Here is a 72,089-nt window from a genome sequence, read left to right as displayed (position 1 = left end):
CTGCGTTATAATCATTATTTGGGCACTCAAAAAATGGAAAATACATCTTCAAATATACCTTAAACAATGACCAAAATACACTTTACTTTATTCGTAACATCCGAGAAAAAACCACGAAAATTCATTATTTCCCGACCTTAAAGGCAGTGGTCCGCCCTTAAGTTTGGCGAATAGAGTGATTAGTTGTTGCGTTGCAGATCAACAGTATCGTCGCTCGTTGAGGAGGTGTGCAGGAAAATCACGTCGGGGAGGAAGAATTTTTAGATGCAGCTGCAACTGCTGCAAACGTAAGCGTATTCAAGTTTGTCGGATGGTTGACAGTTGGTGGATTTGAAGCTGAAGCGGTAGCAGCCATACGGGTTTTTCGATTGTGTCAGATTTACCCGAAACCCACTCACCCGAAAGACAGATATCCGAAAGACATTCACCCGAATTCCACTCACCCGAATGTAACAAATATCCGAACGCGACAGCTACCCGAATGTAACATCTACCCGAATTGTCGCTTACCCGAATGCGACATTTACCCGAATGCAACAATCACCCGAATGTAACAGGCACCCGAATGTAACATTTACCCGAGTGTAACATTTACCCTGAATGCGACAATTACCCGAATGTGAAGGGGCGTCCACATTATGCCGAATGATGCCGAGCGGCCTGTACCAGGCGGCATATTCGGTTCGATATGTAATGTGGACGCCCTATCGGGTGCACGAAGCCGAAGTCCCAACGAATGCGCGAAGCCGTCACGAACACACGAAGCACTATGTCATCAACGCTAATTTACTTCGTTTTGTTTTGGTTCGATTTTCTCGAACCGGACCCACTTGTTTCGGGTTGGGTTCGGTTTGATTCGAGTCGGTTTTCGGCACGTCGGCAAGCCCGGGCGGTACGTCCACATTTAGTCGGCTTTACCGGGCGGTCAAGGCCGATTGGCGTAATGTGGACGCGTCTTTAGTTTTTCAAAGAAGATAGTTATTATATTCTGCATTATATGCATCATTTTAACTCAAAAAAATAATAGTTTCATAGTTATGAAACATAGTGCACTACAGAACACAATAAACACAAACCTGTCCCATTAAATTGCAGAGTTTCAGCGAAGATTTAGATTCGATATACACTGCTGTACCGACGGAAGGACACACTTTGAATGTAGAAACTCGATTTTTAACCCAAAACAAGTTTTTGTTTGATAAACTGATTGTGATACGCGCATGTTACATGTCCTTTCTTGGTCTTGGCCATTGACGAGAATAGCGGATCCTTCGGCTGAAGGAGGCCTTTATGTTGGTAGCTCAGGAGTTTTAGCTTTTGATCTTATGAGAAACTTGAATTTATTTTACACTGGAAATATTAGGCTGTCAAAAAAGTCCTGCGGTATTTTTTTTGAATTTTCATTTGTTCATAAAATTAGTTACAATCATCTGTTTTAAGTCAAATATGCGCCGTTTTGTTCGATGACTTGTTCCCAACGAGAAGCCAACTTCTTAATACCCCTGTTATAGAAGCTCGCTTCCTTATTGGCAAAAAACTCGGATAGCCAATTTTCACAAGCCTCTTTTGTGGCTAACTTCTGACTACCTAGCTCGTTCGCCATGGACAAAAACAGGTGGTAGTCACTTGGTGCAAGGTCCGGACTATACGGCGGATGCAAAAGAACCTCCCATCCGAGCTCCCGGAGCTTCTGGCGCGTCACCAAAGAAGTGTGTGGCCTGGCGTTGTCCTGATGGAAGACAATGCGGCCTCTGTTTATCAAAGATGGCCTCTTCTTCATATGTGCTATCTTCAAGCGATCCAGTTGTTGGCAGTACAGGTCCGAATTGAGCGTTTGGCCATAGGGAAGCAGCTCATAATAGATTATTCCTTGACAATCCCACCAAACACACAGCAGAACCTTCCTGGCCGTTAATGAGGGCTTGGCCACCGTCTGAGCCGCTTAAGCGGGCTTCGACCACGACCGTTTGCGCTTCACGTTGTCGTAAGTGACCCACTTTTCATCGCCAGTCACCATCCGCTTCAGAAATGGGTCGATTTTGTTGCGATTCAGCAGCGATTCACTTGCGTCGATACGGTCAAAGATGTTTTTTGCGTCAACGTGTGTGGCACCCATACATCGAGCTTCTTTGTGAATCCAAGCTTCTTCAAATGGTTAATAACGGTTTGATGACTTATCCCCAGCTCTTGGCCGATGCTACGGCTGCTACTATGCCGGTCTTTCTCGGCTAATTCAGCGATTTTGTCGCAATTTTCGACGACCGGCCTTCCGGAGCGTGGCGCATCTTCGACAACCTCTACACCAGAACGAAAACGTTGAAACCATCGTTGTGCGGTGGAAATGGAAACTGTATCGGGTCCATAAACTGCACAAATTTTATTGGCAGCTTGAGATGCATTTTTGCCTTTGTCATAGCAGTACTGTAAAATATGTCGGATTTTCTCTTTATTTTACTCCATATTTGCGACACTATAACTCACGAACGACTTAACCAAACAAAACACTGTCAAGGACTATATTATAGCACGCAAAAATACCTTTCCAACAAGCTATAGTATGACTCGATACAATGAATACAACTAGAACTACGCGCTTACAACGACACCTCGCGGAAATACCGCAGGACTTTTTTGACAGCCTGATATAATATGTTAAGCAATATAATATAATATGTAAAGCAATAACGATTTTGCGTAATATGCATTTGAAATATCTGAATTTTCCATTACATAGAAGTCCGTTACATAGAAATGAATTCGCGAAATGGGCCCTTTTAATATGCCTCCAATGGGATCCGATTTGACACTGATCGGTCACTTCTTGTGTGACTATGTGATGTCGCTGATCGACGCTGATTAGCCGCAGACGATTGATGCCTTGGAAAATTACATTCGCCACGTTATCACTGACATACGGCTACTATTGCTGCAAAAAGTGATTGAGAATTGCACTTCTCGAATGTATTGGACTTCAAGCCAGCCCAGTCTCTAAGTTGTATGTCGCTAAAAAAATCCCTATTTGTGCGAAAATTTTATGAACCACTAGCGTGGTGATTTCCATAAACAAAACACCCCATGTATGCTTCCAAAAAACGGAAGCAACTAAAACATTTTGTGTATTTAATTCTTCACCTCGTTTTGTTTGTCGTTCAACCTCTTATCGTCCAGTATTAATTTGCTCTGTGAAACAAGGTGCGTGGTCCAATATATCAAAATTACATAATCGAGGTTGATAATGATTAATGACCTTTTAAAGGTGATCCCCAATAAAGCTCGTGGCACAGCCCGATCGATGTATTCAGTATATCTAACACCCACCAGTGCCAAGAGCGGTCTCAGCGCGATAAGATCAGACTGTAACGCCAGATCAATGGTCCATCGAGGAGCTCTTGGAGCTATGATTCAACAGCAAGTTTTTTTTATACATTCGATAAGATGCTCTTTCGTTTTTCGTTTACCGCCCGAGGGTTCCCAGCTTTTTTTTCGGATCGTTGTTTTGGTCTATCGAGCTAGGAAGTGTATTATGCAATGCCCTTTGGAACAAACCGTTGGCCGCGGCGTAAACCCTCTTCCCCCCGGGCATTCGATTGCTGCTGAGACAAACGAGCTCATTTTGGTGGTAAGGGTACCCAAACAAGTTCGCCGTTCGTTCGCTCGGCATTTGCTGATGTTGTCTGATCGATTCGGCTGATTATGTCACAGTTATGGGCTGTTAGGCTTTTGTTATTTTACTGTAATTAACCTACAATTCGACACTGGGTTAATCGTACCAAATGCGTTATTGCCGCGTGATATGGGGTGTAAACAAAGGAAGTGAGAGAAATATCCAACAAAAAATACGATCCGCCAGTTTTGCATCAAATGCAAGAATTTTCAGGAACAAAAAAAACTTCGAGTTCGAGTGCACAATAACTTTCCAAACCTGGCTTCGCTTCTGTGCACCCAGAGTGCAAATCAACTTCCGGATGACGAGTTTTTGCCGTACAAATCGGTTATCCTACCCATTGCCTCAATTAGCTCGACGTTTAGGCATAATTTGTCTCGAGGAGTTGTGCGAATTTCACAGAGGTGTTAATTGGCTTTATGCTCGGGAGGCGCGCAGCTGTTACGATATCGGATAATTCCATCATGGCCAATTTCTGCGCAGCCAGAAACACATATCAGCACCTTCATTATGGCCCTTTCGCATGCCAAGATGTTGAGCGAGGAGTTTTCGAGGGGGAGCAAAAAATGATTATCACATTTGCTGGTTCCCGGTCAACGACGAAACGAAGTTTAGCTAAATACTTTCATTGTACATTACGTTACGCTTGTTGTAATGGTGCAAAGTAATGTGTTCACGATGAATCTTTACATCAGTATTCATTTCCGTTGCATTTTTTTTGCTCGTCCCTTTCCCTTAGGACAGTAATACGATTACATCAGAAGTCGATCATCGGGCGCGCAAAAATAAACCGTCGATTACCTAGGGCCAAGGGTTTCTGAAGCGGCAATTTTAACGCTTACGAAAGAGTGAGTGAAGGAACGCACAGGACCACTGAATGATGCCGTCGGTCAATTTGTGACCCGATTCGTCGTCGTTATATCATCGTATGGCAATTTAATGAAATTTTGGTTCAAAACAAACTGTAAATATTAGACAGGAGAAGGAATATTAGCTCTTAATTTGGCAACGATGTCACGTTCGTCGTTGATTTCGGATGGAACAGATGAAAGTACAGCGGGGATTCAATGTATGCTCCATTAGTAGCCACAAAAAAATCTTTGAGGTAATTCAAGACTTCCATGCTAATAAAAGTCAGGCGATCCAGTTATTTTCGATTATTTTATAAGATATGAACCGCACTTCATGAAGGGTCGACACCATGGAACGGAACAAATAGTAATCTGAAGAATGTCAATGGCTGGGAATATGATGAGAGTAATAGAACCTTGCAGTTTACTCTCTCTAAGCATTTCTAGACCGATCCATGAACATGTGGCCTCTCGATGCCATGCTGTAAAAATATCTTGTCGTGTTCTTTTTTCCATTCCGGCCATTTTGACGTAGGATTACATCTTTCAGGAATATATTGATCGCAACGCGAGAGTTATTCAATTTCAAACGCTTATTGCTCAGTCATTCCATGATGGATTTATAAGATTTTCACGTCAAACGATTTGGGCACTCTATAACAATTTTTACAATGAATAAAATAATACATTTTATGAAACATGTGCATTTTGTTTCAGTGTATTTTCCTTCACAGAAAACATTTAAACCACCTTTAAGATGTATGAACTAATCGATAACGTTTTACTAACAAAATATCGAGTCAAGTTCTGTTCTCCATACGGTCGTTCCGAGCTCGTACTTGTTCTGCGCGGTCGTCCCGATCCGTACTCTTATTTTACTTTACTTTGTCTTAGACAAATGTCACATACTGACAAATCTTATAAACTACGTAATATTGTTAATTCTACGCTTGAAGACACATTTGGACACATTAAAATAGAAGTGACATCCAACTTCGTTGAATGCACGGAAACAGCTGGTCAAGGGACAGTTCTGCCCGTACGACGTTCTATGTGGCCGTATCACCAATGGTTGTCTTCCGCGGAGCTGTCTGGTGGGAGCGTTGAAAAGTATCTAGTTGATTAACTGCGCACAATCGATGTTACCGGACAACAAACCGAAGACAAACAAACTTTGAATTTTCATCCGCCTTGCCAACAGCGTTTCCAAGTCGATGAGCATACAGCGAGTCTCGTAATCATGAAGATGAGTAGGATCATTTCATGCAGTTGCCTTAAGGCGTAGCGGATAAAACAATGTTGCACTTTTTCAATCTTGATGATGTGCGTTTTATGGTGGGGAGCCACGCATGTTACGTATTCGTACAATTGAGATGTACAAAGCCTTCAGCGCGTACGGATTCCGGAAGGACTGGGAGTTCCGCCGAATAAACCCTAAAACAGCATATCCTTTTGCGATGACGGTGTTGATGTGTTCGGTAAACTTCAGTTCGGTGTCGAAAATAACGCCGAGATCTTTAATGGAGTTAACGCGGTCGATAACAGCAGAGCAGATGACGTAGTCATGAGATACAAACGATTGAAGCCTCGTAAAAGTAATTGTTGGCGTTAACGCCGGCGCGCCTCTACTGTAAGCAGTCTCGTCCACACCATCGCAAACACTGTCTCGCACCTTACTTGATAGTCCGTGATAACACTGACAGATAAATAAAAGAGACAGGAAGAAACAATGACACAAGAAAAATTACGGTACAATAGAATTTAAAAGAAAGGATTGTATTAAACTCCTTTTATACATTTTATCGAAATAATTGTTTCGATCTACCGCAGATCGCAGATCGTTCAATATAAGGAACTAAACGTGAGTTAGTTCGTTAACTAATAAGTAATCTAGATTTTAATTTACATATTATATCATCTAATTGATAATTGCAGGAAAATAATAATAAATCGCTTTACAACCATTATTTATTATTATTTCGGAAAGAATCCCGTCCGGTGGTCTGTTGGCAATTTCCAACATATTATTATTTTCGTTTATACACGAAACAAAGAGGACTAAATCATCAGTCATGTCTGCCAGATCTATGCGGTCAAAAACGGACAAGGCGAATACAATGGTGAAAGGCACGAATGGTGGCGTGAAAACGGTGGCCACAGAAGATTTAGAGGTGTCCCATCCCGGTCACACATGTCAGGTATGCCGAGGAGAAGACACCAGCGAGATGGTGATGTGCGACAATTGCCGGAAATGGCATCACTTCCAATGTGTCGGCGTCACGCAGGAGGTTGAGAATCATCCCTGGAGCTGTACCAAATGCGGAACCGCAACCGGTGTCCAGACTACGATTTCAACCTCTGATACAGCCGATCAGTTAGGCGGTAGTCATAAGCAACAGTCGTCGAAGCCAGAAGTCGGAGATCCACCACTACGAGATCAGAAGCAAAATCGTCACCAAGCCAACAACACCAAATTCATGCAAGTGCATGCACCAACTTGCCTTCCTAGCACATCCGGTACTAGTCATGCAAACGTTGTTCTCGATGTACCATTCGCTGCAACTGTCCAGCGGGAAGAAAAACGCGAAAAGAAAAACGCACCGAGAGCAACCTCATCTGGATCGAGTCGCTCCGCGCAAGCTGTCGCAAAACTGAAACTTCAGAAGCTGGAAGACCTGAGAATTATAGAACTGCGTGAAGCAGAGCTTCAGCGAACAATTGCCACAGAATCGGTGAGGAAGGAAAGAGTCTACCTGGAACAGAAATATCAGCTACTGGAGGAGGCTATGAGCGAAAATAACTCAGTTACCGACGTGTCTGCAACACGAGTGAAAGAATGGGTTGTAGCTAGCAGCAATAAACATAAAGTGCACGAACGGAATCCTGCGGAAGGAAGCCAGATTGATCCGGTCAATCATTTAAGCGAAATCCAACAAGGGTACTCAACAACCTTGGAAGATCCGAAGCCGAACATAAACCTTCTCGGCATAGGCCTTCCCCAAGCGCTCCATGTAACGGAGTTGTTGAATCCGATGCCGATATTCGATCCACCAAGACCTATAAATCCAAGTGTACTTCATCCGGCCCTCCAAACAGAACCGCCGCGGCCTATGATCATCCAGAATGATCCTGAGTTTCTACGGAACCCAGAAAACACGAGGTTAAATTCGCAGCCCCTCCACGTTCCAATTGCTGTCTCAGATCGAAGACCTCTAGTAACGAACCCAATCCCTGGCGCCCGAATAGGGACCCTGCATCAACTACATCCAGATCCATTAGCTGCGCCTCCTTGTGCAGAACCGAAGAGACCAGATTCAGTTTCGGCCTCAAGGCCCTCAGATCCTGTTTCGCAACAACCGCGACCAGAATTGGATCCTTCACATCCTATCTGTCATCCTAATTCGGATCCTCGTGCATCATTCCAACCACAGTGACACAGTCTAATCATCAAGGTTCTGAGCGTTCCAACCAAAACGATCGAGACGAAGAACATTATGATCCATGTCCGCTTACCCGCAAACAATTAGCCGCTCGTCAAGCAATTTCGAGAGACTTACCGATGTTCTCTGGGAATCCTGAGGAATGGCCTCTTTTCCTCTCCACCTTCAACAGTACGACAATGATGTGTGGGTTTACCGACGAGGAGAACATAGTTCGCCTGCAGCGGAGCTTAAAAGGTCGAGCTCGATACGAAGCGGTAAAATGCCGACTAATGCATCCCTCCAATGTGACCGGAGTAATATCGACGCTCAAGATGTTGTTCGGACAACCTGAGGTTATTATTAGTTCGCTGATTAGAAAGCTCAATTCCCTTCCACCACTGAAGGAGGATAAATTAGAAACGCTCGTGGACTTTGCTGTTCACGTAGAAAATTTTCGTGCGACAGTAGACGCGTGTGGACTGGAGGAGTATTTCTATAATGTGACTTTTCTCCATCAACTCGTCAGTAAACTGCCACCTACTATTAAGTTGAACTGGGCACAACATAGACACACCCTTCCCATGATCAACTTACCATCGTTTAGCAGCTGGCTGTATGCGCTAGCGGAAGCCGCCAGCGCCGTAATAATCCCCAACGTCATTTCTGATCCAATATCTGTTCGGAACGAGACGCATGGGAGCAAAAAATTGAATTCCTTCGTCAACGCACACTCTGAAGGATCTGTATCGAATTATCGTAGCACTACATCCTACAAACCAAATGCAATTTATGATGGCTGCCCGGTATGTAAGGGAACCTGCAAGTCTGTTGCCAAATGTAAAAGTTTTATAGAGTTCTCCCGTGATTCACGCTGGGCTATAGTCCGAGATCTCTGTCTCTGTCGGTGATGTTTACGCCGGTACAACGGAGGATGTCAAGCCAAGTTATGTGGAAAAAACGGGTGCGAATTAAAGCACCACGAGCTATTAAATAACGAGCAGAGGAACGCATTGTCATCGACTACTAGCATATCATCCAATTTCAAAAACAAACCCACGGCAACTCAATACAACGAACCAGCTCAACCAGACCCGAGTACATCCGGACACGGTTGTCATACCAAACAAGTAACATCCAACCAGGACGAGGCTGTCACGCCAGGCCAGCTACTATGAGAACATTGACTGGAGAATATGAATATCCGGTTATCAAGTAAGTCGAGTCAGATGTGAGGCGCGGAGAAAAGTAAGTAGACCGGAGGATCGACGTACCTGGGGGGAGTGTTGGCGTTAACGCCGGCGCGCCTCTACTGTAAGCAGTCTCGTCCACACCATCGCAACCACTGTTTCGCACCTTACTTGATAGTCCGTGATAACACTGACAGATAAATAAAAGAGACAGGAAGAAACAATGACACAAGTAAAATTACGGTACAATAGAATTTAAAAGAAAGGATTGTATTAAACTCCTTTTATACATTTCATCGAAATAATTGTTTCGATCTACCGCAGATCGCAGATCGTTCAATGTAAGGGACTAAACGTGAGTTAGTTCGTTAACTAATAAGTAATCTAGATTTTAATTTACATATTATATCATCTAATTGATAATTGCAGAAAAATAATAATAAATCGCTTTACAAACATTATTTATTATTATTTCGGAAAGAATCCCGTCCGGTGGTCTGTTGGCAATTTCCAACAGTTATTGTCTTGCACTTGTTGATGTTCAGATCCATGCCATTATCAGCACACCATGCAATCAATTCATTCGCGTCAGCTTGTAGAGCACAGCAGTTCAGAAAGGAAGTGATTTTTCTAAATACAGTGACATCTCGATTATATCACTGGGCGTTTTTATCACGTCTCGCTTTTATCACTCTCGATTTTATCATTGAAAATGTTTCGGTTTTATCACGTTTTTCGATAAATGACAAATTATATGAAAAGTTGAATCTGCCGTTAAATTATTGAACAAAAAGTGAAATTTAAGCAGAAAAAATATTTTTGAGCATTCATGCCGCCTATCGTGATGGAATGCCGTATTCATGGAAAAATTTCGTACTGATGGATTTGTAGCGTATACCACATATTTCTTTGAAATCTTGAAAGCATATTTTTTTCAAAAGCTCAGAATCAAAAACTATGAATAATTCAGAGCAACTTTCTCTTCGATTGTGTGAAATGAGACGCAGGATATATGCCGTTTCCCAACTTGAGCCGTAGAAGAGACAGTCATAATTTTTTTCAATAGATTTATTCTTGTGTAGTTATAATAAGGCGATATAAGCTAATGAAAAAAAAATACAAATCACAAATTGCTCAACAATTCGGTATACACCGTACGACAATCACAAGAATGCTAAAGTAGAAGGATTAATTTGTAAAACTTTATGTTTTGACTATAAGCACTACAAGAAAATTTAAATGTGCTGCTGAATTATAGAATTGTTTCAATGTTTATATTAATTGATGGTAGATATCCTATACTTACTTTAATGGAAAATACATCGAGCTAGAAGCGGCTTGGGTGGCTGATAATATCTACGCCGTTTAAGTTGAGCGATTCTCTTCTTAATTTTAAAGTTTGTGCAATGGATAATTGCAAAGAACAATTTGAACAATCAAGTTGCAATAATATGCAACGAATCTGCCTTAAAAAAAATGCGTTGCATGAATCAAAGCTGACAAAAAACAGCTAATTTTCATGTTACAATTTTTCTGGTACTTATAAACATCCACTGATGTTAATTAAAATATCGAAGAACCTTCGATGTTTCAAAGCGGAAACTATTTCTTGGATCCTTCTAAAATCAGTTCGTTCTGGAAGTTCTCGAAAAAATTTACAACCTAGAGGCGTTCCGATAATAAATAACTGCATTACGCACCATTGCTTGTGGGGATTGCAATGGATTGATTAAAGATTGACCAAAGCCAACAGAATGATGAATCAGGGACAAGCTCAAAACATAAAAGTAATATATCGAGAAAAATTAAAAATGTCAATCATGCTAAATTCGGAAATACTGGACAAGGCACTGAAATAAATAACATTCAACGATCTAGCAGTTTGCATATTGGCAGCACGTCAACCACAATCACAAAATCTTGGAAGCAATTTTATGTGGTTCAAAACAAATATGTATTTGGTTAATGAAGACAAAATTTTTGTATCCACCATATTTATGATTACTGATCCTGGTAATTAAATAGCGATACCGGACCTCGAAGAAGGAAGCATATTTCACATACAACTTTCCGACAGCCAAATTATCGGTATGGTGAATTATCCATCTGAAAAGGATGAAGATAGCGATGTTGGGAAAGATGAAGATGAAGAAAAAAAGAAGAATAGTTACAGTAATCAACCGGAAATAGTAGCTCTGAAAAACAGAATGCAATTCATATAAAATTTCAATTCAAAATTTGAATAATACGATAGAATGGGAAGAACGAAATAACGTAAATTTAGTTGCAATGTCTTTCACACAATGTCTTCCAAAAAAGAAATTGCCATGAGAAAAGCACTGCAACTATAATTTCATTATATCATATTATACTGTGTTGTTTTACGTGTCCATGTGATTAATATTGTAATAAATGTTTTACTATAAATTTTGCAGAATTTGCAGAAAGATGTTTCGTTTAAAAAATATTTGTTTCGAATATGTCACGTTTTCATTTTATTACAGGAATTTTTTTTTGAGCGTAATATAATCGAGACGTCACGAGACTAAGTCGTCAGTGTACAAAAGCCTACCAGACGGTTGTGTCCCATTCACTCGAAACACGTTTACCCGAAACACATTTACCCGAATGTAACACATACCCGAATAACATTCACCCGAATGTAATAAATACCCGAATGCAACATATACCCGAATGGACATTTACCCGAAAGCGACAAATACCCGAATGGACATGTACCCGAATGCGACATACCCGAATGCAAAATTTACCCGAATGGAATGTTTGCCCGAATGAGAAGGAAAGATTCCGACAAATCAGATTATGAGCTTCGTCGAATCTCCTGTTGATAGCATGTTGTTCATGTTGTTAAACAGGTAATTTTAACATAAAAATATAAGCATAAATTCCAGGACAATGTGAAAAGAATTAATAAAAAAATGGTACTCACGTATTTACCACCGCAGCGTAATGTTTATCATGAATTTATTATTTCGTGATGAAATTTATTGTGAGGTTAACGTAATGGGGGCGAAGTCCCCATTCAACGAGGATAAGGAACCGAGGCACCAAGTCGCCGAGGTGACGCAATCCGAGTCAGCCGCCGAACCGCCGTCGGAAGCAAACCTGTGGTCCACCGATTGCCCGGTTTGTTTGAAACATAGTAGACGATCCTTTAGTTAGGTCGTCGGACGGTATACGTTAACCTGGTGCATTACGGTCGGCGGCCAACTAGGATTGCATCTCCTTGTCTTCTTAAGACCGCCTCGGTTCCTCATCCTCGTTAGATGGGGACTTCTCCCCCATTATAGTGACCTCAGAATAAATTTTATTACGAAACAATAAATTCATAATATAAATTGCACTTCAGTGCCATAATACGTATGTATGTCAGCTTTCTTTTAAGTGAACGGGCTGCGTCATCCATATAAATAGATAAATTTCATATTACGCTATAAAACTGCATTCTTTCACTTTTTATTATTTTGAATAGGATTTTATCCAACGCCGCTATTTCCCAAATTGCACTACCCACGAAAATATGAACTTTTTGGATGGAATTGAACGTACAAGACAACTATGATGTTCATATAACACTCATCAGAAATAAATATACAAATACTTCCTAATAATAAAATTTGCGTATTATTCGAATATTCGAATATTCCTTCTTTTGAGCAAGTCTAGCATTTAGGTAGACGTTACATTCGGGTTATTGTTACATTCGGATAACTGTCGCATTCGGGTAAATGTTCCATTCGGGTAATTGTCACATTTGGGTGATTGTTGCATTCGGGTAAATGTCGCATTCGGGTAAGTGTCAATTCGGATAGATGTTACATTCGGATTATTTGTTACATTCGGGTGAGTGGAATTCGGGTGAATGTCTTTCGGGTAACTGTCTTTCGGGTGATAGGTTTCGGGTAAATGTGACACAATCAATGCGTAATGCGATCGAAATGATGGTAGCAGCGATGATCACTATCGTTCACCCTGTTCACCGTCACACCGAGATCAATAATTAGTGATCTTTTGATCGAATTTTTCACGACTGCCGAAATATATTCGCCAACAAATCACGCGCGACAAAAGCACACATTTAGCGTTGATTCAATTGAGATTAATTTGTTCTCTACGCCGAGGTTTACCCGACTTGGTAAAACCTCCCAGCGCACACTAGGGTGGCAGCGAAAATGGTCATGTCAAATTTCAAAAACCGACCATGTACGTTTTATGTACATTTTATAGGCCCAAAAGTGCCCTGTGCAAAATCATGGAATAAAATTTTGTTCATTGAGCAAAATATTTCGATTTCATTGGGTCATTGACCTGGAAGTCGGAGTTGGAGTCGGAGTCGGTTAATTTTTTCCGACTCCGACTCCGACGCTTGATACAGTGAAATTTCTTCCAAATCCCATTCCGACTCCATAGCTCTTATCGAAACATAAACATTCAGCTTTGTCAAAAATAATCCACAAAGCTTCAATTTTCCGATCGTAGAATATATTCATTCCCAATATCGGGTGAAATAAATTCATTCTTGGGGGGAAACGTGAACGTCATTTGGTCAGTAATACTGAATCAATCTCGTTCTTGGTATATCATCTTGCGGCTTAGGAAACCAATATAAATCGCAAGGCGCAAAATCCAGCGAATAAGGCGGATGGTCTGTGAATGTCCGTGTGAATGCTAGTTGCGTAAATATCAAAAGAATTTTTCTACATACCATAGGAAGGCATGTTTTTTTTTAGAAAAGAATCTCTATCGAATGGAATGACTCATATTGAGCAAGCAAATACTTAGCGTCACACGGTTGAAACATAGTTGGTTCGTCTTTACCTAGTGTAAGTTGTTTCAAAACACTTCCATCAATGTTGATGTTCGTACCATGTCGAGAAAAACGAGGTTTGGATATTCCACCGCAATACATTCGTTTTACTGTCAGTCAATTTGGGGATTGGTTATGGTGTTATCAAGCAAAATGATTTGGCCTTTCTTATTTTTCCGCTAGCCAACGATGATCGAACCATTTATTACCCTCCGAACGTTCGACAACACGTTCATGTTCCACATTCGAGATCTCCTAAGTGACTTACGCGACACGCGCACTTACAACACACACGTCAGATGCGCTGCGTTTTATAGTCAATCCAGTTGTATTACCGTAAAATTCCATTTGTCCAAGTTGTTTTTTTCTGCGCGCAACCTGTCTTCCGATGTTATGTTTTTTACCGCGTGAATTTCGTAATAACGGGGTGCTTCGTGGTGCCAAAAATAGCAATCTGTCGAAATGTTGCCGAGGAGGGAGACACTCGATCTCGGATGGCAATTCCTTATCTAGCTCGCGATATGTTCGGGTGACACTGAGCATAAGGAAAATGAGTAATATCGGTAGATTTTCCACCGATGCCGCATCTGGGGAGACATGTTTTTTTAGTCGCTGGTGCTGCGCGATTGTTTTTTTATTTTCGTTGCGGATTCAGATAGTGCCATCCGAGAGAAAGACAACGAAAACACACCACGGAAGTTGATAAAACGTGCGAAGTGAGATCGTAAACACACAGCACAAAACAATCGAAAGTAGAAAGAATGGCGCGATAAATCTTTCCGCTTTCCGCAGTATGCAACTGTCTACGCTAAGCTCTTTTTTTTGGATGAAATGGATGGTCACCGCAATGAATTGTTTGTGGCACTACTAAACGGTTCCAGATAATGTTCGGAAGTACACGAGGTCGTTGTAATGGGTTGCGGTGTTTTGAGGCTAATCTCAAGATACATATGGATTTAAAAGTTTGGATTCGTGTCTCACACTGGTATCTTGTTGAGATTGGCAGGTGGGTGTAGCGTTCTACAGACCAGGTTTGTGATATACTTCGCAATTGTTTCGCTGTGCAAAAATGTGCAAAATTTAAGATAAAATAAAAAAAAACTCAGGAAAAACAACTTTGCTTTTTGAGTTTCATTAGACAATCTTGAGCATGTTATTTTTAATAAAGTTCTTCAAAAATAATTTAGGCACATAGTTCATGATTGTTTCATGTATCATATATCATGTTTCATATATCACTAGTGCAGATGACAATTACATTAAAGGAGAACCCAGGTCTGGAAGGTCTAAAAAATGGTTTTTTTTTGCAGTTTTGGGTAGTTTATGCCCTTAGATATGTTGTCCTAAAATGATTTTTCGATATTTGATTTCGCTGAAAAGTTATAGCCAAAGGTATTAGGTCACTTCAAGGGATGTAGTATTGCTGTACGAATTTTTAAGGTGAAGGTGGAACGAAGCCATTGTAGTAGTATAGGTAAAACCACGTGTTTTTCATGGGGTAATGGTGTTTGTGAGAGAAGAGCAAAGCAAACCGTTTGTATTGGTTTGATACGTAAATAGATCACTTATCAGACTGTGTGTCGCTTCACTGCAGTAAAATGTATGGAAGATGTGTTCTGATGAACAATTGCAAATATAAATATTAGGCTGTCCAAAAAGTCCTGCGGTATTTCAGCGAGGTGTCGTTGTAAGCGCGTAGTTCTAGTTGTATTCATTGTATCGAGTCATACTATAGCTTGTTGGAAAGGTATTTTTGCGCGCTATAATATAGTCCTTGACAATGTTTTATTTGGTTAAGTCGTTCGTGAGTTATAGTGTCGCAAATATGGAGCAAAATAAAGAGAAAATCCGACATACCGCACAACGATGGTTTCAACGTTTTCGTTCTGGTGTAGAGGTCGTCGAAGATGCGCCACGCTCCGGAAGGCCTGTCGTCGAAAATTGCGACAAAATCGCTGAATTAGCCGAGAAAGACCGGCATAGTAGCAGCCGTAGCATCGGCCAAGAGCTGGGGATAAGTCATCAAACAATTATTAACCATTTGAAGAAGCTTGGATTCACAAAGAAGCTCGATGTATGGGTGCCACACACGTTGACGCAAAAAACATCTTTGACCGTATTGACGCATGTGAATCGCTGCTGAATCGCAACAAAATCGACCCATTTCTGAAGCGGATGGTGACTGGCGATGAAAAGTGGGTCACTTACGACAACGTGAAGCGCAAACGGTCGTGGTCGAAGCCCGCTGAAGCGGCTCAGACGGTGGCCAAGCCCTCATTAACGGCCAGGAAGGTTCTGCTGTGTGTTTGGTGGAATTGTCAAGGAATAATCTATTATGAGCTGCTTCCCTATGGCCAAACGCTCAATTCGGACCTGTACTGCCAACAACTGGACCGCTTGAAGGTAGCACTCATGAAGAAGAGGTCATCTTTGATAAACAGAGGCCGCATTGTCTTCCATCAGGACAACGCCAGGCCACACACTTTTTTGGTGACGCGCCAGAAGCTCCGGGAGCTCGGATGGGAGGTTCGTTTGCATCCGCCGTATAGTCCGGACCTTGCACCAAGTGACTACCACCTGTTTTTGTCCATGGCGAACGAGCTAGCTAGTCAGAAGTTTGCCACAAAAGAGGCATGTGAAAATTGGCTATCCGAGTTTTTTGCCAATAAGGAAGCGAGCTTCTATAACAGGGGTATTATGAAGTTGGCATCTCGTTGGGAACAAGTCATCGAACAAAACGGCGCATATTTGACTTAAAACAGATGATTGTAATTAATTTTATGAACAAATGAAAATTCAAAAAAAAAAAAAAATACCGCAGGACTTTCTTGACAGCCTAATATATATAGAAGATGAATTTGTATATAAAGTAAAATTCTGATTATACGCGAGCGTAACATGAGCAAATTTATAACACATGCGAATTGGGGCTCTTTTGGAAGTGTATTTCCACTTACACTTTAGCCAAATGTTCTAGGACATAAAAATAGCAAGGAAAGAATTGCGTTTTACCTTGTAGAAACGCCACGGGAATTCACAAATTCAAACTTATTGTAATCAGTAAATCCCAAAAACTAAGGTCATTCAGAGCAATTATTTTATATACATTCCTGTCGATGGTATTAACAAGTTCTTCCGCACAGTAACTCGATGTTGATAATTCCTTAATAGTTTCCTCCTTTGATCGTATTTTTTTCATATATTCACATTGGAGAACTTTAACCCTTCTTCTCGTTAGCCGAGTCATTTTGATTGAATGTCATACTTTTCCGTTTACTATTTTTGACACCGGAGCAGCCGTGGCAGTGTTTGTATTACAGAATTTTCTTAACCAATATTAAAGTTGGCATTAAACGTAAGAAAAATAATTATATTGATATGAACACAATTTTAATTTACTGATTTTCATGACATGAAATGCTATGACTCATGAATAATATTTTATTGAGTGATTTTTATAGCTGTTTCGATGATGGTGCCATCAGTGGCGCAAAAATAACGATGCCTTCACCAACACAAACAAAACCATTGCGGAAAATTGAAAAATAAAAATTTAACTATCAGAGCACTAGTTCGAGTTTTCCGACGTTTTTCATTATACATTGCGACGGCAGATGGAAATTTAATATCTTGTGAGTAATCGATTAGAGTTTGGTTGATATGACTTGATGGGAAGTGGGCGAGAACGATCATTTTCTACACACTGTTTCGCTAAATTATTTTTTCATATCGGACGAGAGGTGAGGGAGGAAGATGAAAGAAGTGAGCGCCATTCTGGCAACCATTTGTGGCTTTGTTCCACCTTCAACTTAAACGCGTTTTTCTCGACATCTTTTTTTCAGCTGGTGGTATCGATGGGCCTGATTCCTTCACGGTGGAAACGAAATGAAATGTATCCGCGATGACAACGGTACGGTGTCGACATCTGGATATGAAATTAGTTTCCCACTAAAACTTATCAGTATAATATCAAATTATCTTCAGATAAAATTTTTGTATGGGATTATTATACCACATGAAGAAAACAAAGTTTTCCATTCACATTGAATACCAGTTTGATACGAAGAAGTTAATTTTCATTAATGATTTTTATTTGAAAAGTGCTCATTCTCCCTGAAAACTCATTATTATCTTCGACACTTCACTAACTCGTAAAACGTAGTTCAGGGGCGTGCCGTTTATTTCGTTTCCACCGTGAAGTGTATTCGAGAATCAGGCCCGATATCTCAGGGTCTTCTCGACCGATTTGGATTTTTTTGTGACAACGGATGTGAAAACGAATTATCTGAAGCGTTCCATAGCCGGTTTTTGATATCTCAAATATCTCTTGATATTTTTCGATTTTTTATGAGCTTCTAAACTGCGATTTTCCATGAAAAATAACTCATTTTTAACATTTTTTTTTTTCAATTTTTCGAATTTTCAAAAACATCTATGTAACGTTTTAGGTATTGTCCTAAAATTTCAAATATTCATTGGAATACGTTATGCAATACTAATCATCATTATTCGTGCACTCATAAAAACGGAAAAATACAACCTCAAATATTGACGAATTTATGCAAAGCTAAATCAGCTCATGCGACATCTACATTGGAGCTCAGAACCACAAAAGTGATGGTGTTTGTTTATTTGGCGCACTGAAAAGCAAGATTCGGTCGTGATTATTCATTTTATTTCTATTTAGATTCATTCCAACCATTAAATGTCGTCAGTATATGGTAAGAATGTTAGGGCTTTGTATATGCACGGTGGTTTCAACACGCGATTGAATCAGTGTCATAGATAATCTTCGAAAATTTTGAGTTTGATAACGCATACAGGTTATGCATACTGTGGATAATGGTGATGAAATCAATATCATATTAAGTTAGATTATATCATTGATATTTTAATGGTCGATTCGAGAAGGATTTGCAGCATTTTTAGCGCAACACATGCTACTCATCGTTTATCTAGTTGAGAAAAAATAAAAGTTACAACACTTATACCAAGCAATTCTTCAAAATTCACATACCACATTGTAAAATGGCGATTTTCTAACTTTTTTAGCGTAGAAAGAATACGTGAAACCGGGAAATTAGAAGATAAATTCTGATTTTTGTCGAAAATTTGAACGAAAAACAAAACATCATCATTTTACTCGCTGCGCCATCTGGTAGTAAATCCAACGTAAATTCGTCAATACCTTAAACAATAACCAAAATACCCGAACACTTCACTTCATTCCTAACATCCGGAAAAAAATGACGAAAATTCATTATTATCCGAGCTTCTAAGGTTGGAGATTTTGCAGTTGAACTTAAAACATGATTGCTGCATTGATGATACCTGCACCAGATAGTACTTGGTCGATGCAGAAGTTGTTTTTCGTCGCTGGCTGCTGGATCATTATCTCCTTTCTTTTCGGCCAGTTGTCTTAGGGATTTGGTGGCTAGGTACGCAGCTTATACTGTTTTGTATGTGACGATAGTCAACTCTAGCATTTATCTTTTTATCTATTTGTTCCGTATTTTGAGTATGGAGAAACAAATATTTGTAATGATGCCCGGTTGTACTACGATTTATTTGGAAATTCATGCCTTCAATAATTCTCACCAGAGATTAGTTAATGTCCGTTCGAACATTTATTCGACTTGTGGAAAGAGATGATGTTTCTGTCATTGAAGTTGCTGTTAATTTTGATGATTTAATTTTGATGAATGATTCCTCAACATAAAAGGGAAGAAGTATTTTTGGCTAGTGTTCTTAACTAATATAGATTGGTGTGTACAAGAGGAGACTCCGTTGTTGACGCAGGACTACGGAAATATTTAATTCATTTCACTTGTTTACAACCTTGGTTGGAGATGGGGTAGAAATACCGGTGCTATGCCATCGTGAGATTCCTTTTTGAATCTCTTCAATAGTGAACAGAGCTTCGTCATATCTGCCTTTTATGGAATCAATCAGTGATTGTGAAACAAAGAGGCTTCAGACGACATTGCGATATTCTAATTTCTGATTCGATGGATTCCCAACAAAAATAGTTATTGAATATAAAACTATTTCATTTAATCTTAATATGTTTTCTAATTCCGTTCTATCACTGGAGAAAGTAATTCTACGAGTTGAACTAGTTGGAATACATGAGGCGATTTTTTTATAACTGTGGACAATTTTTACGATATTGCTTTGGAGTGTATTGACAAATGGAAGGCTAGGCTAGGAGAAACATAACAGTATTATATCAACAACTTGGCCTACGATTTTATTTCCAAAAGTACTGACCAAATACGAGTACATCGAGTCGTTCCAATATGCTGAGTGGTTCGATGACGTAGGTTCCGGCACAATGTAGGGCGGATCCACGTTGCAGGTTAAAGAATTAAATTCTATTCCTAAATGGTCAGAGATTCAACATAGCATTAGTAAAAAACATCTTGTTCATATAGATTACAGGAACTATGACTATTAAGAGAAAAGGGTGGAACAAATAATCGTTACTAGTTGCGAATTGTTGTGTGCAAAATGTTTTTAAAATAGAAAACATATTTCCGGGATGTTTGGAAATAACGTAGCTTACTGGTTATATGTGACAAATGTGACAATTTTTACGATAAATTTTACAAAAATCATAATCTTCTCCACCTAGTCTCTTCAATATTAAAACAATATTTCGTTGTGGAGAACCAACTTGGTACATCTAAGAATGTTTGCTTTATTGGTTTTATTGTCGATTTTATTCACTCAATAAAATTCTCCAAAAAACATGACTTTGATTTTTTTTTGGCTTACGCGTCTCATTTTCATTCCTGAACTATTTGGTCAGCCTACATTTAGGACGATTAGCAACCTTTCTTATGCCAAGGACATAGCAAAAGCGATTGGAAGCGTCTAATCGTTTTAGATCGCGAGTTTTTTGAAGTTTCAATAATATCACAATCCAGCACAAGGATGCCAGATATGATAGCATGTCTTCATTTTGTAAACAATTGAATCGTTGTGATAATTTTATTTTGGTGAAAAAAATTGTAAGCATGCGATATTCTTCTCAAAAGAAAAAAACATCAACCGAACATCTACATTGAGAGTATAGCAATTGAAAAATTTTTATCAGTGGTACTAGCTTACCCAGCAAACTTCGTCCCGCCCAAAATTTGTTTTTTGTTATCAATACCACCAAACCTTCACGTTTTCTTACTAAACGCAAGTTCATGAGTCCAATCGCAGAACTGTTCATTGATTGATCTTCTAATCGATACCGTTGAATTTACCTTTTACTATAAAATTCCTAGTACTTCTACCAACATTCATAATTATAATATCAGATTGTTTTCAGACAGAATTCTCGTTTAAGATTTTTCAACTACTTGCAAATAACATGTTTATCCTTTACATGGAATAAATGGAAATCGTAACAATGTTGATGAACACTCAATTCATAAATATATTCGTATATCTATAGTGTATTTACGTTTCAACATATTCTACTGTTTATAGCAAGGGGACGAATTACTGGGGGTGGAGTGTCTAGCCACCGTGGAAACATTTATTGCACCCTAAAACCTCCACATGTCAAATTTAGTTTCATTGGCTTGATAAATTCTCGAGTAATGCAGAAATTTGTGTTTCATTTGTATGGCAGACCCCCCCCCCCCTAAGAGAGGAGGGAGGAGTATCTAACCATCATTTAATCATTTATTGCACCTTAAAACCTCCACACGCTAAATTTTGTATCATTTACTTGATCAGTTCTCGAGTAAAACAAAAATTTGTGTTCTATTTGCATGGCAGCCCTCCCTAAGAGGGGGGGGGGGGGTGGTGGAGCAGTATCTAACCATCGTAGAAACATTTATTGCACTCTAAAACCTTCACATGTCAAATTTAGTTTCGTTTGCTTGACTAATTCTTGAGTAATGTAGAAATTTCTGTTTCATTTGTATGGCAGCCCCCCCTTAGAGAGGGGGAGGAGTCTCAAACTATCACGAAAACCTTCCCCGGCTCCAAAAGCCATACATACCAATTTTCATGTCGATCGGTTCAGTAGTTTCCGAGTCCATAACAATCAGACAGACAGACAGACAGAAATCCATTTTTATATATATTGATTTGGTTTATTTTTTTAGTGTCTTATATTCTTTTTATTCAGTCAATCAACGGCATTTTTCATTTGCCTGTGCATGTATTTTCTTGAAAGCTTTATGATAAGCCACGGTCAACGATATTGTAGATCGTTTTGACGTAGGACTACGTCTAACCGGAAGATATAGGGGGTGAAATGGAAATCTAGGCACTGAACAAGTAGGAAAAAATGCAAGATTTGGAACGCTTATAACTCGAGCATTTCTCAATAGATCGCAAAGGTTTTTGCATCAATTGATAAGAAATATATCTACGCATCTATCATAACGAATAACATTTCATTTTTTTTAGATAAATAATTGAATAATTGTGAAATATCAAGCATTGTCAAAATGCACTATGTGCCCATTTTTGATTGGTCCATTTTGTGCTCCTCAAATCGTACCGACCAAAACGGGCAACCAGAGCAGTAGCGAAATAGAATGAAGCACGATTGGAAAGGAAAAAGAAAAAAAAGGACGAAACATTGGTCGCAGTCTCACACATGCGTAATTCTCGAGCCAGCCAGTCAGCTTAAAAATCCCCGCTCCGCTGCCGTAACGATCATTCTCATTCAAACCGTACACCACATCGTTTCGCATCACAACACATCAACAAACCAACCCAAGCAGCCATGTCTGGACATGGTAAAGGAGGAAAAGTGAAGGGAAAGGCAAAATCCCGCTCGAACCGTGTTGATCTGAAGTTCCCCGCAAGGGTAGCTAGGCCGAGCGCGTTAGTACCAGTGCACCAGTCCACCTAGCCGGCGTTATATAGTTTCGGCCGCGAAGTGATCGAGTTAGCTGGCAAAGCTGCTCGCGACGATAAGAAAACCCGCATTCGGAACAGAACACATTCGGTTCGGTGGACATCAAGACAACAGGCAGTTGCAGCGAGTGGCGAGTGGCAAACGCAATCGCAAAACGGCATCAGGTAGCAGAAGAAAAAAGTTTGTTCTTTATACAAACTGCTTTGGTGGCAAATCCAGAATAAGGCGGCATCGAGGGCGTTTGAAATGGGTTTTTTTTTCAAAACCACGAGTACTAAATTTTCTAAATTGGAACCATTCCATAAAACAAGGCGCTTTTCAGGGCCATTAAACCTTCCAAAAAAGAGTTTAGGAAATACAGTTCAATGCTTTCTAAAACATTATCCAAAATAATAATAAAACACAAATAGATTTTTTCATCATTTGTTTGCCAGGATCTGATGAGTATGTGAATTTGGCAGTTGTTCTGAGCTTATTGATAGTTTCCTGATTATTCAATTTTGCCCAATTCTTAAATTGTTTCCAGATTGAAAGTACAGTAATTTACAATATGTTCGACATTTAGCTAATTGGACGGACATGGTATGCGACTTATTTAGATCCAAATTATGACCCCACATTGAAAGTCGACACTGTACACTGTCATCGCAAATGTTCAATTACAGGTTAAAATTACCTTCAATCTGATACTGAGTGGTGGTAATGCGACGTGCCATTGAATGTTATTTACTGTAAAATATGTCACAAGCTGGATGGGAAGAAATTTTCCAACTGTGAAAGCTGTGGCGAGTGGCAAATGCAATCGCTAAACAGAAAGGTTTAGCCGAACAAGATGGGCATATCGAGTGATAACAAAACAATTAACTCTTTAGATTGAAGATAATTTTGTGATCCTGAAAAGGGCCCTTTTTAGCCTGCATGTGAATCCAACGAGCGAACAAATCGTAATGAATGTATTTTTTTGCCATCGCTCCCTTTTAACGCTCATTCGTTCGTCTCGTTGGACTCGCCCCTCTGGCTGACTTTGCCGATTTGTGTCTATCCTGTGAGTGTGTACCGCTAGAGTATAAAACACGCGAACCCCAAAAAAATATCTTATTTTCTTTCAAACCGTAAACCCGTGTGGTTGTACGGCATCGGCGTCGTGGACGTAACAAAGGAGGACAAGTTAAGGGAAAGGCAAAGTCTCACTCGAACCGTGCAGGTCTCCAGTTCCCTGTTGGTCGCATTCACTGATTGCTCCGCAAGGGTAACTAGGCCGAACGGATTGGTGCCGGAGCACCAGTATACCTAACAGCGATTATAGAGTTTCGGCCGTCGGAGTGCTCGAGTTGGCTTGCAAAGCTGCTCACGACAATCAGAAAACCCGCATCAAGAAAGGAGCAGCTTCGGTTCGGCGCTCATCAAGGCAACAATTAGTTTCAGTGAGTGGCAAAGTGTTTCTCCGGAACGTCGCATTAAATGTAATTTACTGAACAACATGTCACAAGCTGGATGGGAAGAAATTTTCCAACTGTGAAAGCTGTGGCGAGTGCAAACGCAATAGCTAAACAGGAAGGTTTAACCGAACAAGATGGGAATATCGAGTGATAACAAAAACACAACACCAAAGGTTCTTTTCAGAACCATCAACATATTCATAAATAGTAAACAGTAAACTAATCCATTTTTCAGGTAGATAGGTAGGTATTCACGTAGGAGAATAAAATAAAACAATATACTTAAAATATATATTTAACAAAAGCTGTCCCCTTTGTATAGTCCTACGTCACTCCGGTTATGTCCCTGACATTACCCACCCGTCTTTTTTTTTTGGTGAACAAGGAAACGGAAAACCCTTAGCGTAATATCGTGTTTTCTAGAATTTATAGCAATAAATATTAAAACATCAACAGGGATGCTCATGATATGCATTATTCAAATTAGAATAAAGTTATATGATTTATTGAACACAACGAATAATACACCCAAACTAGCGTTGGCAGAAAACATTTCATCTTTGGCATAAATGACGCTCTTTATTGTGCTGGAGAGTCAAATGCGCAAATAATGAGCTGTTTTAAAAGCTTAATAATGGTTTGTATGTATGCGTGCAGACATCTCTTTCTGTTTTCTTTTCTCATTTCATTTGGGATTGTGCCAAAAGAAAAAAGTCCATACAACGTCAATGGGGATCAAACCAAGGCCGGCATCAATGCAAAGCTATTTCATACGACCACGCTATCCACATGGCTAATAATGCTTCAGCAGTTATTCAGCAAATACGTGATAATATTGCACCTGATTATAAGATGAAGTTGGGAAGTGTTTTCTAAGAGTAAAAAACAGGAAGTGGGTTATATCTATGGTATAACCGCAATGGTGACGCAGGACTATCGTTGATTTAGTGATCATTTGTTTGAAGTTGAATCTGAATCCATTCTGATTGAATGAATAAATGAATATTTGGGGGACTTCCAAAACGAGAGCGTTACGTTGGAGGTACAAGGTTTTTTGCATCCAATATTGGATACGAAAATATCCTACTGATGGGGAGGAATAATCTTCAAAAGCTTTCCTGCTAATTACACTTGATTAAAAAATCACAGAACCAAATGTATTTGGTTGCAGTGTTATATGGTTAGAAAACATTAAAATAAACTCTTTAGCTTGCATGTTATTTTCAATGCCAAGGGGAACTGGCAGATTATTTTGCAGCAGCGATATCTTTCCGGATTCTTCTCGAAGTCCACCACCACTGGTTAATGCTAACTCGATAACCACCTGTTAATTGCACTTGATTGAAAAATCATAAAACCAATTGTAGTTGGTCGCAGCATTATATGGATGGAAAACGTTAAAATGAACTCTTTCGCTTGAATGTAATTTACAATTCCAAGGGGAACTGGCAGAATATTTTGCAACAACGATCACTTCTTTCCGGATTCTTCTCGATGACCAGCAAACGTAAAGAGTTGCGCGCGTGTATGTGTGTGTGTGGCGGTTGCTCCGATGTCTCAAGCGGAACAATTTTTCGATGCTGGTATTCTCTCGGTCGTCTTCTCTTCTCTTTCTGATGGATCGGCTTTTCTGCGCTCCGTCACAGTCCTAAACAAACTGAATGCGTTTCAGGTCAGGTCAGGCGATATAATAAATCCCTCGATCCCTCGCCATCCAGCTCATCCAGCCCGTTCAGTTCGTTCAGTTCGGTCAGCTCGTTCAGTAACGATGTTGTCTTGTCGATGTCCTCACCAAAAATGAATGCGTTTCACCACCAGAATATCGCTTAAGTATGCTTTTTGTCCGAGATTGAATTGAAAGAAGGTGTGGTTTACGATAACAATTTGGAAGGCAAACTAAAGGGGAATGAACTCTCTGAGTTTGAAATTTTCGGTGACTGAGCAATAATCGATTGAAAATTATGTAATTTTCGCGATGCCAAACATTTTGTTGCGCGCGCATACAATATTGGATACGATACGTGTTACATGGATAGAAAACATTAAAATAAACTCTTTCACATGAATGTATTTTTCAATTCCCAGGGGAACTGGTAGATTATTTTTCAACAACGATTAGATTTTTCCAGATTTTCCTCGATACTCGAAGCCCACCAGTGGTTAATGTTAACTCGATAACCACCTGTTAATAGCACTTAATTGAACAATATTTGGTCGCAGTGTTACATGGATAGAAAACATTAAAATGAACTCCTTCGCATGAATGTATTTTTCAGTTCCCAGGGGAACTAGAAAATTATTTTTCAGCAATGGCACCCAAACGAAGAGTTCCGCGCGCGTTTGTGTGTGTGTGTGTGTGGCGGCTGCTCCGATCTCTTCCCGGGGAACCGTTTGTGGCATCACTCCCCTCCTGATAGATTCCCTTCTGGCCTAAGGTGCACAGACTCTTGGTGACACCGTTCATCCGCACTTTCATGATAAACGAAGAGCTTCACCACAACAGCGACAACATGCTCCATTCGCTGTTCAATTATAACTGAGTGGATTTCCGAGCGGCGCTCGCTTATATACCGATTGGTGATTTCAATAGCCTGTTTTGAAAGCAATTTTAAGACTATTGAAACAAGTTTTTGGATCAAAAAGTAACAAATATATAACGCGTAGACATTTTATCTTTCGAATTAAGTGTTTATCATACCATTTCGTTCAGTTGTTTAGGAGCTATTAACGCTCAAAATCTCGGTCTCCGGCGTAATGGTTTCGTTTTCGAAACTTTGATTTTACACCCCGGTATAGAAATGAAAGACGTAGTCCTACGTCAAAAGGAGCGTATGAAGGAGAACAATATCTATCTCGGTCTGGGCCGTGTATGTGGCAAAGTATGCGGAAAGCTTATGTGTCTTTTGTTTCGCTCGCTCGTATTAATTTTATATTGCTGTACCATGTGTATTATACAAATGCTTACCAGCATTTGTGAGTCATGACATTTTCTGTTATGTTATGTCTTATTTGATGTCATAAATCGGGATGACAAAACATGAGCTAAAAATCAATTTTGGGTGTAAGCATGTAATTTTTGTTTTCATTCGGTCTAAAACTATTCAGCGCAGAGTACGCACAGCACAGATCACGCGTGATTCGTACCATGTGTCAAAATTAAAGGAAGTGTAGTTCATTGCCATTCCATTGTCGAAATCATTACTAACGAACAATGGTTAGAAAATATTAAATTTTATTATAGAAATCAATGCTCTGTCATGGTCGATATATTCGCTGTAACTGAGCAGGCTTCTCAAGCAATAGTGACCAAATTTTGCACCAATTTCACGTAGTGTGCGTAGAGTGCGTAAAGAAGAAAACATTGATGCTGTAGTCGCCAGGGTTTTCGATGATAGGACTTTAGAAATGGCCACTTTCCAATCATTCTACAATGATCTCAAAGTATCGTATAATAAGGTAAAATCCCAAATGGAAATATGAAAAGGCTGAATACCAGAATTGAATAGAAGCAGCTTTGAATCCCAATATGGAATACACTCCAGAACAGTCGAAAGATTTCTAAAAAGAAAAAAAATAAACAATTTTGAATCAATGGTTAGGAGCAGAATTTGGAAGGTCAAGCCATTACATAGAATGACATGTCAGTAGATTATACTGTAGACGTATTCGATCGACAGAAATTAAATTAGTTTTAGTTCGGCAGGAAAAAAGTGTAAACTTTTTTTGAACCCTTTTTGAGAAAAGGTTCATTTAATATGAAATTTCCAACTCGCGGGAAATGTGTTGAAATGAGAAATGAGTATATTGAAATATAATGATAAGGTTTTTAAAAATTCTATCGTTTTCAGAAACAAATATAAGCATAATTCAGTTTATATTTGACCCTGATAATTAAAGTGTGACTTCATCATATCAATGTTATGATAGTCACATCAAATATTTTGTTCAATTCAATCGAGTTCCTGGTTTCATACCATGAATGCAACTGGGCAGCATTCCAGCGCGCTTTTCCCGCCCAGCAGAATATCTGCGCCTACAATCTTTACCTTGGAAAACCCAATTAATTCAACGAGACACACCTACCTCTCGTCAGCATCCGAGAGTGAGAGTCCCGGTATCTCACTCTCGCACGACACCGACACCGCTACAGGTGAGAAACGGAGGCGTGAAACTTGTTCGGCCTTCTGACGCCGTCGCGACCGATGTTGTGTGTGCACTGCGACAGATCAAGCTTGTCACAGCGATCCAGTTGTGTGGCATGAGGAAAACTTGGCAAGAAATGTGATCTTGGCGCGCGCGCTCAAAAGTCGGATGCTGCTGGGATCCATTTGGTTTCTTTCGCTTGCAACGCGAAAGGGGGGCAAAATGTTTAATATAGAGCAAGCGAATGCTGGATCGTAAGCCTATTTGCCCTGTGTCGCTGATCGACGAGTTTGGCATCTCGTCGCGCTCCATCAGCTCGAGTCGTCAAGCGCGAAAGGACCTCTGTTTCAAACAAGTGCATTTGATAGTAGATCTTAATTTTTTTTTCACGATTTAGTTAACCGTGCAATTCACTTCTAATGAGGTACGATATTTGAGGGTCCCAACTGAAGCTGTCAGGCGTGTGTGAAAAGTGTCTCCCAATTTAACGACTCCACCAAATGAAACAAAATAACGAATGAATGAAAAACAACAACAAACGAACGGACGGAATCGAGAGTGAGAGTGATGTGAACCGACGGTTGGGACCCACAGCATCACAACCATCTCGGCTCATATTGGTTCGAGATTGCTGACGGTTCGGAAGCGAAAGTATTTCGTGTCTCTCGTGTGCGCCCAGGTTTCGTGATTGGTGTTGGACTCTATCGCCGCGAATGTACGATTCACCGGAAAAGTGTTTACTTAAAGTAAAGGTCACCAAGTGACCGCGCAGAAGATTTGTGTGATTTGTGGCGTTGGATCTTCCAATGAACGGAATTTATTGATAACATCGATTTGAGAAAAAAATATGATATTTTGATAAAAGAAGTGTCTTCCAAGTGGATCGAACGTGAAGTTTTGATGAACCTTGTGATAAGGGTAAGCTGGCAGTGAATACAGTTATTAGTTTAGAGACGTTGTAGTTACGGACTTATGGACTTTTCATCTCAGCAGAGGCTCAAATCACCATAGAGAACTATTTGTGGCCTTTCATAACAAAGTGACTTTCACTGATTCCCATGCCCACAGTAACAATTACGTTAATCGATGGTAATGGCCGAAAAATACGTTGTGCATTTTCGGTGATATAAACACGTATGCCCTCAGGAAGATGCGCGGCACCGAAAAAAAGTGAGCATTGCGCAATATTTGACTTACGCACTGTCGGCTGGAACATTAGCATGTAATTCTTTTAATGTACCCACTTAAGATGATTCGGCGGAATCTAATCTGAACTTATGCGATCGTTTTCCATTGCAACGGTGGTTCCGTTCGGCAGAGTTGAGTGCGTTATGTCGATCGCGTCGAGAGGACAAAACATAGCTGCCGCAAACAATAACAACCAATCGGGGCGTTAAATTTTCGTCGTAATTTTCCCTATTAGGCAGGAAAACGGATAATTGCCGGTAGCGTTTAAGCTATACATCGTGTAGGGAAAAAAGCATGTATAATGAGTTACTTTGCACGTGTGAAACCGACGATCGTGGGGTGGAATGTGTGCCATTCAGATGCAGAGATGTTGGATAATTGTGGTATGCAGTGTTTCCTCATAATCAGTCAACGGAAAAACTAATAGCGCTGTGAGAAATACGATTTGTCACGGTTTTGCTAGTCTATTTTGCAACGTTGTTTATCTATTGGTGTTCTTCCATTTTCGTTTCCTTACATCACTTAGCTCGTTTAAGTTGCCGCAAATTCCAATAGCGAAAAAACCGTAGCCGAGTGGTTAGCCCAAATGCAAATTCGCTTCGAAGAATTCTTCACATTTTCATCGAGATGCATTTGCGATGTAAAGTAATTGTTTCTATGCTTAGATTTTACGTTGTTCAAGAAGTTCTTTGGACATTATCTGTCTTCAAATTGAACCTTGCTGTTATACTCTTAGTATGTGTTTTTCATAGCCAAATTTTGAGAAGCTTATGTTCTGATATTCCTACAATTTTTTTGAAACTTTTGTTTTGCATTTTTATGTGCTTTTTTCTATTTTTCAAATTTATGTTTTGAGCTTCAAACCAAACAGGTTGGTAGAATTCCTTCGTCTTCTTTGTTCGGGACAACAGATTGAAAATGGAATGCATTCTATAACGTTGTCGATAATGAAGCCTACTTTATTTTGATTAATGTTGTTATAGACACAGTCACAGTCATCTTCTTGGTGATTTCGTCCAGATTCCTGCTTTCAATCAAAGTCTGATAAAATTCTCACGATCACAGTTTCTTTAAGGCTGTTAACCACCGGGATCGACTTTAGCGTCAAAGATCATCTCGACCTTATGGGTTTTCAACACGTTTTCCCTTTTCAGATATGGATCGTTTCCTAATTTACGGAGGAGATTTTCGTATGTCACTCATTCCTTTTCCTCCATGCCCGGAGAATTTCCATTTTTCTTTCCTTGGCATCGAGACATGTGCTTCTTTTTGTTTTGATTCTGTTATTTCATCTTTTCGTTCTGATTCTTTGGTTTATTTTACTGGTTTACGATAGGACCCAATTTACTGTCTCCGGCTTGCGTAATACAAACTTCGTTTCTATTATTTTTTTAAATCGTTAGCTGTGGCTACAACAAAAATAGTTTTAAGCTTAGGGCCATAGGATCGGAAAGTACTCGAAGCGCATTGATACCAGTTATTTTGTTTTCGTCATAGAAAAGATTTTCGGTCGTAGGGTGGCTCATCTGTATACGACTAAGCATTTCTATGTTAGGGCTTTTTTCGGATACTCTCCATCGAAGTTTAGACTCTCCATTTTATTCCGAGTCACTTTGACACTCTTCTTCAATTTTCGCATCACCATTGCTTTTTCTGATTGGCCGAAATTGGTGGCAATTGGGAGGATTGAGGTCTTTTTCAATGTTATCGACCACATTATCACGGTAACTCTGAAGCATTCGACTGTTATGGCGGCCAGTTTTCAGAATGCAACGCGGTGCTGATGTGTAACAAGTTTTTTGTACTCAGTTGAGTTCTCACTACTTGTATACACATGCGCTCTGGCGAATGAGCACGCTCCGAAACATAGATGAAATGTTTTGTTGCCAGCACCGTTTTTGCACCGAGTTTTGCACCGTGTTTTGCGTCGTCTTTTGCACCGTATTTCCATACCGGTTTCACATCGCGATTGAATCTAGTTTGCTTTCTCTGTTGAGTTTTTTTTCACACAAACGCATATGGTTGATATATATGCAGCGTTGTTGATTTTATGCTTTGCTTAGAACGAGCGAATACAAAACAAGCGCTAGAATTTGATTTGTGTGTGTATAAAATGAGGCAAGCATCATACAAGTGAGAAGCGATGTTTAGTATCTGAATTTCGTGCTGTGTTCATTCGGCGCTCTCGTATTTTAGAATTTGGTGTATTTCGTAGCATACGTAGAATACGTGTTTGTTATGAACGCGCTCTGATGGAAATTAAGCTCAAGTGCAGCGCAGCGTATGTTTTCTGAAGATTGGTTGCGGCTTGCCAAATCTGACCAAAACTTCACAAAACCTTTGACAGTCTTGATGAACAGAAAAAGATGCAGGCACTCTTCCCTATACTTTTTCGAATCCATTGTTATGTTTGTGCCGAGAACTTAGGTTTTCTGTTCAGAGCTGCAAATCCTTTGCCAAACCAAGAACTTCCTGGCAAAATTAACGGGTGTTAAATAAAAAATCAAGCTGGCGTCGTTGGGATTTTCTGAGGCGAAAAATCTCTGGTTACGTCTTCCTTCGGAAGGGAAGTGAAAGAAGTTGGCCCGGCTCATGAGTTGTTGGGTCAGATAGGTAGGAACAGGTGGAGTCGCCTCTCTGATGTCGGTGATTGGTACTGAAGTGGCGGAAATAAGCCGACAAAAAAAAAATTAAAATAAAAAATGAAAAAATGAGAATTTTTTCAATCACAAATAAAAAAAAAATTTTTTTTTCATCGATTTCAGTATTTTTTATTATTAACATAATGTATTTTCTTCAAAAAAATGTCAGTGAATGTTTGAGTAAGGGCCGTGGTCTGCTGTTCGAAGCAACTTTGTCGCGATGCTCTCACAAGAACGTTGTACGGTTCTACGAAACGCATTTCCAGCAAGGAAAAAGTTCACGATGGCACATTTTAAGGAAGAAAATGTACCTGTCAGTACAGTATATCGTATCCTGAGTTCCCTGAACGTAGAGCGGAAGGTCGGAAGTGGTCGTCCGGTGACAATAATGACGAAGCAGAGGAAGACATCGTTAAAGAAGCTGTTTGACAACAAGGACGCAACCAGCCTGCGTGACGCCGGTCGGAAATATGGCTGCTCCCACGTATTGATCCATCGGACCCTCAAGATGGAAGGAATCGTCTGCAGGAAGAAGACGAGGTCGCCGGAGTACACGGAGGTGCAGATTGAGACGGTTAAATCACAGTGTCGGTGGATGACCAAAAAATACCGCGGGACGTCTTTCGTTCTGGACGACGAAAGCTATTTTCCGCTGTCCAAAACGCATATTCCAGGAAATGATAATTACTACTCCAGCGACAAGTCATCCACACCGCCTGAAGTGAAATACACGTTCAAGCACAAGTTTGAAAAAAAAGGTTATGTTGTACATCGCCATTTCCGACCGAGGCATTACAAAGCCTTGGTTTAAGCCGAGCGGTCTGGCAATCAACCAAATCTATCGAGAAGAGTGCCTCGATAAAATCCTGCTGCCGTTCCTGAACGAGCATCAGCATCACAAGTACATCTTCTGGCCGGACAAGGCGTCTTCCCATTACGCCAAGAAGACGCTGGCGTATCATGAGGAGAAAAAGATACCGTTCGTGCCGAAAGATCGTAACCCAACAAACTTGCCCCAGTGCCGCCCAATAGAGAATTTCTTTGGCTCACTCAGAGCCCTAGTATATAAAAACAATTGGAGGGCCAAGGACACGAAACAATAGACTACAAGAATCCGGAATTGTATCCGGAAAATGGACGTAAGTGCCGTACAACGTTCTTGTGAGAGCATCGCGACAAAGTTGCGTCGAACAGCAGACCACGGCCCTTACTCAAACATTCACTGACATTTTTTTGAAGAAAATACATTATGTTATTAATAAAAAATACTGAAATCGATGAAAAAAAAAAATTTTATATGTGATTAAAAAATTCTCATTTTTTATTTAACACCCATTATCAGCGAAAACAAACTTAAGCTTGCTAGCGACGTCTTCGTCGGCAGTGGTATTGTGAAATAAGCATAGAATTGCAGACTTGAGAGCTATCCAAAATCCATCTTCATGTACGTCATCCATAAGCATGCATCATTCGTACATCGTCAAAATCTTGTTGTACATATACAATTCGAGTGCGTCTATTGGCCACCAGATTTTGTTTCAGCGTTCAGCTTAGTTGCTTGTAGGCACGGAAATTGCAATAACCTTCTCGCATCCCGAGAAGAAGTCCCGGGTTTGCCTTAACTGTTCTCAATACTTTCAACTTCAGTTTCCGATCGTAAGTTCCACTATGACGCGTTCTATGATCCATCCGAACAACAGTTGTTCCTTCACGAAACCGTTTCAGCACATCATACACGGTTGATTTAGCCACTTTCAATGATTTCGCGGTTTTAGTACCTCACCACGCCGCCGGATTTTTAATGTGAGTGTTCAAAATCAAATTTCTTCTCTCAGCCTTCATCCTGCGCAACTTCTCCAAAAGAAAACGGATCAACTTGATATTTTTACTGTCGAGAAACATAGGTTTTCCAAACTATTCAGATACGCCTACAACGACCGTTGCTATAAAATGAACAGTGATTCCGGATCCTAACCTTAATTACACATCAAATACTTACATCTTACATAAATATAACTATATCCATTACACGATTTGGTTATTATCCATGTGTGTGGTTTTGTTCTCCTCTTTGTGAGCGTTGTTCGTGCTGAGTGTATTTTCGTTTGTTTGCGATGAAGGTCGCGATTACTACCTTTTTCGATCGATAAAACATGGCCTGGTTGACCAGCACTTCTCCGATTTTGATGAAGTGAAAAATTGGATCGATTCGTGGTTAGCCGACAAACCGGACGATTATTTCCGCAAAGGGATCCGTGAATTGCCAAAAAGATGGGAAAAATTTGTGACAAACGATGGGCAATACTTTGAATATTAAATTTGTGAACATTTTTGCAGAATAAAGCATTAATTTTTGAAAAAATCGAAGAATCTTACCGGTACTCCTATTAATAATTTTTGTGATACATGCGAAAGATATTACACGAAGATGAATTATAGCATATATTTTTTAACATAAACATAAAAACATTGTTTAGTAAATACTTATCAGAAGTTTACAACAAATTATGGAATCTTGTTCATCTTTCATAATCTCACAAAATTATACATCACTGGGTTTTTGGGGCCGGGGAATGTTTTCATGATAGTTTGAGACCCCTCTCCATCTCTAAGAGGGGGCTGCCATACAAATGAAACTCCAATTTCTGCATTACTCTAGAATTAATCAAGCAAAAGGAACCAAATTTGGCATGTGAAGGTTTTAGGGTGCAAAAAATGATTCTATGTTTGGTAGATACTCCTCCCTCCTCTCTAAGGTGAAGCTGCCATAGAAATGAAACACAAGTTTCTGCATAGCTCGAGAATTAATCAAGCAAATGAAACCAAATTTGGCATGTGGAGGTTTTAGGGTGCAATAAATGTTTCGGTGGTGGTGGTTAGACACTCAACCCTCTCTCTAATGGGGAGCTGCCATAGAAATGAAAGACAAATTTCTGCATAATCCGAAAACTAATCAAGCAAATGGAGCCAAATTTGTCATGCGAATGTTTTAGGCTAAACTGACCAGACGTCCCGCATTTCAACAAAATGTCCCGCGTAAGATTCCGTCCCGCGAAACGTCCCGCATTTGGCAAAAGAAACGAAAATGTCCCGCAATATCAATATATTTCAATATCACAATTTGATCATGTTGATTTTCTTAAATGAATAAACCTCACAAAAACTTTTATTTGGCAGACTGTTCAAGAGCGCTTCTAATGCATCCAAAGATTAATACGTTGAGCTGAGTTCATCGCACCGACATTGGGCTTTTCGTTTAGAGAGTGTCAACTGAAAGCGACAGCAGTAAAATTGGAAAATGATTTTTATAAAAGTCCCCTATTGATCCGCAGGGACCAACGTGATTCAGACGAAAAGTTCATCTTTGGTCCCCTAGCTCGGTCAGAACCTGAACCATGGCCGATGAAAAGATGTATATCGGCGTGTTATTTTACTTTTTCGTGGCTTTGGTGGTCGTCTGTCTCTCTATGTTGGCCATTCGCCCAAAAGTTTTCTATCGGGCGCAGCTGGGGAATGTTGAGAAGGTTGGTGGTCTTCGCGACAATGTTTATCTCCAGCCGATCCATCCTCCAGTGATCTTTTGGCATAATGGGCTTATCCCAGGTTCGGCATAAAGATCACATCACCATCCCAACTCCAAGCAAGCACTTCGTACTATATATCTCCCCGTTCACCATATGACTCGAAAGAAGAGCGGCTTGGACAATCCCTTCACGTCTGTCAGAGAAGGACCTTCTTCGAGAACTTGATGTGAATGATATATTCGACGTCATCGCTTACCTGGGGAACATAAAGTACCCGGTCCCTTGCCATTCGTTGAATTCTAGCATCAAGTACGTCTCGTCTTTCGTTATGAGTACGAAAAGAAGTTTTTCACCAGCACCTCAAGCTGCTCATTCTGGGTGATTGCCTGCTGCTCAGATACGGCCGGTCTCGTTTGACGCTTCCGCACAAAAACGTCCATTTTAGCCAGATTCTTCTCCACTGTTTGGCCGGTTGCTTCGATCTCCCGGCTTAAGGAGCGGCAAAGAGATGATATTGTTAATACCAGATCGGCTATATCTGGCGGACACAAAGTGCCTCAAGATATCCAACTCCTTCGCTGTGGGGTGGAGCTTGCAGTATGGAAAAATCATCAAGTTGCTTGACAGTGCTGCTGCTGCGAATCAACATCCTGGAATAATTTTTGTTGTAGACTTTTTTTTTTTTTTTTCTTTATTATAGTGATTTTCAACACATTTCGGCTGGTTCGTCACTTTTTACTTCCATTTTTGGAAGAATGTCGGGAGTGAGAATTGAACTCGTGATCTCTGCGTGAGAGGTATGGATGTTACCACTACGCCAGATCGCCTCCACTTTGTTGTAGACTTAATAAACGTAAGATTTAAAGAAAATTTGTTCCTATAAATTATCTTTCATCGCCATCCGAAATTAGTCCATTTTTTTGAATGCATACGTTAACACTAAAATCGATGAAAAATGAATTGGAATTTTAGAGCATTCCATTCGGTAATTTGAAGAAAATTGTAGAATTTGAATCGTGCTTGCCAGGCGTAAATGCTCTGATTGAGCGAGTGATTTTCGGGCGTAAACAAAATCTAAACCACCGAAAAATCACAACTGAGTGCCGATATTCAGAAACAAATAATACTGATCAGTTTAGACTCGCTAAACTATGGTTTATTTTCACATAACGTATATACATAACGTTTTGTTTTTTGTGTCCCGCGTTAGGCCTCTGACCATCTGGTCACTTTATTTTAGGCAGAGATCGAAATCCTCGCTCGGATGCACGATAAATATTCAATCAATCAATCTAGTTTTCGATGAACCGTGTATTGTTGATATTTTCGTCTTTTCCTTTTTCACCGAAAATTCTTTTTCAGAGAGAAAGAGATGTGGAAAATTTCGTTCTCAGAAGTTCAACGAGAATGGTTTTTCGTCTCTCATTTGGTACTGAAAATGTGGAGCGAAAAATCATAGCTAACTTTACCAACGTTAATCTGTTAGGACAGCGTCCAAACGATCTGCATTTGGACAGCGTCTGAATTGTACAAATATTAATCCATCTCATGTTCACTTCACGATGAAACCCAATATTGCCGCATATTTTCATGCAATGTTTTCAGCTGTACTGAAGAAGTGAAAAACCATTATCGGCATCAAGGAGTCACTGAAAACGAAACCATTTTTCGGCAATCATAACTCACCGAAAAATAAAAATCGGCTTTGCGTTTCTCGTGAGAATCGAAGTGAACGTATAACATTCTCTCGCCTCCTATATTCTCAGCTATTTTTCCCTGTGGAAGAAAAAGAATGTTTATCGTCTCAAATCGGCGAGCATTTCGATCTCTGGTTTTAGGGGACACGAAACGTTTCCATAATGAATAGACACTGCTCCCCTCTCTCTGACGAGGGGGAGGGGGAGACTGCCATACAAATGAAACATACATTTCTGCATAATTCAAGAACTAATCAACCAAAAGGAAATAAAAATGAAACACCAACTTCTGCATAACTCGAGAACTAATCAAGCACAATTTGGGATGCGAGAGTTTTTGGGTATGAGAAATCGTTCTATGATGGTATGACATCCCTCCCTCCTCTGGAATGGAGAGGGGGTCCCATAAAAATATTACACATATTTTCAATTACACATTTTGGAAAACTCTGATGGAAAAAGGGAAAATTCGGAAAATTAAGTTCCCATATGTTCTACAATTACAGAGTGACAAGTGCTGTTAGTCCATTTGTTGTTTGGCTAGCGAAATTGATCTTTGTTCGAAACTGGAAACTGATATTATAATGATGAGTTTTGTTAGAAATACTAGGAATTTTATAGTAAAAGGTAAATTCAACGGAGTCGATTAGAAGATCAATAAATGAACAGTTCTGCGATTGGACCCATGAACTTGCTTATAGTAAGAAAACGTGAATGTTTGAAGGTATTGATAATGCTACCGATCATTTTTTTATTATTGGTCACGAACAGTTGTCTGTTCAATGTTTTCTGTTTAGTTTATATAAGAATAAAAAATAAGAATTTAATTTTTGATTCATCCTCTTAAAGTCAGAAAACACCTTTCTAACATGAAAAAAATAAATTTATCAAAATTCTCTCAGGAAGTGATAGACGATCATATTTGATGAAAAAAAAAAACACATATGATCGAATTTCAACAATGACGATGTCATAGAACTTTTTTTTTGTTCCGGACTCTGTTGCCGCAAACTGGCTCTACATTAAAAAGTACGCTACGGAAGACGATTTAGTTGCTTTCATTTAAAAAATGACAAAATTTAGTACAGGATATAGTAGTGGAACATCTAAATTAAGTAATTCTAATATAATTTTAGAAGTGAAAAACTTAAAAGTTAATAATATTTAATATGTTATTATTAATTTTATCTTAAAAATTAAATTAAAAACTTAAATGTTTCTATCAATTAAATTGAAGCTCTCTAACCGCTCTACAATTTTTTCTTCGAAACTAAACTTCTATACTCCTTAATTTCGCTGCAATATCGATATAAACAATTCCTGGTGAAAATTCAAGCAAAATCTTCAAAAATCACGATTTTCACCCTACTGTACACGTAAAAGCCACTTAAGTTCCACATTAACGTTGAAAGGTTACATTTTAACTGCAAATAAGTCGTATCAACTATTAAAAAAAAACAATTTTTTTCAATCTGTATATAATCGAGTGCAAAATTGTATATAAACGAAAAAAAAGGTGATTTTGTTGCTATTTGGTTTTTCAGCACACGTGTTATTCGTGCCATGTAGTTTTCATTGCAATTTCATTATGGACGAACAAACACAACAAACAGTGCTCATAAATTATTGAATTTTATCATCAAAATCAATGCTTTGTTAAAATTGTGTTCTTTTTTGTTTTATCGACAAATTGTCTGTGGCGATGACGAACATTTTTGGTTGATCGGATACGTTAGCAAAGCAAAATTGCCGTATTTATTTTCTGAAAAGCAGCCACAAGTAATACAAAAACTAATAATGCATGTACTAAAAACGTACTGTTTGATGCGGTTTGTGATTCGGACTATTCATTCCATTCAGCTCTTCCGCAGTCACTACTGTTTTGATAATAATACTGAATAAAAATCAAACCCATTCTACTTGACATGCATACCTCAGCCATTCCATGCCAAACCGATATAGTGGTTAAAAATTGGTAGTTTTGTTGCTTATCGCAAAATATTACACCCATTTTAGGGTGGTCCGAAAGAATATGTTTGCCTTTTTTTCCAAGAATGACTTTCTCTAGAAATTCATAACTTATTAAAAGCTGAACCGATTCAGATGATCGACATATCACATTAAAACCAATAAGCCCTTCTCTGAAAATATTTCTTAAAAATAATTAATATATACTTATTAAAAAAATGGATTTTGTTTTCGTAATTCTAATTCTTCGTAATTTTCTGATTGTATCCATATCTCTATAATCTCATCTCTGAGTTTTGTATATTTTGTGTATTCAGACCACCCTAAAATGGGAATAACAAAATAAAGAAAAACCGGGTCAAATATTTTACGATAAAGAACAAAACTATCAATTATCACGAAAATCTGAGAACCACTATATCACTCTGGAAGGAATGTATCACACGCATGTAAATCATGCCTGAGATGAAATTTGAAACAGGTACTCATATTTATAGACTTTTGCGATTTCAATGATTCGTTGTCTTGAGTTATAGAGACTTAAAACTTCTTCATTTCATTCGAGTTTTTCAATAGTTTGCTTACAAGGCATATGATTCGTATACAATTTATCCATCGAATGAAGTGATATTCATGTCACTTCAAACGACAAAGAGGTATTGGGGCTCAAAACCTTGTGCCTCCAACGTAACGCTGTCGTTTTCGAATTTCTCCAAATATTCATTCATACATTCATTGAAAATTGATTCAGATGAAACTTCAAACAAATTGTTTATTGTTTATACCGTTCTGAATCATATTTCGGACAACATTATATTTCGGACACTTTGTTCTAATATCTTGAAATGCTTAATGCTTAAACTATAAAATTAATATCACAATTGCTTCTTTAGAGTAATCCCTTGTCTTCACTATCATTTCACATGAGAACTACATTTGAATTATAACATAATCGGCAGAAACCTGACAAAACTACTCGTTATCGTATGTGTTTGACGTTTGCTTAGGGTGAGCACGTAGAATTTACCCGTTCATAAATATTTAAATTCCTCTCGTGTTTCATCAGTTCTAATCATTGATAACAGTTTACTGTGATTGCTTGGTAAGTGTTTCGTTTATAATCAACTATAAAATACAATCAAGTGTAATGTAATTTTCGTCTAAAAAATTACGAAATAAAATGTCCGAAATTTGATTTAGTGGCCGAAGTTTGATTCTTATTCGCTTCATTTGAACAGCATTTTATTCGATGATTTTTTTATGTTTTCAATCAAATAAGTACCAAAGTTCGTCTTCTTCTTCTTCAATGGCACTAACGTTCCTAGAGGAACTTCGCCGTCTCAACGTAGTATTACTTGCGTCATTTTTATTAGTACTTAGTTGAGATTTCTATGCCAAGTAACACGCCTTGAATGCATTCTGAGTGGCAAGCTCTAGAATACGCGTGATCACAGTGCAAGTCGGAGGAAATTTCTTTGACGAAAAATTCCCCCGACCAGAACGGGAATCGAACCCGAACACCCGGCATGTTAGTTATGACGCTAACCACTCGGCCAAGGGAGCACATCCAAAGTACCAAAGTACCAAAGTAGAAAGCTTAAAAAGTATATTGAACTAATTTATCGAAAATATCAACCAAATAATACCTGTGCGTGAAGCTTAGATCTGTTTTCTGCATCATATGCTTTAAGCGTCCGAAATATGATTCAGAACGATAATTAAGTTTATCTGACATAAATTGTCTTAATAAACACCCGTTACTCAACTGAAGTTTAATCTTCTTATTCTACGTAGTAATTCTTTTGTGGACACATTAAAATCGAACGCGGATTCGACAGATGCAAACACACGAACCATTGAACTTATAGGTTGGTTATACAGGTAAACTTCGATATAACGTACATTTCACTTTCAAAATTGTACGTTGTATCGAATTGCACGTTATATCGAAGCATAATAAAGTACTCACAAACGTAGTCTATAATACATTATTGTGTTGCTGTTTTAGTCAAGTTAATGAATAACTTCAATCAGAAGACGAAGCCAGCCTTTCTCATCATGTTTCGCTTCGTACTGTTGATTAAAGCTTGATTCATTTAGAATCTGGAATTACAAAACCAGCTGTATTTCGAGATTGATTGAAGGTACAAAACTTGTTTTAGCATCACAATACAGATAATTCATAGTTCTATCAGAAAAAAAATATTGAAAAAAATTTTCCTTTACACTTTGAAAAAGTGTACGTTATATCGAGGTAAAATGTACGTTATATCGAGTGACGTTATATCGAGGGTACGTTATAACGAGGGTACGTTATATCGAAGTTTCCCTGTATCCGTACTGAGTACGATGGAAACTTGGCTGCATCAGGGACCGCTGTCTCAGCATCCTGCTTGATGCACGAAAATTAAGCAGCGATCGAAAATGAGGGCAATCGACTTCTCCGGTGAGTAGTTTGCAAACATAAAGAGCCTGTTGTGTCTTGCGTCTCTGTTCGAGCGTTTCAAGACCAACCATTAAACATCGATCTGGATACACTGGAAGGTTCAAAGGTTCGCGCCATGGTATGAATCTCTTTTGGACTCGCTCGATCCTTAGATTCCAGGTTACATCGTTTGGTGCCCATACAATTGAAGCATTTTTCAGAATTGGTCGTACGATGGAGCAATATAACACCTTCATGCAGTGTGGGTCTGTAAAATCCTTACCAATTTTAGTGATGAAACCGAGTTGACGATTTGCCCTCGGTATTATTGATTCATTGTGTGAGTTGAAAGAAACCTTCGAGTCCAATACAACACCAAGATATGTCACCTGATTCATTTTGTTAAGAATCGTGTTATCAATCTGGTAATTGAAAATGATCGGATCCAATGAACGATGGAAGGTCATAACATGACATTTTGCAATGCTGATGACAAGTTTATTCTTACGACATCAATGAACGATCATATTCAGCAAATTTTGTAGATGAAGACAATCTTGGACGCAGTCCACCACAACACAGATCTTTAGGTCGTCGGCATATACAAGCTTACATCTATGACCCAGTGAAGACGCAGCATCATTGAAAAATATCACGAACAGTAGCTGTCCCAGGTATTAGTGAATGATGATGAAATGCATGTATTAGTGTATTAGTGTATGATGATGAAACGATAGTCCTACATCAACTTTGCGATTATACCACAGATATAACTCACTTCCTGTTTTTTATGTGGCCATACAAAAAAAAACTCAGAGAATCTATTTTTTAACATTATGTGCTGTAGGGTTACACTTTATTAAAATCAATAACAAACATATTAGAAATGAACTTTATGGGACTTGATTGAAGCAAATTTATTAATAACTTCTTCAAAATCGATCGCCTTTGTTAATTCGTTTTCAAAATCGACAAATTGTTCAGGCGAGACTGCGACTTAGCCCATCTCATATACCGTAACTCCACCATACTCTTCGCAGTTAAGACTTTTCAAAGTTTGACAAAGTGATATTTTGAAATTTGTATCTTGTTCCAGGAAGACGAAACTGCTCGTTGAGTAGTCCTGTTTGTTCATTCATGTTCATGGAAATGCAATCTGCATCAGTCTATTTTAAGAGAATCCTCCTTGAACCATCAAACTTTCATCTCCTATGCATTCATCAAAAGTTTATTGAACATTCAATTATGCTTCTCGATTCAAAGTTGCTCATTTAAAAGAAGTTTCAATACAAACACTAATAAATTTTATAACACTTCCTTCCGCGTTAAAACTTATTTTCATGCACAGGCGCGAGCATGCAAATACAATGTCGATTTAACCCCGAATGTTATCCATGGTCATACAGGTCTGCTTGCGAAAGAAAGTATAATGAATGAAGTCATCAATGAATTAGTGCGTTTTTCAATCCAACCCATCTAAACCCCTAATTGAAAATCATCCTCTGAACCCAATTGACGTAAGACATCATAAATTCATTTCCGCAACAGCACGCGTAAAACCGATCAGCGATCTTCGTTGGGATCCGCCTCACTAAAAAAAGCCATAAACTACTCACGAAGAGTTCAACGCATAAAACCACGAACCCGATCTAAAGCCTTTCATTAGGATTGCCATTTGCAGAGCCCTGGAAGCGTCCACCAAACCATGCCCCCATGATGTCGTATTACAAGAAAACACCGTGCAAACATAGCCAGACTATATAATTTAATGATTCTTCGACTTTTCGCGTGTGCGGGGTGCTATCGACTGACACCGACACTTTCTATTTACCACGACTAAACATTACACTTTATTGGATTATCATCGCAACACTTCGTTGTCCGATGCTTTTTTATGGTTTATTCCGCCTCCTCCCTAGCATGATTCCTCCTGTTTTGTGAAATAGCAAAGTTCACTTTTCTTTCCCGTAATACGCGTGTTTTTCAGCAAACTTTAGTATAGGAATAAAACCCATTATATTGTAGCCGCGATAGAAACACAAATGTTTGTATAATGAAAAAAATATCCATCGCTGCACTAGGCCGTATTATATTGCCATTTAATAAGTGGCCTTCGGGCAATCCAACAGCAAAAGTCGCAACAACAACAACAAAAACTACAGGAGGTCCATTGAGGAGAGCTCGTGGCAGCGAAGGGCTGCGAAAATGAAAATTAATAAACCGCACAACAAGTGCTACTACCAAATTCGTACATCTTAAACGCGGCGAGAGCAAAAGGCGCTACCGCCCACAGCAAACAGCGGTCGGATGGATAGAAAGGTCTCCGAGCAGCGAACACTATGCTGAACTGCCTTTTTGTTCGCACTGCTTCGCGGATATCAGCGCGGTTGAGGAGCGCTATTCACGAGTTTAGTTTTGTCTCTCCACTATTCGTTTTGTTTGCTCCTTTGCTTCATACTCTCACCCTCCCTTTATTTATGTTTCGACACAACACGGTGTTGCGCTTTTGTTAATGATGTGTAAACACTCACTGATGTCTCCCAAAGATGGAAGTTTGTGATGCTAATATCAATAGAAAGCTTGATCTGCTGACCGGACAATTTGTAGATATTTGTTGAAAGGTGAAGTGGTTCTTCATGAAAAAAAACTCGAAGATGTGTGGATTGTGAGAAAAACTGAAACCAACCGACCATTTAGCAAGTTAAGCGATAATTTAGAGCAAAAAAGCACAATTACAATAAAGCCGCAAACATGTTTTCGGCACATGCGCCTGCCACCATAAACCTCGACATCTTACTCAGCTTCAGAGCAGCGGTTTAATGGCTGTCGGCATAGCCAAAGGCGATTAAACCTGGGACCTGAGCCGTTATTCGTTCAAAGTTCATCACGGCTACTCGTTTGGCGCTTCCGAGCGGCAGAAAAAATCGTCTGAAAACCAAAACACATCCGAGCTGATGATGCTACGGGCAAAAAATCGTTCACTAAATACTATAACGTTAATTGATTCGAATCTTCAGGTTGTTTTTTTAAAGCCGGTACAACTCGCCAATTGCCGCGAGGCATCGGAATTGTATCGGTGATTAAAAGAAAAACAGTACGAGTTTAACCAGTCGAAATGGAAGAAACATTGCAATTGCGTTTCCATTATCGCCGTTTATTTCATATCTCCTCGCTCCGAGCGACATATCGTTTCCGGTGAATGCTGCGGCAGGCTCTCGATGCTCATCAGGATATTCGCAATCGGTGGGCAGACCAGAAGTGCCAATCCGCGTGGTCGTTAATGAACTGTTAAAAGCGTTTTGTCACTCGCCGGTGGCTTTTCATCGGTGTGCATCAGAAGGATGGCGCAGTTGTCGTTGCGTGCTGCAAAACGGCAGTTAATGATAAGCTGTTTCCTGACAGGTACAATATGAACATGAACGTTAAGTTTATGAGGTCAACCATTCCTTCCAAAGTGAAATAGTGGTTCTCAGATTTTTCGTGATAATTTAAAGTTTTGCTCTTTATCGTAAAATATTTGATCCGGTTTTTTTTATTTTTGAGGTAGGACTACGTCTTTCATTTCTGTACCGGGGTGTAAGTTCAAAGTTTCGAAAGTGAGAGAATGACGCTGGACTGCAAGGTTTTGAACGTTAATACTTCTTTATCGGCTGAATGGAGTGGTATGAGAATCACTTCATCCGAAAGATAAAATGTCAACGAGTTATATGATTGTCACTTATTGGTCCAAAAAATCGTTTCAATAGTAATATATGCAAAAAGTTTGATTGAAAATGTGTAATACCTAGATAGAGAGTTTTAGATACATAAGAAATTATGCCAAATAAAAAATAAATAAAATGTATTTTTAGGGAAAACCGACGGAAAGAGTTTTTTTAATTTAGTTTCGCGTTTTCTCGTGGTGTTTATACATGGGTTTGCAGAATTTAGCGTTGATGTCATTTGACAACTGTACTGAGGTGCTTCCCCTCGGATTTAAGAAAAAATCGATTTGATAATTGCGTTTACAGTTTTTGTAGCGAGACGGTTTCAAACTTTTGTTCTGTTCGCATTATATTGCGAAAAATACGATTTCTATCACTACTATATTTAACACATTTGACAGTAGCAAAAATAGTTCTGTTCAGTACTGTTCCAATCGTCTGATTGAGTTCGTTAATTGTTTCGAAAAATGATCAAATATTTAAAAATAAGTTTATCTTGTTACAAAATCTGTATAAAATCTGCATGGATATCTAATAATCTATAATCTGTATATGCAGATTGTTGGTCAAAAAACATGCTGAAAACCTGTATCATTACAGAAAAATCTGTATATGTGGCAACACTGCTTGGTGTTCCCGTGATGTAATCCAATAGCATCAGTTTATTTTCTGCTTTCGCATGGAACAGTCATGTAAAATTGCCACATCACGATAAAAACGAAATGAATTTTATGCAAGGTTATGTAGACTTTATTTCATTTTCACCGTGAAATGACGCCCTCAGTCCCTATTCTGCGCACGGAGTGATCATGAAAAATCTCGTGTTATTCTCACGAAAACTAAAATGAATCACGTATCAAACGTCTTCAGTTGTTTTTACAAGGCCACTCAAATTCCATCGGTTCGTTTCAGGACCACCAACAAGTTCGAAAGAGTTGAATTTTATGTTAATAACAATTCCATACTTATACTCACCCACCCACACACTAAAAAGAAAAACTTTCAGCAATCTTTCAAAATATTAATTCATTAATTAATTAAGAATTGATTCAGATGCAATTTCAAATTAATGATTACCGAGCCAACGGTAATCCTACGTCTACCTTGCGGTTATTTCACATATATAACCCATTTCTTTTTTGACGTAGGACTACGTCTTTCATTTCTATACCGGGGTGTAAAATCAAAGTTTCGAAAACGAAAGCGTTACGCCGGAGACCGAGATTTTGAGCGTTAATAGCTCCTAAACAACTGAACGAAATGGTATGATAAACACTTCATTCGAAAGATAAAATGTCTACGCGTTATATACTTATTACTTTTTGATCCAAAAACTTGTTTCAATAGTCTTAAAATTGCTTTCAAAACAGGCTATTGAAATCACCAATCGGTATATAAGCGAGCGGCGCTCGGAAATCCACTCAGTTCTAATTGAACAGCGATTGGAGCATGTTGTCGCTGTTGCGGTGAAGCTCTTTATTTATCATGAAAGCGCGGATGAACGGTGTCACCAAGAGCCTGTTTGTGCACCCTAGGCCAGAAGGGAATCTATCAGGAGGAGAGTGATGCCACAAACGGTTCCCTGGGAAGACATCGCTACACACACATACACGCGCGGCTATTAACAGGTGGTTATCGAGTTGGCATTAACCACTGGTAGGCTTCCAGTATCGAGGAAAATGTGGAAATATCTAATCGTTACTGAAAATAATCTGCCAGTTCCTTTGGGAATTTTCAAAATATATTCATGTGAAAGAGTTTAATTGAATGTTTTCTATCCATGTTACACTGTGACCAAATATGTTTCAATCAAGTGCTATTAACAGGTGGTTATCGAGTTGGCATTAACCACTGGTGGGCTTCCAGTATCGAGGAAAATGTGGAAATATCTAATCGTTACTGAAAATAATCTGCCAGTTCCTTTGGGAATTTTCAAAATATATTCATGTGAAAGAGTTTAATTGAATGTTTTCTATCCATGTAACACTGTGACCAAATAGATTTGGTTTTGTGGTTTTTCAATCAATCGCAATTAACAGGATAGCTTCAGAAGATTATTCTTCCCCATCAGTAGGATATTTCCGTATCCAATATTGTATGCGCCCGCAATCGATTATTGCTCAGTCGCCGAAAGTTCCGAGCTCAGAGAGTTCATTCCCCTCTAGTTTGCCTTCCAAATTGCCATCGTAAACCACACCTTCTCTCGATTCAATCACACACAAAAAGCATACCTCAGCGATATTCTGGTGGTGAGACACATTCATTTTTCGTGAGGACATCGACAAGACAACATCGTTGCCTAACGTGCTGGAGGAGGTGGACGGCGAAGGATCGACACATACACGCGCAGAACTTTTTCCGTTAGGATGCCATTCAGCATCGAGAAAGTTCCGGAAAGATCTAATCATTGCTGGAAAATAATCTGCCAGTTCCTCTGGGAATTTTCAAAATATATTCATGTGAAAGAGTTTAATTGAATGTTTTCTATCCATGTTACACTGTGACCAAATATGTTTCAATCAAGTGCTATTAACAGGTGGTTATCGAGTTGGCATTAACCACTGGTGGGCTTCCAGTATCGAGGAAAATGTGGAAATATCTAATCGTTACTGAAAATAATCTGCCAGTTCCTTTGGGAATTTTCAAAATATATTCATGTGAAAGAGTTTAATTGAATGTTTTCTATCCATGTAACACTGTGACCAAATACATTTGGTTTTGTGGTTTTTCAATCAATCGCAATTAACAGGATAGCTTCAGAAGATTATTCTTCTCCATCAGTAGGATATTTCCGTATCCAATATTGTATGCGCCCGCAATCGATTATTGCTCAGTCGCCGAAAGTTCCGAGCTCAGAGAGTTCATTCCCCTCTAGTTTGCCTTCCAAATTGCCATCGTAAACCACACCTTCTCTCGATTCAATCACACACAAAAAGCATACTTAAGCGATATTCTGGTGGTGAGACACATTCATTTTTCGTGAGGACATCGACAAGACAACATCGTTGCCTAACGTGCTGGAGGAGGTGGACGGCGAAGGATCGACACATACACGCGCAGAACTCTTTCCGTTAGGATGCCATTTAGCATCGGGAAAGTTCCGGAAAGATCTAATCATTGCTGGAAAATAATCTGCCAGTTCCTCTGGGAATTTTCAAAATATATTCATGTGAAAGAGTTTAATTGAATGTTTTCTATCCATGTAACACTGTGACCAAATATGTTTCAATCAAGTGCTATTAACAGATGGTTATCGAGTTAGCATTAACCACTGGTGGGCTTCCAGTATCGAGGAAAATGTGGAAATATCTAATCGTTACTGAAAATAATCTGCCAGTTCCTCTGGGAATTTAAAATTACATTCATGTGAAAGAGTTTATTTTAATGTTTTCTATCCATGAAACACTGTGACCAAATACATTTGGTTTTGTGATTTTTCAATCAATCGCAATCAACAGGATAGCTTCTGAAGATTATTCTTCCCCATCAGTAGGATATTTCCGTATCCAATATTGGATGCATAAAACCTTGTGGCTCCAACGTAACGCTCTCGTTTTCGAAGTTCTCCAAATATTCATTCATTCAGAATGAATTCAGATTCAACTTCAAACAAATGATCTCTAAATCAACGATAGTCCTACGTCACCCTTGCGGTTATACCATAGATATAACCCACTTCCTGTTTTTTCATTCCCATTCCCATTCCCATTTTAGGGTGGACCGAATACATAAAATATACAAAACTCAGAGATGAGCTGATAGAGAGATGAATACAATCAGAAATTACGAAAACAAAATCCATTTTCTCTGCAACTATAAAATATTTTCAGAGAAGAGCTTATTGGTTTTAATGTGATGTGTCGATCATCTGAATCAGTTTAGTTTTTAAAAAGTTATGAATTTTTGGAGAAAGTCATTTTTGGAAAAAGAAAAGCAAAAATCATTTTTCGGACCACCCTACAATGGGTGTAATATTTTATGATAAGCAACAAAACAACCAATTTTAACGAAAATCTGAGAACCACTATATCGGTTTGGTATATGGAATGGCTGAGGTATGACATATTTTGTCAATTCTGTTAAGTAGAATGGGTTTTTTTTAATGAAAATATAATCAATATCTTCAGTATTAATTATGTTATGTGACATGATCCAATTACATATATATATATATATATATATATATATATATATATATATATATATATATATATATATATATATATATATATATATATATATATATATATATATATATATATATATATATATATATATATATATATATATATATATATATATATATATATATGTGTGTGTGTGTGTGTGTATGAGGCAATCCTCGCATCTACCATTCAACCGAATACATCCAGCAATATGTGGGACTGAATCCGACAGGACTTCATTTTTTGTTTGAACACACGTACTCTACCTTCGTGCATATGTCGGTCATAAATTGTTGGCATAGCTCACGACATCGTAGAATGGCCTGATCATATCGAATAATCATATGATACAATTTAAAATGAGAAATGATGTTTATAATGAATGAATTACCTTTGGCGGGGTATTGTTGTTTAATGTTTATGCAATATCCGTCTTGTCCCTTCAGAACGGCTTGGGGATTTTTCGTCTAAGAGACCCTTCGGACTTTCATTATAGTCACAAACAGAGATGCCAACCTTCCTGATTTTTCAGGATTTCCCAGACATTTTAGCATGCTCCCTGATATCCTGAAGAACATTCAATTTATCCTGATTTTTCTGAAATGATCGTGATTTTTCCTGATTTTTGTACTCTTTACATGCTTCGTAATAAGTATACTGGTTTCCATGTCAAAGTTTTCTGTCATGATAGTTCTCCGGTTCGCGCTTTTTTATATCTTATAATAAGTTAAATTCTTTCTAGATGCAAAGCTGTATTTATTTTTTTTACTCTACCCTCAATTGTTTCGTGGCTTTCCAAAACAGTTCTAGAAAACTTCATGAAGCCAGATTGTCAGACGAATTTATGAAATTACAACGAATTTAAGTTTGAAGAACAACATTGCCTTATTGAGAATAATGTGTATGTAGATGTATCCCCAGAGTTATTAATGTAGGAATACGTTTCGGAGTGTAAAATTACTCAAGGGAAAATTTTTAAATCCACAGTCAATATAAAAATATTTTATATGTAATTTGTTCGTTCGATTCAAAGTAGAATCAACTTCAATGATGGGACGATGGTAAATATATTTATAACCGTACTAAATATCATAAAAATTAGGAAAAATTCAACAAGTCTTCCACTTTTGATATGCTTTCCTCATTTGTTGAGTAAAGATTCATTCCAAAGCATGGACGATGGATTCAGTGAAAATTTGAATATTAATTTCTCTGCAATTCACAGTAGTGATCTGTAGGTTTTTCGAAAAAAATTTAAACGATCAAAAAGTTAGGCGAAACACTAGTATTTCCGCCTATGCGAGGAATTATACCATGCTTATTAATTCTTTTACATATCCGGTCTAAGCCCGAAGAAAGATATAATCTGTTTCTGGTGGGATTTGGAATACATTCTGTATTATGAACTACTACCAAGCAACCTGTTTCTTACATGTATGGCTCGCAGCAGTTTTCGACGAGGAAGCAAACATGTTCTGGGAGGATAAAATATTTAGGCAGTGTGAAAGATGGCGAAAGATTGTGAAACAGAACTATGGATATAAAATTAAATTATAATGCTTGGATTGAAAATTATGTTTTGATTTTCCCAAAAATCGACATTAACTTTTCGAACAACCCATTATGAGCTATCCTGATTTATCCAGATTTTTATTTTCATTCTTCCTGATTTTTAAAAATTATAGTTGGCAACCCTGGTCACAAATGCTCCTGAGCTAGTCACTTAGAATACATTCAAAGCGTATTGCTAGGCATAGAAATCTCAACCAAGTACTACTAAAAATGATGCAAGTAATACTACGAGCGTTGGGAACGTTAGTGCTATTGAAGAGGAACATGGACAGAGTAGTATGAACGATGTGCGTCAACGATGAATTTCAGATTATTGTTTTTTCTTCGAATCACAATTTCTCGCGTCACTGTGCAGTCGCCTTCTATGATTCTAGCACCGCTTGCGCATTGAATCTACACACGTGCTCTCCAGCAGGTGTTTCATTAGGATTGATGACAATAGCGTGATTGTCATTTTGTAAACCGAGCAAGTGTGATTTGGAGTATTTCAATACTTCGTTGTGCTCCTTCAAAAACACTTTCTGCTCGCCTGCGATACACCTGGCTTTAGGCGAAGTGAGGTTACTTGCGAATGTGTGGGTGAAAGTTCGATGTAGCGGGAGTATAGTCAACTGTCATTTAAGAACAAAAATAAATTCGTTCTGTTTGAAAAACGAACGACGGTTAAATTATTTGTATATTGTTTATACAAAAATACTATAAACACGATTAAAAATAGGGTATGGCGGATAAAAATGTGTGGTCATATGAATTATTTGAAGCCAAATTTTAGAAAAAAAATAAGATTATTTTTCTGCATAGGACTACCCTATTCGGTATAACGGTATTAAATATATATATATATTAATCGGTATCCTAGCGGTATCGTAAATAGTTTACAACGTATTCTCATGCCTACCAAGTTTTTTGCGCATAATTTCATCAAAATCGGTCGAGCCGTTTTGGAGGAGTTCGGTAACAAACACCGTGACACAAGATTTGTATGTATATATATATATATATATATATATATATATATATATATATATATATATATATATATATATATAAACACGATTAAAGTTTATAGTATTTTTGTATAAACAATATACAAATAATTTAAACGTCGTTCGTATTTCAAACAGAACGAATTTATTTTTGTTCTTAAATGACAGTTGGCTATACTCCCGCTACATCGAACTTTCACCCACACATTCGCAAGTAACCTCACTTCGCCTAAATCCAGGCGTATCGCAGGCGAGCAGAAAGTGTTTTTGAAGGAGCACAACGAAGTATTGGAATACTTCAAATCACACTTGCTCCGTTTACAAAATGACAATCACGCTATTGTCATCAATCCTGAAAAAACACCTGCTGGAGAGCACGTGTGTAGATTCAATGCGCAAGCGGTGCTAGAATCATAGAAGGCGACTGCACAGTGACGCGAGAAATTGTGATTCGAAGAAAAAACAATAATCTGGAATTCATCGTTGACGCACATCGTTCGTGCAGAAATGGGTGCGATATACTATGCTCTAGGGATCATTGAAACACTGCCCATCGACCATTATTTTATTTTTTCAGACAGTCTCAGCTCAATAGAGGCAATCCGCTCAATGAAAGTTGATAAACGCTCATCTTATTTCCTAACAATGAAAATAAAAATCTGGATAAATCAGGATAGCTCATAATGGGTTGTCCGAAAAGTTGTCGATTTTTGGGAAAACTAAAACAAAATTTTCAATCCAAGCATTATAATTTAATTTTATATCCATAGTTCTGTTTCACAATATTTCGCCATCTTTCACACTGCCTAAATATTTTATCCTCCCAGAACATGTTTGCTTCCTCGTCGAAAACTGCTGCGAGCCATACATGTGAGAAACAGGTTGCTTGTTAGTAGCTCATAGTACAGAATTTATTCCAAATCCCACCAGAAACAGAGTATATCTTTCTTCGGGTGAAGACCGGATATGTAAAAGAATTAATAAGCATGGTATAAATCCTCGCATATGCGGAAATGCTAGTGTTTCGCCTAACTTTTTGATCGTTTATATTTTTTCCGAAAAACCTACAGCATCACTACAGTGAATTGCAGAGAAATCAATATTCAAATTTTCACTGAATCCATCATCCATGCTTTGGAATGAATCTTTACTCAACAAATGAGGAAAGCATATCAAGAGTGGAAGACTTGTTGAATTTTATATGATTATGATATTTAGTACGGTTAAGAAATATATTTACCATCGTCCCATCATTAAATACATAAAATACAGCTTTGCATCTAGAGAGAATTTAACTTAATATAAGATATAAAAAAATGCGAACCGGAGAACTGTCATGACAGAAAACTTTGACATGGAAACCAGTATATTTATTACGAATAATGTAAAGAGTACAAAAATCAGTATCATTTCAGAAAAATCAGGATAAATTGAATGTTCGTCTGGATATCAGGGAGCGTGCTAAAATGTCTGGGAAATCCTGAAAAATCAGGAAGGTTGGCATCTCTGTTTGTGACTATAATGCAAGTCCGAAGGGTCTCTTAGACGAAAAATCCCCCAACCGTTCTGAAGGGACAAGACGGATATTGCATAAACATTAAACAACAAGACCACGCCAAAGGTAATTCATTCATTATAAACATCATTTCTCATTTTAAATTGTATCATATGATTATTCGATATGATTCTACGATGTCGTGAGCTATGCCAACAATTTATGACCGACATATGCACGAAGGTAGAGTACGTGTGTTCAAACGAAAAATGAAGTCCTGTCGGATTCAGTCCCACATATTGCTGAATGTATTCGGTTGAATGGTAGACGCGAGGATTGCCTCATATACACATTTTTAGTTTGGTTAGCCGACAAAATCGATAGGCCCTGTGGAAATCGATGGTGTAATTTCCTTAGAAATTCCAGATATGTCTACTGATCAACCCGTATTCTGAAATCCGATCAAGTCAGAATTACACGAACGGATTGCAATTTTGCATTCTGTAATCCGTTCGACTCATGTCCAATCGAGTTGCACAAATGTGGCAACCTTGCCACACAATACGACATAATCGACATAATGAGCCCCGTGTTCCATTTATGTGAACCAAAAATGTTTATCGATTTTCGGGTGGAATAAATACGCTTTCAAAACAAAAATTTGAAATGAAACATTAGCTCTGCACATCAAATGTGTTCTGTGTAAAAAAGTAATACATTCTCTACAAGCGGGGGAAAATCTTGAATGGAATTTGTTTCTGGTAATTACTTTATATTATTAGAAAAAATGGAAATATTTTATACAAAAAAAAAATAAGGGTCAGGACTGTGTCAAACTTCAACAATTTGAATTTGTTTCCGAGTCTGCCAATCTGATAGAGCCCATGAAAATATTGTAAACGTCAAATTGAAACGAGTCTAAATTCAAAAGACAAAGAACATTTCACTAGATTATCATTACTAATAAACTTTTCATGGACTAGGTTCTGATGAAGCCCAAGGAAATGTTTAAAATCTAAATTATTTTCATTACACACATATATTTGTAGGATTAGTTCATGAAACCAGAATATAAGCAGAGCAATATTGTCGTTCGCGTTGTGCACAAGGATAACGATCAACTTATATGTAGCGAAGACAAAATATTCAGCAAAAGGAACAATCATACAAAAGTGTTGCAAAATTTATTCTCCGCTTTCTTATGTTTTCTCTATACATAACATTTAAACGTTCCTTGTCACTTATTTTCAAACTCTTTCAAACTCTGTGATATAATTTGAATACTATTTTCAATAGACAAAATATCTGTCGCTTCCATTCAGTCTACATAAATTTTGCGTTCACTCCGTCCTTCATCAAAACACCCGCTTCTATTTTGAGAAAATGTTGAGTGAACATCGTTTGTCGGCGAACGTAGAGCGGGAATCATTTGTCTTTCTCAAGATTCATCTTGTACTACTAACAGGTTTCCGAAAGACGTAATTTTACGTTGATCGCACTTGATTGAAGAAATTACAAAAAAAATGTCTTTGAACTTACAGTTGGTTGGAAGATATTAACGCTCAAAATCTTGTTGCTCCGGCGACTATTGTTTTTAAAACATTGAACTTATACCCCTGTATAGAAATGAAAGACGTAGTCCTACGTCAAAATCGGAGAAGGACGGGGTGCAACCAGACATTTTTGCACCGGGTACGAAATCTCCACTCGACGCCACTGATAGTCGAATAGACCAACCAAAAGACCATAGGCCTTTCTAAAATCCAACCATTACAAATTTGCTACTGAAAGGAGAATTCCTTGTATGATAAGCAAGCTAGGGGAAAGTCCTTTCAGACCCGGGCTAGCAATGAGGACTTGGTCGATAGCATGGCGAATAGGTTGTTTTGATTGATAGCAATCAAATAAGGTTTTACGCATTATTACATATAATTATTGCTAAGCTTCCTTTTTGATTTTCGAATGTTTTGCGTTCGACCGTAACAACAACGGTTATGAAGCCTTATAAGTCTGAATATTATCCAATCATATGTACTTATATCTTATTTCTGGAACAGTCTCTTCTTCTTCTTGGATGGCACTTACGTTCTCAGTGGACCTTTTGCCTTCTAAACGTGGGTATTACTTGCGTCATTTTTATTAGTAGTACTTAGTTGAGATTTCTATGCCGGATAGCACGCCTTGAATGTATTTTGGAGCGGCAAGCTCTAGAAAACGCGTGACCACAGTTCAAGCCGAAAGAAATTTCTTTCACGAAAAATCCCCCGGCCAGAACGGGAATCGAACCCGATCCCCCGGCATGATAATGTGGAACGCTAACCACTCGGCCACGGGGGCACTTATCAGTCTGGAACAGTCTGCAATCGACCAAAAATATAAGAGAGGATGTTTTTTCGAAGTGGTGAACGTTTTTTATGTGGTAACTTTTTGAAATTCGAGATGACCATTTTCATTGGCACCCTGGTGTACAGCGTATTGAGTCGATTCAGCGAAAATTTGTTCGATTTTCCTTACGTAATCTGCCATGGAAAGACCTATTGAATCTGCCCAGCGAGGATCGCTGTAGTCTCATAGGATTCATTGGGCTCTCGAAGGAATGTTGCCAAAGCGCCTTTTGTATCTGATATTATTTTATCAAATATCGATTGCCCCGAATTGCTAAACTTAATTAATTTTAACATTAGTCGTCGCAATTTGCGTACCCGTAACTACTTGTACCTTCCACCATCTCGAACAAATTACGGCTACAATGAATCCGTAACCAGTATGTGTCGTGTGTTCAATCTTTGTAGTTCGTGTTTTGATTATCACCTTTCACGTTCGTCCCTCAAAGCGCTCTATTCTGTTGTTCTTAATTAGTTATAATTGTTATAGGTTTAATATTTAGTGATATAGTTTTATTATTAGTTGTATTATTTTATAATTGATTCTCGGTCATTAGGGCAAACATGTTAAGCCTGTTAAAGTTTGTAAAATAAAATAAAATACAATAAAAATTAAAAAAATATAGTTTGCATTAGGTATATTATCGTGCAAATCAACATTTCGCAGCAAGTTCTGAATGAAAAATCTAGATAACTATTTTTATTGGTAACCTAAACCATACATTTTCTCTCGTATTCCGAAAAAAAACTAAGTCTCATACTGTCGATTTTAGTCTTTTCTTCGAGGTGACAGTAGATCTCGACGTTTCATGCAAGGCATTTGACATCAAATTTTTTTTTTTGAAAACCCCGAGATCAATGCGACTAAGACTAAATACATGCTAGCAGGAGGGACTGATCATAACAGAATTATTGTTGGTAGTATTGTTGTGATCGACGGCGACGAGCTCGAGGTGATAGAGAAATTTGTCTACCTTGGTTCGTTGCATTTGTCTACCTTGGCTCGTAGCAATTGACAACAATAACAGCCGTGAAATTCGAAGACGCATAGTCAATGGAAGTTGTGCCTACTATGGGCTCCGCAAATCCTATAAAAATAATAATAAAGGTCCCGCCTCATTCCCCTACATAGGTTTGAGTTGGTCGATTATCTAATTGATAATAAATTAATACATAACCAGTTTTACAAAAAAAAATGAACTGATTCAACCTACAGATATGAAATCACCTCTTTGTGATACCGATATTTCACTAAGCTTCGTCTGTTCAAAAGTTTATTTGGACATGTTTGTAAAAAGTTTAGCCAAGTCCCAAGAAGAAACGCTTGCTGTCCCGTCAAGCTATCCCATAGCATCTTCTGAGTTCACTTTAACCTGACTGCCAAATTTGTCAGACTAACTGTTCTAATCTCCAGTTTAATCAAAAATTTGACCCGTTGAATGAATTTAAGGTTGTAGCCTATCCATTCATTCTGACGGTTGTCTGCTTGATCCTTCAGAAATCGCTCGTGGGCCTTCTTTGCTCGACAACATTCGCTCTCTCGATCTACGAACAAACTTCAATCATAGCTGTGTTCCTTTTTATCAAGACTTACATATCCAATGCCACAATAAAAACAAACTCTACTATGTTCTAATCGCTATCATAATTCAGATTTCTCATGGCTGCACTAACGCGCGCGTTCTCAAACTTATGTAGACTACTTTTTATTTTCTTTTTTTCTTTTAATTTCTATAAACATATACAAAAAAGATGGCAGTTCTTCTTTCATATACGTATACACATACATAATTCGTTAAAAACAACTTCGTCACTTACAATCTTAACATTTAAATTATATTTTTGACATGTGAAATACACTGCCGTTTAAAATCTGCTAATGTGGTTGCTCTTTTAATGTGTCTAGGCATCGAATTGAAATAAGTAACACCTTTAAAAAATAGGGAGTTCTGTGATACTCTACTTAAGAAGTTTGGTGTTCGTACTTCGTCAGCGTTTCTGGTATTATATCGATGAATATCACTTCCTCTTTCAATTCGATCACACAAATATCGAGGCAGCAATCCATTTATTATTTTAAAAACGAACACCATGGTCAAATATACAATTCTTTGCTTCACAGATAGCCATTGAAGCGTGTTTAGCATGAGAGCTGAGGAAGTGTATCTATTACAACGCAAGATCAAACGTATTACTTTATTTTGTAAACGTTGTAACCTCAACATTTGTGTTTCGTTAGCAAGGCAAAGAATGGATGAACAGAAGTCTATGTGTGGCGATATTATGGATTTATATAATTGAATCTTACTCGAAATAGTCAACTCATTCCTCAAACGGCATATGATACTGTATTTTTAATAAAAAGCAGTTTGTCATCTATAGGAACACCAAGATACTTTATCTCTCTAACGCGATCAAGTGTCTCACCATTTATCTTTACAAAACACTCGGTGTTATAATATCTCGAAGAAAATACCATGTACTTGGTTTTTCCAACATTTAATTTTAACTGCTTAAAGTTCAAACAAATACTAAGAGAATGCAAATCTCTATTTAAGTGCAATGCTGCGGATTCTAATTCTTTAGCTGCTATGAACAGAACTGTATCGTCAGCAAATAGATTTATATCACAAAAGCGTAAGACTCGCTTCCTTGTGGAACACTAAACGTACTAGCTATTGGTTCAGAAACAGACTCAGCAAAAACAGTCCTCTGTATTCGATTACTCAAATAACTTTCGAACCATTTGAATGCCGAACCCTCTAAACCAAAGCGCCGTAGAGTCTGTAACAACAAGGGCCTGGATATAGTTTCAGGGAAGGTCCAATGACATGAAAGCAATCTTGAACAACTTTTGCATTTACGTCATCAATACCAGCCGACTGTTCTAGTGCAAAACAAATTATTTTAGGTCCGCAAAAGTTATTGGGTGAAAAAATTCCAGCTTACATCTGCTGGCCGTCGGCTGTACTATTTCGTCAGGTTCTCTGACCAAATCAATACTATCATTGATAAGTGAAATACTGTCAACGAAATTTGAGTTAAACTTATTAGCAATTAGATTTTCTGATGTTATGACTGAATTTCCGAAAGTTATGGATCGCGGACAACTGTTTTTAGCTTTCATCAATATTTTTAAAATTTTCCACAACTGTTTGCTATTATTTTTGTTCTGATCAATCTTACTCTGGATATGATCCGTTCTGGCTTTTTTCAACGATCTCGAATAATCATTGCGAGCAACTGTGTAATAACACCAGTCGACCGCACTATTAGTGTTACGGAACTTTTTGAAACATCTATCCCTAGTACGTTTCATTCGGTCAATTTCACAGGTCAAGAGAATACCAACAGTTCTTGTTTTTTGGCTCAACAAATTTTGGTTCAACTAATTTTTTGGTACATGTTCGCAGAAAATCCGTAAGAAAAGATGCTCTTGTTTCTAAATTACCCGATACCGGATAAGAATCCAAGCTCCTAGTAACAAGCTCACACAAAGCATTCTTCGAATAATTTCTCCAGCACTTTATCAAGACTCTATCATTTAATTAACCGTCATTGTTATTGAAACTAATAAATATAGTTTCGTGATCTGTTATTTTCAGTTAATCAACGATAGATGATTTAACCGTGTCAAAATTTGTATACACATGGTCAATCAATGTTCTGCTGTACTGGGTTATTCGAGTAGCTTCACAAACAGTTTGTTTTAATCCAAAATAATCCATTAGGCACTTCAATTGGGAAGAATTTTGTTCATCAAACAAATTAATATTGAAATCACCAGCTATGATATTAATTGCACTGAAATTTAGAAAATGCTCCAACCAGTTATTGAAAAGTTCAACAAAACGCTGGTCACTAGAACTGGGAGAGTGGTATAATAGTCCGTAATTTCCAATCTGAATGCCTTTCTCGGTAGTAATACCCAAAAACCAATTGTTATCTATCGCTTCGTTGAACCGAATGTTGAAACATATTGATTCCTGGATATACATAGCAACCCCTCCAGTATGTTTGGAGTGCGACAAGCAAAAAGAAACTCTATAATCCAAAATATAGTACTGGTCGAAAGCATCAGCCTCTACTATATGAGTTTCTGTTATAAATACTAACAATAGACGTTCGTTACCTACAATTAACTTCAATTCACTGAAGTGTGTAGACAACCCAGCAATATTAAAATACAAAATATTTGAGTTTTTATTTCGTGCACTTGTCGTTGTTTGCTATTCTTCGTACCGAATGATAGATTTTCTTTTTTCAATAATATTTCTATAAACTGGGCAGTCTGTACTGTATGCTGGATGACCGACGTCCAAATTTAGCTTACGTTCTCTATTCATTTTTTGACAATTAATGCATCCAGCCGATATCGATGAGCATTCAGATGTAGAATGCTGTTTACTACATTTAGAAAATGTTTCTTCATTTGGACACTCTTTACTATTGTGACCAAAGCCTCCACATTTGAAGCACCTAAGAACGTTAAATGTTTCTGCTACGGGACACCGATCCCATCCAATATTTACTTTTTTAGCGCTCATTAAATTTTTAAAAGACTTACTGTCAACTTCAAGTACTACATTATATTTGTTGTACTTGAAGCGTGGATTCTTATAAGTTGTAACCACATTAACTTCACCTATCCCTATGCTTTCTTTTTAACTTTTCAACAAGTCAATAAAAACAGCAGAGGAATACTGATCAGACATTCCCAAAATTTTCACTTTTGGTTTCAATGGTTTCGGGATAATAGCTTTGTATTTTTCACCTGATTTGCTTTCAATGTCATTTTTTATGGAATTACATTTTTCTACAGTTGCACACTCTATGATAATCGAGCCTTCTTTCCCGTTTCGAAAGCTGCGGACATTATGCATTTTTGGATCGAGTTTATTCTTAATTTCTTTTTGGGTACTGTCATTACATTTAATCGAATCTACAGGTTTTACAACAATAACTGGACCAGCCATACGTTTTTCCAATATCTTGGGATTTCTCGCGACAACGTTCGCGAAAGATAATGTTTCAGTAGTATGGAAAACCTCGTCGTTTTTGCTTTCAATCAGAATTGGTTTATCATTACTGTTTGACATCACTTTTATTTTCCGACTTGGATTAAAATCGGATTCCGATCGATTATCCTTTTCAACTGTTTTTTTTTCTGTTTATTGCAACTATATTTTGACTTTCAAATTCATTCTTTTTGTTCAACATATTTGTTTCCATAATTCTAGCCACACTGCTCTCAAGCTTTACCATATGTTCTTGAAGGTTCCCGGAATAAATCGCCACAGAAAACGACTGCAACAGAAACCACCGCTTATAAAATGTGTAGTAGGCTATAAATATTGTGGCGCGGTATTGTATTTCAAAACAAGAATTAACCGGGCAAACGTATCGCCCCAGGCAAACGTAACGCCCCGGGCAGACGTATACCGTCCGACGCTCGCTAGAGCTCGGTCGGACATTGCTAAAGGATCGTATCCTATGTTTCAAACTAACCGGGCAATCAGTGGATCCCAGGTTTGCGTGCGAGACACCGCCGCTTCCGACGGCGGGTCGGCGGTGGACTCGGATTGCGTCATCTTGGCGGCATGGGCCGCCTCGATTCCTTATCCTCGCCAAATGGGGACTTCGTCCCCATTACATTGTCCTCAGAATAAATTTCGAAAAACGAGAACAAGAGAATAAATTTATAATAGAAATGTGAGGCACATGATGTTTTTCCCGCGCCAAATATTTCTAGCCTACTACACTTTTTCTAAGCGGTTGTTTCTGTTGCAGTTGTTTACTGTGGCGATTTATTCCGGTCACCGTTCTTGAAGAGCAGTATTAAGGCTCGTTTCCAAAACTTGTTTAGCTGTTTCCAATGCACTGTTTATCTGCGAAGCAACTGTATCACGAATATTGGTTATTATCTCAGATATGGAAGAGAGCTTTTTCATCTCCTCTTTCAACAATGACAACTACCAAATCATTCGGTGATTCACGTTTGCTTGCAGAAAAACACTCATTACACTTAAATAGTATGTTCGCATTATCATTAATCAGCTTAGCAGCTGCTTTGGTTAGATTTGTACAGCGCCTGTGTATACGAGCGCCGCAACTTCCAACACACGCAACTGGATCATCGCTGATCACAATACCTTCCTCGCACACACCACATTCATTCATTCGCCTAAGTACTTTATGTGTAGCGAAATATCAACTCAATAGCAGATCTGTGATACCAAAACCGGAATTTTATTAACAGCAGCTTGCGGTGATGCCACTTGCTGCTGTTTTTGTGGATAACGCTAAAAATAAATATCAGTTGAGGCAGCAACTTATACTTATCTCTTGCAATATCAATTGCGCCTTCAACTGGTTACAACGGATCACAAATTCGAACGGGATTTCACACACAAAAACGTTATTTTTCTTAGACACAAAACACAACGAACTGCAATCTTCGCCATTCGAAATAGAATCCTTGATGTCCAACAAACTCCGACCATGTACGAAGTGTACCATGTACAAATCCCTAATACTGCCGGTTGTTCTCTATGGACACGAAGCATGGACGATGCTTGAAGAGGACTTACAAGTCCTTGGTGTTTTCGAACGCCGAGTGCTCGTAACTGCATACGGTGGTGTACAGGAAAACGGAGTATGGAGAAGGAGAATGAACCACGAACTGCCGAAACTCTACGCGAACCCTGAATCCAGAAAGTCGCCAAGGCTGGACGAGAACGAGAGCAAGATTGCCGGACAACAGCCCTACAAAAATGGTGTTCGCATTGATTCCAGAACTAGAAGAAGAGGAGCCCAACGAGCAAGATGGTTGGACCTGGTGGAGCAGGACTTGGCAAGAATCGGTGCGGTCGTAAGTTGGAGAACTGCAGTTGGATCGTATTTATTGACGAAATATTGTGAAGAAGATCTTATCTCTCAATTGAATATAGTATAAAGTATATAGTATTATAAATAAAAAAAAAAGTTCAATAGTTTTTCCTCCTCGATTTTAAATTTTTTGAAAAAAAAACAGAATAAAATAGTGAAAATTGAATTATTTACCACCAAATGGAACATCCTGCATATAAAGTCCCCATGTGCATCTCGTGTTACTGGAAAACAACAAAAAGGGACAAATGACGACTCGCCAGTAATAAATATCTGATGGTTGCGGTCATCAAGAAAAAATAAACAAACTTAACTGATCATATTTTTCTACGCGACTAGATTTGTCACCTTGATTTTATTTAAACATCCGTTGGTACCGTTTTGCTTCTACTAGGGTAACACGAGGTGATTTGGTCATACGGGGTGATTTGGACCACCCCTATATCTCAAAAAGTACGGCTCAACTTGAATATTTTATAATATCATCTCCTTCTATTGTTGAACCGTATGTACCGTTTTGCCTCAAGTTCCGAACACTTCATTTTCAAATGTAAATTTACTGATCTTTAATGTTTTGAATAATTGAATAATAAAAATCCTGACATTCTTTGTGGTATAGGGTTTATTTTAACATCATTCATAGGTATCGAGACTATCTATAACTTTTAATACTAAGAATTTGCAAAAAAGTGACTGTCAAAACCAGTGATAAAATGTTTGCGTTAGCAAACTCGGAATTTGAATCGAGTCCAAATTTTAGGGAGTGTTATATTTTTCCAAAGAAGAATAGCTATTTCGCTTTGGTTTGATATATCGATAATCTGAATCGTTCTAGTAGCTCAAACGTTATGATTTTTTTTTAGGAAAATTGCATTTTGGGTGTTCGGAATTTGAGGCAAATGTAACCAAACATATTTTTAGCTTTTCACCAAATTCATATTCAATTTGTAAATTAATTTTATGGTGGCCAAATGAAAGAAAAGGCTCTATTGTATCCAAAAACTACATTAATTCCGCGAAAAAGTACCATTATGAGTAATGAGACACTGTTTAATGGCCAACAAAGCTTAAGTGTTCGGAATTTGAGACAAAACGGTACCTAACGTGAAAAAAACTTTGGTAAAATTCGACGTGTGGAAGAAAACGGTAGCATGAACATAACAAGCACTTTGATTGTCAAAAAAATGTAAGTTTTCCGATCGTGGCTTGGTCTAATTGATTCCAGATGCCACTGAATTGCCGAAAGAGGATGGGCAGACATCGTTGGAAGAAGGAGGATCTTGAAAGAGCAACGCAAGCATCGAAAGTGTTATAAAATGCTCGAACAACAGCGAAAAGATCCATGCAGGATTCGAGATGGTCTCAATCCAATTTTTCTGGTCTGGAATCTGGCCAAGACACCTGGTATCGATCCCAAAACACTGTTACTATTTGTAACATTATCTCAAAATACTTCACATAAAAATAAGTATGTATTTTTTCGATGAAACACACACTGGACCAAATCACCGCGCATCAAATTTTAATGTCCAACAATCATCTTCTTTTTTTTATGATATATTTGGTGATTTGAAGCTTGATATACTGATTAAACATTATTGATTGAGAGAAAACAATTGTAGTTCAGTGTACAAAGTGACTTTTTTCATTTAGACCTTATTGGTTTGGGAATATCAGGTGATTTGCTTAGGGGGTCCAAATACCCCCCATTTCCCCTAATAAACATTTGTACTGCATTTTTCTATTTTTTTTGCTCCTTTTCCATCGGTTGAATTGGCTGATCGTTCCATTATGCATGTCTATTCATAAAATGTTTGTTCCGTAGTGCTGGAGGATGGCAGTCCAATAGGTGAGACTCCCTTCCCAAGGAGGAAAATGCAATGTAATTTAATTACGTCCATTATAAGTTTCTGTTCCCTTTAATAGACCGCAAACTCAATCGCTGTGGAGCCGCCGTTGACTACCGCTAGTGGTGGGCAATGGTGGTGATAGGGAAAAATTACTTACGTCTACCCGAGGAACGTGGTCCAATGGGGATTCCATTTGGAAGTTTTACTCTAGTCAAGCGTTCCATTATCGAGCAAGATAGTTCGCTCGAAGTGTGAACATTGTTGCTTCTCGTTACTACAGTAAGGTGTAGGAGTACAAATTTGAGTTTGAGCTTAGTTTGCAGTGCGCTTTCAAAGACATGACAAACATTCGCTAGGTTCAATCAGTGAAATCATCAAGGAACTCACTTGTTTGCTTTCGCCAACCTTCAACTCGTAATACATTTTACTACCTGATGTATCCTGGTACACCGAACACGAGAATTAAAGATGTTTATGTTTTGTTTGAATAAGGAAATGAGAACGGTCTCTTACATTACCTGATGGAATATTGGATTATTTTCCAATTGTCCATTGAATTTTTGAGTCTCAGATCGTGTTTCTTTGTTGACGACGCCACCAAAATGAAAATAGGTCTCATTGGAAATTTCTTCCAAAATTTCTTTCAAAAATCAACGTCAACGTTTCAAATGTGAACAACTTCCCATGTAGAAACCGTAATTATTCAATGTAGTGATTCGATTTTTAGTTAAGCGCACTATAGAAATTGATTCACTCGTTAAGCAGTAGGTGCTTTCGTTCAACCGACCTCTGCATAAGGTATCACCACGTTTCCACTGTTTCTTTTCACTCTCACTTGGACCTCAAAGGGCAGCCAGTAATGTCGTTAGTAATAATTTTTAACGAATGCTGAACTATTTTCACATCTTCTCACGGACCCGAACTGACAATCGCTCGGAACGTAAGTCAATATTAATAAGAAACCCAATAAATAAACCTTCCAAGCATTGTTACTTCACCAATACGACGCCAAAAAGCGTCATCTGATTATCGCATCGTTCCGCCCCCAGCATCACCTCACCAACGCGTCGAGGGGACATCCCACAATCAGATAAAGCGTGGCGGCAACGCTTTATCACGACCGCATCTCGCGGAAATTGAGTTTTTATCTGCTTAATTGGCGACGACACCAAAAGGGACCGCCTTCGGTTGTGGAGGCTTGTGCAACCGGCGAGTTTCGGCGAAAGTTCATCTTGCCAAAAACGGGAAGTGGACTTTATTTTTATACCTTGCGACTTGCGACGCGTTGTCAGTGGCGGCAATTGTTTTCCTTTGGGGGGTAGCGGAAAATGTTCCATTGTAATCAAATATCTGCGTGTGAACATCCGATGGTGACATTCGTCATTGTTTCTTTTTGGGCTGTTTTAAGTTATGATTTTAGACTGTAATAATCGAAGTTTTGTTGCACAAAAAGTCGGTTCGCTGTTTCATGTTCAAATTATTTGTAAAAGCAGTAATCAAACCTGAAAGCCATAGTCTGAATTGTTTTAGTTTTACCGATTATCTCTTCTCTCGAAAAACGAATCTTGCGGGCTGCTCAAAGCAGTGTGATAATGCTTTGATTTGTTTTTATCTTTCATTGCTTTGCACGAGAAAATTCATATTGAGTGCCTCGACCGCATTCAATTTTCTTCCACTATTATGATTGTTTCAAACGATAAATTTAAATTGGTAACGTTTCACCCTTCGCCCACAGATTCCGCATTTAGATGATACAGAATGCTGACGGTGGTAGCGTTACTACTGGCCATATCCGTGCTACGGACTGCCGCACAAGCCCCAGCTGCTGCGCAAAATGACGTTCGAACACAACCCCAAACGTTGCAAATGATGATGCCAACCATCCCACCTAATCAGGTAGATCGATTACGATACTTCACTGTACAGTTTAAAACAGTTTTCGCTTCTATTTCAGCTGATCACTATCTTTCAGTCGCCATCACCGCTCCCACCGACGGACACAAGCACCACTCAACGTCAGGGTATTCATTACCAGCACTCCGTTTCCCTTGGTCCCAGGAGTAACTATTACGTTTACTACTCTGATGGTGCTCCAAACTCTCAGCACCAGCAACCACTCGAATATCAGTCTCTCATTGGGTAAGATCTACTTCGCAATGAACGCCGACAAATGTTGTTCCTAATTCCGACACTATCATTTCTCCTTTCAGTTTCCCCAACGAACAGTCTAGTCAAGTAGTGCTCAATACGAATTCTTTCCCAGTGCAACTGGTAACACTAGTGCAACCCACCGCGAAACCCGACGTTCAACGGGAAAATGCTACCGAAGCGTACCACTCGAACGTCGATCTGAATGATGAGGGAATTCAGAAGTTGGTCTCCTCCACGCAGGATTTGGTGACGAACGAAGATGTAGTCAGTATCAACAATGCCGAGGAGGAAGAAGTAACGGAGAAAAAATCCGATACTTCAGAAGCGGAGATAGACAATGAACCCAGCGAAAGTCGTGTGAATGAGGAAAAGTTGAAAGATAATCTCGCGGTTCCTTCCTTCAACCAGCCGATTATCGTGGGCGAAATGTCTGATGCTTCGGGAAGAAATCAGCGGTCCGGAGGGAGAAGATTCTTTCATCAAAAACAGATCAATGTGGAAATTATTGGCGATCCCAATGATCACAACAAAGGACAGTTTCTGAAGGAAACTACGTTCCTAGCCAATCAAGTTACACCGGATCCATGTGGAGACGATAAGAAATCTACCCATGTGCTGCCTAAACTCGAGATCAGTACAGTTCAGTCGGTTTTGTCAACAGTTCATGGGCGTGGGAAAACAGCTTCAAACACGGGTTTCTATTTACCCTCATCTACCGCCCTTTACATAGCTAAGGAGTCGACCACAGTCGCACCAAAGCCGGTACCTACCAAGTACCTGGCTCCGATTCAAGCAGGTTTGAGACTCCTAAATTCCGAAAAGACCATCGACGATTGCGTCGATCCCCCAAAACCAGAAGAGAAAACAATCGTTGAAATCCAGAAGAGCGTCAACGTCAACAATATTCTCGTCAAGGAAGAAGTTTCTCAACAGCAAGAACCCAAAAGCAACGTTGTCCATCAACCAATCTTCGTCGACAGGTACGTCGATCGAATCACCAAGCAGAACGTTATCGTTGAGAAACCCGTCCTTCAGCCATACATCGTCGAGAAGCCCGTCGATCGGATCATCAAACAGAACGTAATTGTTGAGAAACAAGTTCCTCAACCGATTATCGTGGAAAAGCCCGTCGACCGCATAGTGAAGGAGAATGTCATCGTAGAAAAACCGGTTCCTCAGCCTATAATTGTGGAAAAACCGGTCGATCGAATTGTTACCCAAAATGTTATTGTTGAAAAGCCGGTTGATCGAATCGTAACTCAACCGATTTATGTAGAGAAACCCGTGCCCCAACCTGTGGATCGTATCGTGGAAAAACAGGTTCCCGTACCCTATCCAGTGGATAGGATCGTCGAAAAACAAGTGCCAACCGCTGTCCCGGTTCCATATCCAGTTGAGAAACAGGTTCCGGTTCATCATTATATAGATCGACCAGTCATCAAACACGTACCTGTAGAAGTACCGGTGGAGAGGATAGTTGAAAAACCATATCCAGTTGAGAAGGTCTTGACAAAAGAGGTTCAAGTCCCCTATCCTGTAACCCAAATTGTAGAGAAAATCGTCGATCGACCCGTGGAGGTGGAAAAGATAGTCACCAAAGAAGTTCAGGTACTCTATCCGGTTACACAATACGTTGATCGTCCGTACCCGGTAGAGGTACCTGTTGAGAAAATAGTGGAGAAAATTGTTGATCGACCCGTTGACAGGGTGGTTGAGAAGCAAGTTGAAGTTCCGGTACCGGTTACGGTCGAAAAGGTTGTTGAGAAGATTGTCGATCGACCCGTTCCATACCCGGTACAGGTTCCCGTGGAAGTGCCGGTTCAGGTACCATTCCACTACCCGGTGGAAGTTCCTGTTGGGGTTCCCTTTCCGTATCCGGTTGAAAAACTAGTACCTGTTCCCATCCACGAACCAAAACCAGCCCACTCCATCATCAAAACAACAACCCACGAAAAGTTGTTCGATTTCCATAAATTGTTTGGAGACAAGCGACGACATTATAATATTTACCTGAAGTCACCGCCGCAACTTAAAAGTCCCGTTATAGAGGTTCCAGCTAAGCATATTTTTTACCACGAAAAATACCCGAAAAGTGATCTTCATTTCGGTGCCTCTATCCAAGCCCCATCGTACGTATCCTTCGCACAACTGAACATCTTACCGCATCCACATCATCACGAGAAGCCTCTGCCCGTTTATAGCTCACCCATTGGGGCCGACGCTTTCAACGGTAATTTCCACACCCACAATCGATTCCAACCGCTAATCGATCGACCTCGTTTTGTAGGCAAGCTTACCTACCCGACGCCGCCATCTTTTCAGCACCAGTTGCAGGTTTACAAGGATGACTACGTGGGGCCAACGCCCCTGCTCGAGGATCATTGGGCCGTCAAGAGTGACGTCAAATTTCGCAGGAGTCCAACGTATGGGAAGGGCTTGCGGATCGAGTATGGTGGCTTCAAGCCACCGCTAGTGCCATCGCTGGAGATCGACGAGAACGGGGTACCGTTGAGCGAGAAGGAACACAAGAAGGATTAGGCGTGGAGACTGATGAATGCGACTGAGGGGAAGTAATTTCTCCGTCGTTCTGTAGAGGGTAATGCTGATAAGACTCCTTAGTTGTAAGCGCAGAGTGGACATTATATTCATGCGTCACCAAGTTCTTAAAAATCATTTGCTATTAAAAAATAATATGTATAAGTAATTTATTGCATTAGAACGTATTTAAGAGACGTAGATGAAATACATTCATTTCATAATATGAAACGTTTAGATATGTATTACCCGAGCAACAGTTTATATTTTTTCAAATATACGGAACTATCTTAGTTATTTTCTTGATTAATGAAATATTGAAGTAGATAACGGGTGAGTCACAAGTAGCGGGATTAAATGAAAACACGTTAGGCGAAAACGTTTTTTTTTTTAAATTCAATTCTTTATTCCATTCTCCTTGATCCATACAATGTGCATTTGAGATGTGCAATAATTAGACAAATAGTGGCCCTTCATTTTCAATCTATTTCTAAATTTCTCGGAACCCTCGCCTTCAGGTTCTAGACCACCTTGAGATCCATCAGATGTTACGGGATTTGAGTTGTTAAGCTGTGGTGGCATCCCAACCATTTTCTTACGCCGTCTGGGACACTGTGGCCCAATACGACTCGATTAACCGCTTATGGAGTACCTTTGGGGGATTGTGTTATGGACAGTCAATCATAATGGTACGAAGCTAGATCCGACCAGAACCTGATATCTTCTTCTTTATGGAACTTTTTTCTAAAGCAACAAGTTTTGGCAAACAGTTCTTTGTGTAGTCACGTCCGATTTCGGAGGCTGTCTAACCATCCAAAAGACACGCTCTCGGAGGAAACAGGAAACTCTGTTCCGCGATCTTCATCGTAAACAAACGAAAACACACTTAGTACGAACAACGCCCACAAAAAGAAGAACAGAACCACACACAGCTGTTTCTCTCTCTCTCTCTCTCTCTCTCTCTCTCACGTGACCAGAAATTATCACCAATAGATAAACTTTCCAAATTTACAACCTGAACTTAGGAAGAACGATAATCAGTGTTAATCTCAGTGAGCCATGTTAAATAAATACAGCATAGGGGATGTCCACAGTAAAACGTAAAAATAAAATAAAAAGTAGAATGGTCTGAGCCTAGGGGCACGGACGTAAGTTTGACGTAGGACTGTGATTTTTCAAAACTATTGTTTTAATGTAATTCTTTCCAACGTTCAGAAATCTGTTATTTTAACTCTTTTGAAACTCCAAATGGTGGCCACGAAAAGAGCCGTTTGTTTGTACTCATAACCGTCAAACGAGTTGTAACAAACAAAGAACAAAACTTAGCTTTTCACAAGAGGTTCAACTGTCTAAATAAAAATAAATCATGAATATCAGTGTGGAATTGACGGATGTACGTTAAATTCACAACCAGATGGCGCAGCGAGTGAAATACTGATTTTTTTTTTGTTTGAAATTCGCTTTAATACGCAATATACGTATCTGCATGCTCGTGCTATTTATCTATTACCAGGTGCAGGTGCAAGCCTGTACCGTAAGTTCGGTACGATGCCTTCTAACAATCCACATTACAGCATCAGTTGTCGTTGTACAATTCGGGTCACGTTGATGTGGCGCTCGTTGTAGACTGAGTTAGTCATAACTGGGCTGCCATAATGTGCTCTATGTTTTCGTTCCTTTGATGACACATCCGGAATACGTCTTCAACGTCTTAATGCCAGACGTACAGCCTGCAGTTTCTTGTTGATATAATCCTATCCTGGGGGATCTTCGTAGCCACACTGGTTGTGCGTTCGCTTATTGAACGGTCGATCGTGATTTCAAAACCCAGAGCCCTCAATTGACTATCTTTGTGTTGTTACAGAATAACTACGTCTACGCAATAACCAATCATCAGCGATGGAGATCGATCCACGGTCGAAATAAGATCGATTCATCCATACAACTGCTTTGCTGTGCAAGAAACATCGAGCTGTTGTTCTATTAATAGCCAGCAAAGACCATATCAACTGTTTCCGCTGTCCGGTGGTCTAACTGGACAACGGAAGAACAGAAGAAATACTCTTACATCTGAATGACTACTGTAGAATGTAACATATGTAATGGTATGGAAGGAATACTCTTGCGCCCAAAATGGCAACGGTGTAATGTGCTTTTTATAGATACGACAGAAACATGTGACATGTACACGATTTAAACCGACGAACCAGCCGAAATGTGTTGAAGGTCACTATAATGTAGAAAAAAAAATTTAAAGCTGGCTCTCTTACAGCTGAAATGCTAATGAGCCTAAATAAATAGACAAATGGGATAAAAATCCCTATCCTGGATGGCTATCATTTTGACTTTAATTACCGAGGCAGGCTCACCACGCGTAAATCACAGATTAGATGCGGCCTAGTCGTCGTGTGACGCTCGTCTTGATGGGCAACAACATGGGCAACAGGGGAAGTGGGGGTAAGACGGACATGTTAAGAAGAATTTCAATTGTATCATGTTTCCCAAAAC

The 72,089-nt window shown here is 38.8% G+C and overlaps 1 protein-coding gene across 2 annotated transcripts; it reads left to right on the top strand.

The window, feature by feature from the left end:
• Window positions 1-28,685: 28,685 nt before the first annotated feature.
• Window positions 28,686-70,047, top strand: LOC129768184 (uncharacterized). Of its 2 annotated transcripts, XM_055769652.1 has the most exons (5): window positions 28,686-29,324; window positions 66,631-66,791; window positions 66,850-67,034; window positions 67,106-69,276; window positions 69,334-70,046. In XM_055769652.1, exons 2-5 carry the CDS (start codon window positions 66,654-66,656, stop codon window positions 69,582-69,584), a joined length of 2,745 nt encoding a protein of 914 aa, XP_055625627.1. In that variant the 5' UTR covers window positions 28,686-29,324; window positions 66,631-66,653; the 3' UTR covers window positions 69,585-70,046. The 2 variants fall into 2 exon arrangements, with proteins under 2 accessions (XP_055625627.1, XP_055625626.1); XM_055769651.1 differs by having other exon boundaries at window positions 67,106-70,047.
• Window positions 70,048-72,089: the final 2,042 nt, after the last annotated feature.

Source organism: Toxorhynchites rutilus, chromosome 2 (assembly GCF_029784135.1).
Source record: "Toxorhynchites rutilus septentrionalis strain SRP chromosome 2, ASM2978413v1, whole genome shotgun sequence".
In the NCBI taxonomy this organism is placed as follows: Eukaryota; Metazoa; Arthropoda; class Insecta; order Diptera; family Culicidae; genus Toxorhynchites; species Toxorhynchites rutilus.
This window is presented reverse-complemented; position numbering and strand designations above follow the sequence as displayed.

Bases quoted from the DNA above. Each gene is read 5' to 3' on its own strand.
- LOC129768184 (XM_055769651.1), top strand. From the start codon at position 66,654: ATGCTGACGGTGGTAGCGTTACTACTGGCCATATCCGTGCTACGGACT. The intron at 66,792-66,849 runs GTAGATCGATTA...CTTCTATTTCAG, and splicing joins CAACCATCCCACCTAATCAG to CTGATCACTATCTTTCAGTC. The intron at 67,035-67,105 runs GTAAGATCTACT...TTCTCCTTTCAG, and splicing joins GAATATCAGTCTCTCATTGG to TTTCCCCAACGAACAGTCTA.